The sequence below is a fragment of the Phocoena sinus genome, chromosome 16, assembly GCF_008692025.1.
Source record: "Phocoena sinus isolate mPhoSin1 chromosome 16, mPhoSin1.pri, whole genome shotgun sequence".
Lineage (NCBI taxonomy): Eukaryota > Metazoa > Chordata > Mammalia > Artiodactyla > Phocoenidae > Phocoena > Phocoena sinus.
The window spans coordinates 37,009,219-37,079,794 of NC_045778.1; the positions used below are offsets into that span (position 1 = coordinate 37,009,219).

The 70,576-nt window shown below is 46.2% G+C and overlaps 1 protein-coding gene across 1 annotated transcript; it reads right to left on the bottom strand.

Annotated features, from left to right (window-relative positions):
• Positions 1-9,376: 9,376 nt before the first annotated feature.
• LOC116742023 (anthrax toxin receptor-like) lies at positions 9,377-50,833 on the bottom strand. The gene is made up of 13 exons (XM_032609287.1): positions 50,596-50,833; positions 49,907-49,978; positions 47,499-47,580; positions 47,361-47,394; positions 46,274-46,353; positions 46,127-46,195; positions 45,694-45,771; positions 45,535-45,595; positions 32,218-32,313; positions 19,340-19,409; positions 18,698-18,788; positions 12,614-12,691; positions 9,377-9,962 (listed from the first exon to the last, which is right to left on the bottom strand). Exons 2-13 carry the CDS (start codon positions 49,969-49,971, stop codon positions 9,735-9,737), a joined length of 1,032 nt encoding a protein of 343 aa, XP_032465178.1. The 5' UTR covers positions 49,972-49,978; positions 50,596-50,833; the 3' UTR covers positions 9,377-9,734.
• Between the last annotated feature and the right edge of the window lie 19,743 nt (positions 50,834-70,576).

Below are 70,576 nucleotides of genomic sequence, written 5' to 3' on the forward strand. Positions count from 1 at the left end.
GCTGTTGGATTCTGTTTGCTAGTATTTTGTTGAGGATTTTTGCATCTATGTTTATCAGTGATATTGGCCTGTAGTTTACTTTCTTTGTGACATCTTTGTCTAGTTTTGGTATCAGGGTGATGGTGGCCTCGTAGAATGAGTTTGTGAGTGATCCTCCCTCTGCTATATTTTGTAAGAGTTTGAGAAGAGTAGGTGTTAGCTCTTCTCTAAATGTTTGATAGAATTCGCCTGTGAAACCATCTGGTCCTGGGCTTTGGTTTGTTGGAAGATTTTTAATCACAGTTTCAATTTCAGTGCTTGTGATTGGTCTGTTCATATTTTCTATTTCTTCCTGGTTCAGTCTCAGCAGGTTGTGCATTTCTAAGAATTTGTCCATTTCTTCCAGGTTGTCCATTTTATTGGCATAGAGTTGCTTATAGTAATCTCTCATGATCTTTTGAATTTCTGCAGTGTCAGTTGTTACTTCTCCTTTTTCATTTCTAATTCTATTGATATGAGTCTTCTCCCTTTTTTTCTTGATGAGTCTGGCTAATGGTTTATCAATTTTGTTTATCTTCCCAAAGAACCAGCTTTTAGTTTTATTGATCTTTGCTGTTGTTTCCTTCATTTCTTTTTCATTTATTTCTGATCTGATCTTTATGATTTCTTTCCTTCTGCTAACTTTGGGGTCTTTTTGTTCTTCTTTCTCTAATTGCTTTAGGTGCAAGTTTAGGTTGTTTATTTGAGATGTTTCCTGTTTCTTAAGGTAGGATTGTATTGCTATAAACTTCCCTCTTAAAACTGCTTTGGCTGCAACCCATAGGTTTTGGTTCGTCGTGTCTCCATTGTCATTTGTTTCTAGGTATTTTTTTATTTCCTCTTTGATTTCTTCAGTGATCACTTCGTTATTAAGTAGTGTATTGTTTAGCCTCCATGTGTTTGTATTTTTTACAGATCTTTTCCTGTAATTGATATCTAGTCTCATGGCATTCTGGTTGGAAAAGATACTTGATACAATTTCAGTTTTCTTAAATTTACCAAGGCTTGATTTGTGACCCAAGTTATGATCTATCCTGGAGAATGTTCCGTGAGCACTTGAGAAAAATGTTTATTTTGTTGTCTTTGGATGGAATGTCCTATAAATATCAATTAAGTCCATCTTGTTTAATGTATCATTTAAAGCTTGTGTTTCCTTATTTATTTTCATTTTGGATGATTTGTCCATTGGAGAAAGTGGGGTGTTAAAGTCCCCTACTATGAATGTGTTACTGTCGATTTTGCCTTTTATGGCTGTTAGTATTTGCCTTATGTATTGAGGTGCTCCTATGTTGGGTGCATAAATATTTATGATTGTTATATCTTCTCCTTGGATCGATCCCTTGATCATTATGTAGTGTCCTTCTTTGCCTCTTCTAATAGTCTTTATTTTAAAGTCTATTTTATCTGATATGAGAATTGCTACTCCAGCTTTCTTTTGATTTCCATTTGCATGGAATATCTTTTTCCATCCCCTTACTTTCAGTCTGTATGTGTCTCTAGGTCTGACGTGGGTCTCTGGTAGACAGCATATATATGGGTCTTGTTTTTGTATCCATTCAGCCAGTCTGTATCTTTTAGTGGGAGCGTTTAATCCATTTACATTTAAGGTAATTATCGATATGTATGTTCCTATTCCCATTTTCTTATTTGTTTTGGGTTTGTTACTGTGGGTCTTTTCCTTCTGTTGGGTTTCTTGCCTAGAGAAGTTCCTTTAGCATTTGTTGTAAAGCTGGTTTGGTGGTGCTGAATTCTCTCAGCTTTTGCTTGTCTGTAAAGGTTTTAATTTCTCCATCAAATCTGAATGAGGTATTTGCTGGGTAGAGTAATCTTGGTTGTAGGTTTTTCTCCTTCATCACTTTCAATATGTCCTGCCACTCCTTTCTGGCTTGCAGAGTTTCTGCTGAAAGATCAGCTGTTAACCTGATGGGGATTCCTTTGTGTGTTATTTTTCCCTTGCTGCTTTTAATATGTTTTCTTTGTATTTAATTTTTGATAGTTTGATTAATATGGGTCTTGGCGTTTTTCTCCTTGGATTTATCCTGTATGGGACTCTCTGTGCTTCCTGGACTTGATTAACTATTTCCTTTCCCATATTAGGGAAGTTTTCAACTATAATCTCTTCAAATATTTTCTCAGTCCCTTTCTTTTGCTCTTTTTCTTCTGGGACCCCTATAATTCGAATGTTGGTGTGTTTAATGTTGTCCCAGAGTTCTCTGAGACTGTCCTCAGTTCTTTTCATTCTTTTTTCTTTATTCTGCTCTGCAGTAGTTATTTCCACTATTTTATCTTCCAGGTCACTTATCCGTTCTTCTGCCTCAGTTATTCTGCTATTGATCCCACCTAGAGTATTTTTCATTTCATTTATTGTGTTGTTCATCATTGCTTGTTTCCTCTTTAGTTCTTCTAGGTCCTTGTTAAATGTTTCTTGCATTTTCTCTATTCTATTTCCAAGATTTTGGATCATCTTTACTATCATTATTCTGAATTGTTTTTCAGGTAGACTGCCTATTTCTTCTTCATTTGTTAGGTCTGGTGGGTTTTTATCTTGCTCCTTCATCTGCTGTGTGTTTTTCTGTCTTCTCATTTTGCTTATCTTATGTGTTTGGGGTGTCCTTTTTGCAGGCTGCAGATTATTAGTTCCCGTTGTTTTTGGTGTCTTTCCCCAGTGGCTAAGTTTGGTTCATTGGGTTGTGTAGGCTTCCTGGTGGAGGGGACTAGTGCCTGTGCTCTGGTGGATGAGGCTGGATCTTGTCTTTCTGGTGGGCAGGTGCACGTCTGGTCATGTGGTTTGGGGTGTCTGTGGCCTTATTATGATTTTAGGCAGCCTCTCTGCTAATGGGTGGGGCTGTGTTCCTGTCTTGCTAGTTGTTTGGCATAGGGTGTCCAGCACTGTAGCTTGCTGGTCATTGAGTGAAGCTGGGTGTTGGTGTTGAGATGGAGCTCTCTGGGAGATTTTCACTGTTTGATATTATGTGCAGCTGGGAGGTCTCTTGTGGACCAGTGTCCTGAAGTTGGCTCTCCCACCTCAGAGGAACAGCACTGACTCCAGGCTGGAGCACCAAGAGCCTTTCATCCACATGGCTCAGAATAAAAGGGAGAAAAAGTAGAAAGAAAGAAAGAGGATAAAGTAAAATAAAGTAAGATAAACTAATATAAAGTTATTAAAATAAAAAATAATTATTAAGAAAAAAATTTTTTTTAAAAGGGAAAAAAAAAACGATGGACAGAACCCTAGGACAAATGGTGAAAGCAAAGCTATACAGACAAAATCTCACAGAGAAGCATACACATACACACTCACAAAAAGAGGAAAAGGGGAAAAAGTAATATATCTTGCTCTCAAAGTCCACCTCCTCAATTTGGGGTGATTCATTGTCTATTCAGGCATTCCACAGACGCAGGGTATATCAAGTTGATTGTGGAGATTTAATCCGCTGCTTCTGAGGCTGCTGGGAGAAATTTCCATTTTCTTCTTTGTTCGCACAGCGCCTGGGGTTCAGCTTTGGATTTGGCCCTGCTGCAGCGTGTAGGTTGCCTGAGGGCGTCTGTTCTTTGCTCAGACAGGACAGGGTTAAAGGAGCAGCTGATTCAGGGGGTCTGGCTCACTCAGGCCGGGGGGAGGGAGGGGCACGGAGTGCGGGGCAGCCTGCGGTGGCAGAGGCTGGCATGACGTTGCACCAGCCTGAGGCGCACTGTGCGTTCTCCCGGGGTAGTTGTCCCTGGATCACGGGACCATGGCAGTGGCGGGCTGCACAGGCTCCCGGGAGAGGCGGTGTGGACAGTGACCTGTGCTCGCACACAGGCTTCTTGGTGGCAGCAGCAGCAGCCTTAGCGTCTCATGCCTGTCGCTGGGGTCCGTGCTGTTAGCCACGGCTCGCACCCGTCTCTGGAGCTCCTTTAAGTAGCGCTCTTAATCCCCTCTCCTCGCGCACCAGGAAACAAAGAGGGAAGAAGTCTCTTGTCTTTTCGGCAGCTCCAGACTTTTCCTGTACTCCCTCCCGGCTAGCCGTGGTGTACTAACCTCTTCAGGCTGTGTTCACGCCGCCAGTCCTCTCCCTGCAATCCAACCGAAGCCCAAGCCTCAGCTCCCAGCCCCCGCCCGCCCCCCCTCACAATCTCAAGTCCAGATAATCAGTGAACCAAGAAATGAAGCCCCGATTTATAGCATATGCCATAGATACCACCATCATGGCTGACTTGATGTCACTAGATGTGGAGTTGGGCAGAAATGCACAGGAACAGGGCACCACAGCCCACATACAGACCCAACAGTTGTGGTACCATCCGCACCAAGATATTCAATAGTGAAAACTAGTAAAAGAATTAGGAATTGGTGAGTTTGGGATATATATTGTGTTTATATAATTTATTAATAGTTTACTTAATGTGGGTTTTGATAATGGCTGTGTTAAAATAGCTTGTTCACAAAATTCCCGAAAATCTCACAAGGAACTATGAGCTGGCTCTGAACCACCGCTGGCCATATGCCACAAAAAACGCTTTACTCAAAGAGAGTTGAGGGGAGAGAGGACACTTTTGGGGGACAGAGTTGCATGTATGTGTCCCTCAGCCGTTTCATCTGATGAACTGTACTCAATGCCACAGTGACAGGTTCTGCTGGTTCAATCAACCTGTGTATGTCATCCCTTCTACTTGGCTTTCCTGCACCGTAGTGGTGGAAAAGCTCAATGTACATTTTATAGACCCCTTTCAGTGAGGACATGGGCTTTTGACATGGATCCCTCCAAGCATCTCCAGCCATCAGTGCACCTGGATAGGAATTCTAAAAGGTGTGAGGTGATATCTCATTGTGGTTTTGATTTGCATTTTCCTAATGAGTAGGATGTTGAACATCCTTTAATGTATTGATCTGTCACATGTATTATTTTGTGTATGTTGAACCATCCTTGCATTCCAGGGTAGAATCCCACTTGATTATGGTGTATGATCCTTTAAATGGTTCACTAGTAATTTGTTGAGGTTTTTTCCATTATATTCACCAGGGATATTGGTCTATAGTTTTCCTTTCTTAAATGTCCTTTTCTGCCTTTGGATTTAGGGTAGTGCTGGCCTTGTAAAGTGTCTTTGGTAGTGTTTCTTCCTCTTCATTTTTTGCAGAAAATTTTGAGAAAGATTGTTGTTCATTCTTCTTTAAACATTTGTAGAATGTACTAGTATAACCATCTGGTTCTGAACTTTTCTTTGTTGGGATGTTTTGATTACTAATTAAATCTCCTTACTCATTATTGGTCTGTTAAGATTTTCTATTTCTTCAGGATTTAGTCTTGGTAGGTTGTACTTTCTAGGACTTTCCCCGTTTCTTCAATATTGTCTGATTTGTTGATGTATAGTTGAAAAATAGTAGAGTTTTATAATTACTTTAATTTTGGTAATATCAGTTTTCATGTCTTCTCCTTCATTTATAATTTTATCAATTTGTTTTCTCTTTCTATTACTCACTTAGTCTAACTAAACTATTGTCAATTTTGTTTATATTCTCCAGAAAACTAACTCTTCATTTTGTTTTCTATTTCATTTATTTCTTCTCCAATCTTTATTATTTTCTTCCTTCTACTAACTGCGCTTTTTTTAAATAGTTCCTTAGGTTGAAATATTTTCTTCCTTAAAATATGCATTTACTTCTATAAATTTCCTCCTTCGAAATGTTTCTGTTGCATACTGCGTGATCTGGTTTACATACTGTGTTTGCCTTTTCAAGATATTTGTTTTTAAAAAATGTCTTCTCTAGGGCTTCCCTGGTGGCGCAGTGGTTGAGAGTCCACCTGCCGATGCAGGGGACATGGGTTCGTGCCCCGGTCCGGGAAGATCCTACATGCCACGGACCTGCTGGGCCTGTGAGCCATGGCCGCTGAGCCTGCACATCCGGAGCCTGTGCTCCGCAACGGGAGAGGCCACAACAGTGAGAGGCCCGTTTACAAAAAAAAAAAAAAAAAAAAGTCTTTTCTGGTCCACTGGTTGCTCAGGCATGCGTTGTTTAATTTTCATGTAATTTAGCATCTTCCAGCTTTCCTCACGATATTCATTCCTACTTTCATGCAATTGTAGTTGGAGAAAATGCATGGCATGATGTCAGTCTTCTTAAATTTATCAAGACTTGCCTGTGGCCTAAAATATGACGTATCCTAGAAAATGGTCCATAGGTGCTTGAGAAAATTGTATATTCTGCTGCTATTGTATGAAATGAAATGTGTATATCTTTTAGGCCTCTTTTGGTCTATAATTTTGTTCAAGTCTGCTGCTTCCTTATCAATTCTCTATCTGGATGATCCTTCCATTGTTTAGAGTGGTTATTAAAGTCCTCACCTATTATTGTGTTATTTTTTTGCCTTTTGTTCTGTTAATAATTGCCTTATATACTTAGGTGCTCTGATATTGAGTGCATATATATATGTGCAATTGCAATGTTTTCTTGATGGATTGTCGTTTTTTTGTTGTTTTTTTTTTTATCATTATATAATGACCTTCTTTGTCCCTGGAGCATTGTTAGCTCAAAGTCTATGTCGTCTGATGTAAGTATAGATATCGATGCTGTCTTCTGGTTACCATTTGCTTGAGTATCTTTTTCCATTCCATGACTGTCAGTCTTTGGGTGTCTATAAGGCTAAAGTAATTCTCTTGTGGGGAAACATATTTCTGGACCGCTGTTTTTTTCTTTTTTTTTTTTGGTCCATTCAGCTATTTTATGTGTTTCTATTGAATTTAATTTTTTTATGTTTAAAGTAATTATTGATATGTAAATACTTATAATTGCCATTTTATTTTTTCAAGTGTTTTATAGGTCCATTTTTCCTAGTTTCTTATCTTGCTGTCTTTTGTTAATTGATGACTTTTTGCAGCAGGTATGCTTAGATTCCTCTTTTATCATCTTTTTTGTATCTACCAGAGGTTTTATCTTTGTGGTTATTATGAACCATACCTAAAGTATATTTACAACATCCTATTCTAAACTGATAACAACATTGATAGCATACATAAATTTTCCCTTTATTTCTCCATCCTTCTCATGTTAGGTTATCAATATAAACATTTATAAACAAAACATTTTTATGTTTTGTAGCAAGATATTATTGTAGTTATGGTTGTTTAATAGATTTTAACCTCTTAACTAGTGTTCTAAGTGAATTACACACCCAAATTACAATATTACAGGGTCTGATTTTGACAATATGTGTCATTAGCGGTGAGTTTTACAAACTTCTTATGTTTTCACAATGCTAATTATTATGCATTTATTTCTGCTTGATGAAATTCCTGCAGGAAATCTTGTACAGCAGGTCTTCTGGTGCTGAACTCTTTCAGTTTTGTTTGTTTTGATATATTTTCGATCTCTTTCTTCATTTCTGAAGAACAGATTTGCTGGGTACAATATTCTTCTTTGACAGGATTTTTTTTTCTTTCTATATTTGAATACATCACCCCTCTCTCTCCTGGACTACAAAGTTTGTATTGGGAAGTCCCTCTAAATTCTTATGGTGGTGACTTACATGTGGTGACTCATTTTCTCTTGTTGCTTTCAAAATCCCCTGTGTCTTTGACCATAGACAATTTACTTACAATGTGATTTCCCATAGCCATTGCAGAGTCAACTTATTTGGGATTCTTTGCGCTTCATGAATTTGGATGTACATCTCTCATTCCATGTTTGGTAAGTGTTCAACTCTTTTGTTTCAAACATACTGTCTTTTTCTCTTCCTCTTCTCAATGGGACTCCCATAATTCACAATTGTTTCTGTTTGTAATGTCCCATAGTGTTTCTTCAGTCTTAAATTAATTTTTCTTTTCACTCCTGTGGCAGGATAACTTCAAATGACCTGTCTTTTAGTTCACTGATTCTTTCTTCTGCTTGCTTGAGTTTGTTGTTGAATCTCTTTATTATATTCTTCAGTACAGTCATTGTATTCCTCAGCTCTAGTTTCCAGTTGTTCTTTTGATGGTTTCTTTTTTTTTTTTTTTTTTTAAACATCTTTATTGGGGTATAATTGCTTTACAATGGTGTGTTAGTTTCTGATTTACAACAAAGTGAATCAGCTATACATATACATATGTTCCCATATGTCTTCCCTCTTGCGTCTCCCTCCCTCCCACTCTCCCCATCCCACCCTTCCAGGCTGTCACAAAGCACCGAGCTAATATCCCTGTGCCTTGCGGCTGCTTCCCCCCAGCTATCTACCTTACTACGTTTGTTAGTGTGTATATGTCCATGACTCTCTCTCGCCCTGTCAAAACTCACCCTTCCCCCTCCCCATATCCTTAAGTCCGTTCTCCAGTAGGTCTGCGTCTTTATTCCTATCTTACCCCTAGGTTCTTCATGACATTTTTTTCCCTTAAATTCCATATATATGTGTTAGCATATGGTATTTGTCTCTTTTGATGGTTTCTATTACTTTGTTGAACATCTCATTTTGTTGATACATTTTTCTCCTGAATTTCATGAAGTTGTGTGTCTATGTGTGTTTCTTGAATTTCACTAAACTATTTTAAGAGGATTATTTTAAATTCTCTCTACAAGAGTCCATAGATCTCTTTTTCTTTAGAGAGTCTATTCATTTCTTTTCATCATCTCATGTTTCCTTGATTCTTCATGGTCCCTGATTTGCTGCATTGGTATGTGCACTGGTCTTTGAGTAAGCAGTCTCTTCTTCCCTTCTTGGACTCTGTGGTCCATGGTGTTGCTTCATCTTCACATATATATTCTGTGATTTTCACAGTGAATTCTTGCCTGTTGATAGTCCTCTAGCATGTAAGTGTGGAAGGAAACCTGATCATGTCTTCAAAGTATTCTTTAGGAGGGATCTGAAAAATTGGGAGGTGTGTCTGTGTCATCAGAAGAGCTGATGGGAAATTGGGACCCTGCAGTTACCTTAATATTATGAGAAATATTAAGGTACAAGAAGGGAACTTACATTTCTGAAGGAGGTAGTAGGTTTGAGGACCTTTTGTTGACAGTGCCTTGGAGATTACATGGGTGGTGGCCTTGGATGTTAACCTACATGTGGTCAGCAGTTTACAGAGAATTCTCAAGTGTGGCAACCCCATGTCCTGGTATCCAGAGCTGAAAGGCCCAGTCATGGTTTCTTCTAACACCTTGGTCCTCACTGCACATTTCTTGATGTCTCTGAGCTCATCATCCTCTCCCTCCCTGGGGCAGAGGAGGAAGACATTAACTACTGGGCCCCTGAGTCTTTACAAGTGACCTGGCCCTGTTCTGAGCATACTGTAGCAGTTACTATCACCCTCAAGGCACCCTGTAGAGGAGACACCATTATCCATCTTTTCAGTGAGAATTTGAAGCACAGGGAGATTAAGTAACTTGCCCAGAAGATTAAGTAACAGCAAGTGAGTAATGGACACCAGACTATATTCATACATCAAAGATATTTTGGGCTTTTTGGAAAGAGCATATTTTGGCTAAAACCCCACGTATCTCAACCCATGGTGACAGATGAAGACCTGTCTGTGGGGAATGAGACTCATCATGTCTACATCCACAGGACACCAGGGTGCTTTGTCCTGGCAGGAGCAGTATAGCTGCATCTCATACGGTGGAGCAGTGCTCACCACGTAACAAACTCTCTTGCCAATCGACAACAAATCCCAACTCCTTTTGACTGGAAACCCAAACACAATATATGTGTCCAATTCAGTACAAAAGGGGCTCTTAACAATTTTGTGTTTTTGGTGCTTTAGATGTTGGGCTACGGGGGTGGGAGTGACAAAGTACTTCTGCAGAGCTTCCGGGCAGTACGAGGGATCAGCGGCAGCATCCTGGTGAGTGACTGAGAGCATATGGGTGGGAGATGTTGACCATGTGAACAGCAGCTACTGAGGGGGAAGCACTCCTGGCTGGGTTGAAGGCAGATCTTTGGGCCGCGGAACATTTGTGTGCAGTGGGGATTCATTAAGGTGAAGTTGATGCACCTCCCCTGTGTGAAGAAGAGTAGAGAGAGAAGGTCACTGAGAAGCCATTGGAATTGGGAGCAGAAGGCTGTGGTTTCCTTGGCTCAAGGGGATTAGGCCCAGTACCTGTCAGGATCCCCAGGGTGCGCCTTTGTTGATGCCCTTCCTCTCCCTAGGTGCCGGCCTCCAGGCGGCGCTCCTAATTCTAGAGTCTGTTCAGATATTGGACATCTGCCCTTCCTTCCCTATGGAGCCCCGTTGTTCTGACTCTGGACTCCCTTTGCTCTGGTGTTGAACTTGCCTGCTCCCCTCTGCACTGGGAGCCTGGTTAGCAAGGACAAGGGCGTATTGCCACTGTAGCCCCAGCATTGCCCAGGCTCTCTTGGTGAGTGTGTGCCGAAGGGATGGGTTCTCACTACAACCCTCAGGCTGGGGTTGAGTCCGCAGTGCAAGGGCAGGTGACGGCACCCTCAGATGGGTGATGGGCTCTGGAGGCAGCAGCACATACAGACCCCTTGGTTTGGGTAGAGATTGATGCAGACCCTTTGGGACACCATAATCTGTCTGCAGCACCACAGGGAGGTGGTGAGCACACTGACCAGCTGACAGCATCTCTGGGCAGCCCTGGACTGGATCTGTCAATGGGACTCCAGGACCTCTGGACTTTGGGTTATTCGGACTCACCTGGACACTTTCTTAGCCTCAGCAAAAATTGACCTAGCATTCTTCATAACTGCATTATTTGTTCAGTGGCATTTTATTATTTTATCCCTGTTTTTGTCAAAAAAAAAAGGTAAGGCATAGAGCGTTTCAGAAACTAGACTAACTTGGCAGATTTAGTAACAGGTTGAAGTCAGTACTTTCCTACAGTCACTCCTGAAAATGCCAAAGGGACCTTTCCCCATCCCTGCACAGTGTCCCGCAAAGCAGATTTCTGTGCCCTATATTGTCAGATCCAAAATGCCTCCTTGTATCACAGACATGACCTAAAGCCTCTACACAGGAGCTCGTGTAACTAGAAGTGCCCATTCATTCATTCATTATCAGAGGGCTCAGTGTGTGTGGACCACATGCAGTGGAACAACTGGATTTGGTGCCCTTGCAACACTCTGACCTGCAGGACTGGTGTGCCTCTGTCCCCCACACCCTATGTGGTGACACTGGGTATCTTGTGAACATCTTGACCATTGGGTTGATGAGGACAGTACTTGATTTCGAGCCTTTCAATTCACCAAGCCCTACAGCCCCAGGCCATACGCACTGGCTGTTTCCTCCGTTCGGAAGGACCTCTCTGGATTTATTTTTATCAGTTATTTCTCAGCTTAACTGTCACTCTCTCACAGATTCTGATCTGGCCAAACAGGCACTCACTGAGATATTCATGACTTTCAAGTGTCTAGAGAGCTGTCTAGAGACAGGTGGAGAATGGGGCTTCTGTGCAAGCAAGGCTGGGACTCAGAGCTCGATTCAGACCCAGAGCCGGGAGCCCAGCTGCAGAAGGAGCCCCGACACCACTGTCACCAGACGGTGTCTCTGCTGGGTGTGAGCATGCCTCAGGTGTGTCACCAGCAGTGTCCAGAGGCTTTCAGGCCTGTCTAGAGTTTCCAAACGCCCACCTGCCCATCCACCTAGAGCCAGTGTTTTCCTGATTCAGTGAATGTGGTCAGTACAGACCTCACTACAGATGTTGGGACTGCAACATCCTCCAGGCCCCTGGCCCGGTCTGTACAAAAGGTCTGATAATGGGGACACCCAGGAATATGATGCCCAGGCAGGTGCTTCCCAAGAGAACCAGGAGCAAGGCCCTCCTCGGATCTGGAGGCCTGAGAAGGACAGGTCTCTGATGGTTTGGGGGTAACCATCATGAGACCATGAGTGCTGACCCGAATGGGGGGCAGAGCAGTGAGAAGGGTGGAGCCAGGCTCAGAATTAAAGTCCCGCTCTGCTTCTCCCATCCTTTTTGAGCTGGGACAAGTCACTCAGCCTCTCTGTGGGTCACACCTGCCTCCATAGAGCTGGGATCTACCAGTACAGTAGTATCTACCTGTACATTCACTGGGAGGATTAAAGCAGTGAAAGCATGTAAAGTTCTTGAGCAACTGACCCACAGAAAGGACACAATAAAATTATCTATCATTATTATTATTAAATAACAAGGATGACAAGTGGAGAAATTGGGCTTCTCCCCACTGTCACAGGCACTGACACAAGGAGGGCATCTTTACTACCTGGTAAAACCAGTCAGTGTTGACCAGACAACATTGGGGAGGGGGTGTCACCATGTCCTCCGCCACTCCTGCAGCTGAGTGAGCAGCCCAGGAGGGTCTCATGGTTGGGGTGCAGCCAGCAGTCCCACAGGGTCAGGTAGGCAGTGGGGAGGGACGATGGACAGGAGTCCAATAGGCCTCTCCAGCCCTTTTTGCTTAAGATTGGAATTGCTGGGCATTGCTCTGGAGAAGAAAGGTCCTGACATCCTTGAGACGAGGACGCAGGGGAAATGCACGGGCACCATGTTGAGAATCGTCTGGAGGCTCATGAGCTCCAGGTCTCCACGCCTTGGACGTTCCTCTCGGCAGATGCCCGGAGAGGGCTCTCTGACCCACAGTGCCGGAGGCAACTGTCAAGGGCAAGCAAGCAAGACCCCAGCCCACGGGGAGCATCCCTGTGCCCTGCTTACCATGTCCCTGGGCGGACACCACATCAATGGCAGCTGGCTGCAGTGCTGGACAAAGTCATAAAAAGTATCCAGTTTTTCCTGAAAAGCAGATGTGGTTGTGAGGAAGATACAGGCACAGACGCTGCGTCCAGATGGGTGGTGTCCCCTCTGTCTCCCATGGCTTCCCAGGGCTGTGTCCCCACAAACTGGCTGAGACAGCACTGCAGCCATCACCTGGGGCAGTGGGCTTAAAAGCCTTCTGTGTTTTTTGGGAGCTCGTCACTGTCGGTTACAGATTGTTTTGGGTTCTGGAACAAATCGGTACTTTTGGTGTAGGAGGAGAAGTCGGGGCTACTTTTGAAAAAAGTGTCAAAGTTTGGAGGAGACATGCAGTAGCCAAGGAGAGGTCCTCAAGGAGAAAGGTGAGGGGGGCATGGAGACTGGGCAGGAGCTTGAAGAAGAGGGAAGAGGGCCTGCTTTTGGGGGGCTCAGAGGGAGAAGGCAGGGAAAAGTCCCAGTCCCTGCTCAGGGGGAAGGGTCCTGAAACGGGGGAAAGAGAGAGATGCGGAAACCAAAGAACCGGTGAAAACGTGGATGTGGTGTGGGCGGAAGGTGGGGCCGGGCCTGAGGCAGGAACGAGTCCCTGGCAGGTGCTTCCTCCCTCTCTGGAAGGTGAGCTCTGGCTTGTCCGTGCCCTCACATTGACTCTCAGGAGAGATGCGGGGCCCGCCCTCCGGCTGCCATTTGAAGCTCCCAGGAGGACCAATGGATCCCACAGCGACAGAGGCAGGACCAGGGGGAGGAGGGCAAAGCTGAACCCAGAGATGGTGGGGTCTTCCTTCCTCAGACCCGCCACCTGGGACCCTCTCCGTCCCTGTCTTCTCTCAGCCCTCTGCCAGCTGGGGTCTCAGTCACTTGGTGGAGGGAAGTGACTCCCCCTCCTCCATGTGGCCCTTGTCACCCCATCTCAGGGGCCTCAAGGACAATGCAGTGAGCTCTCTCCCTCCCTCACTGAGTAGACGGGAGTCATAGGCACTCCCGGGTAGTTTAATGCTGGTAAGATCTTGGCTCAGATGTTTCTTTTCTTTTTCATTTTTTTTCCCCTGACTGGTGTGTGTCTGTTTGTCGTTATATGTTTTCAGTCATGCAGTTACTGGCCAGTGAAACCCGGGAGATTGCCAGAGCTGATGACAATCTCTGTGAGAATCAGGAATTGGCTGACTGTGAGTCAGCCCCCAACATCCAGAATCCTGGGCCCATCCCAAAGCGAGGTCCCTGGTGCTGGGACTGCCTGGAGGCAGGGGGCACCTGAGCCTTCAGCTCTTTGTCCTCCCCTGAGCCATAGGGTCGGGAGGGTCTCTGGTTTGTCTCTGTCACCGAGAGGTGGGAGACCAGAGCCCATAAAGCTCATCTCCATCCAAGCCAGGTGTTTTAGGCCCAAGTCTGTGTGCATTGACCTGGCTCCCCCTCCTCCAAACCTCCAGCCTTGAGGGGCTCATCCCTCCCTTCTTAAGGGTGCTTGTCACCTCCATCTGTTTTATCCTGTCTTCTTGGCACCCACAGCAGGAGACAATCACCCTGGTCTGTACAGGGCATGGTTTCTAGAAAGAGAAAAAAATTGCAGGCTTTCTTGTCTGGCAGCTCCTGGGTGCAGACACATGACATCTGTTGCCTGGGCTCCTGTCAAGTACTGGCCAGTCAGCCAATGTTTGTTGGAGAATCAAGGACAAATGGGCAGTGCCCGGCACGTAAGAGAGTGGCCTCCATGTGAAAAACACACCAACTCCTTTTGGTTTGCAAAGATGGCTCTTCTCCAAACATCAACAAACTCTATCCTGTCCCCTTGGTTCCTGGCAGCCACTCTTGTAGGAAAAGCTGGGTGTGAGGCTGTGCCATGGGACGGAAGCTGGCAGGGGTGTGGGCATTAGCAGGTGACAGGGCTGTATTCACCCGACTCTGGCAGATCCAGCCTTCCCAGGCCACACTGCAGCCAGTGTAGACATCAGCCTGGGCAGTGACCCTGTTTCCCACCAGATCTCAGGCCCAGGTCCTCCTGCCTCGACGTGGCACCCCTACTCTAACTACTTCTTATGGGCCCTGGGTTGGGCCCCTACCCTGGGTCAGCGCCAGCCTCCTCACCTGATCCTTGGTCCCTGTGCTCACCTGAGCTGTGCCTCCCTCAAAGCTCAATGCCCAGTAAGAGTCCCTCCTCCCTCCTCAGCTCCCCAGGCCCTAAAGGCCAACCCTGTCACGACCCTCACCCTGACATGAGCCAGGGACGAAGACCAAGGAAATGGAGCCCAGCATACATCAGAGCCTCGGGAGGGGACCAGGTCCCTGAAACCTGAGGATCCTTCTCCAATTGCTTGCACCAGTCTTGGGAAGGATCAGTCTACAAAGAGTCTTTTGGGAATTGAGAAAAAGCCCATTTATATCAGGAGGGATCATAGCTGTTTCTGAAATAGGCTACCCCATCTTTCTGATTCAGTGATAAAGGCCCTGGTTGAGGCTGTCTTCAGAGGTGGGGAACCGTGTTGTCCGGGTGACATTTTGTGAGTCTCAGGTCCTCTCTGGGGTCCCTCCCTGCCCTCTGTCACCCTCTTCTTTCTGCCACCTCTCTCTGCCCAGGTAGGTGGGAGCTGGAGGGGCGGGGGAGGGCATCTCCCCATACATGTCAGAGGGCCTCTCTCTGCAGGTCAGTGTGTGCATCAAGTATGGTGACAACATCACAATGAAACACACCACTTACTTTTTCTGGTTTCTGGGCTGGTGGTGGCTCCTTGACGATCTAGGATGTTAAAGAGACATAAACACTGGCTGGAAGGGGCATGGAAGGCGCTGGCTCAACTATGCAGACAGGAGAGGACCCTGCTCGTCAGCAGCAAGGGATCAAACATGGGCTTTGGGGTGTCAATCTAGGTGCCTCCCTGAGCCTCAGGCTCCTCAGTCATCAAAGGGGAATCGGTACCTCCGTGGAGGGTCAAGGGGGAGACAGGCAGACTAAGGCCCCTGGTCCCTGGTAGAGTTTTCAGCCGCAGCCCTGACATCATATGAAGACAAGAGAACACTCCCCACACCCCTCCTCCTCTCCCCTGCCCTCCCTCCCCCTGCAGCCCTCCCTGCCTCCCAGCCCTCAGGGATGACAGTCCACCTCCCTCTCCCCCACCCGGCTTTCTCTCCTCACTTCTCGCCCTTTGCAGAAATCTGACCTGCTGGCTTCTATGCTGCCTTGCTTGTCCTTTCTCAGCTCTGCTTGTTCCTCCTCTTCACCCACCTCTGGCCTGTGTCCTTGCAAACCCAGCCGGCCAGCGCCTCTGCCTTCCCTCCCACCCAGGGCCAGTCTCTGTCCTTTATCATTATCAGGGCACCTGCCACACCCTCTGAAGGTGACATTTACCCTCAATGCCCCCCAGCTACCAATACCAGACCAGACATGGTGAGCGCCTGTGGGCTAGGGTGGTGGCTGCTTCATTTCTGCCCCTCTGTGCCCAGCATGGGGCCCTGCACATCCTGGTGGCTTAGTGATGACTGATGAAGGAATGACGGAAAGCACCAGAGATGGACAGGGATCCATGCTGTTTTCAAAGGCACAGCTGCCCCCAGGGTTAGCATCCTCCTGGCCAGCATCCTTCTCCCTTTGGGCCATCAGTGCCCTTGCAGACCCCTCTTTGTCCCGCAACAGCAGAGATTCCTGGGGCCTTGGTCTACCTGAGTCCTTCAGAAGTCTGACTGCTGTGGGGCAGCCCTGGTCTCGGGAGGCCTGGGGTCCTTTTGACCCAGGGGCTGGGACACTCCATAGGCCGCCTCCCTGTGAAGGTGAAAGCATGAAGCAGGTGGCCCCCTAGAAGCTGGCTGTATCTATGCCCGGGATGGGAAGACAGAGTCTGTGCCTTGTTTGCTAGTGTGAGGACCCCAGAGCTGATGGAACCCGGCCACAGGCAGGATCATGGGGCAGGCATGGGGCTGGTCCCTCAGGGGTCGGTGAGGGCTGGACCAGGCTGTGCGGGCAGGGGTCACTCACCCTCTTGCAGCAGCAGATGCAGACAAGCAGCAACGGTATCACGACCAGGGACGGGATGAGTGTAGGGTACAAGAGAGGATTGTTGGCAGCTGGGCTCTGGGTGACAGCCATGGGCACTGTGGTCTCCTCTTCTGTGACAACTGTAGTCGCTGTGGTTGTTGTGACAACTGTAGTCACTGTGGTTGTGACAACAGTTGTCACGGTAGTTGTGGCAACAGTTGTCACGGTAGTTGTCATGGTGACAGTGGTAGGCACTGTGGTCTTCATTGTCATCGTTGTTGTCATCGTCCTTGTTGTCGTCCTCCTGGTCGTGACAGTGGTAGGCACTGTGGTCTTCGTCGTCATCCTTGTCGTCCTCCTGGTCGTGACAGTGGTAGGCACTGTGGTCTTCGTCGTCCTTGTTGTCGTCCTCCTGGTCGTGACAGTTGTAGGCACTGTGGTCTTCGTTGTCATCCTTGTCGTCCTCCTGGTCGTGACAGTTGTAGGCACTGTGGTCTTCGTCGTCCTTGTTGTCGTCCTCCTGGTCGTGACAGTTGTAGGCACTGTGGTCTCCGTCGTCCTTGTTGTCGTCCTCCTGGTCGTGACAGTTGTAGGCACTGTGGTCTCCGTCGTCCTAGTTGTCGTCCTCCTGGTCGTGACAGTGGTAGGCACTGTGGTCTCCGTCGTCCTTGTTGTCGTCCTCCTGGTCGTGACAGTTGTAGGCACTGTGGTCTCCGTCGTCCTTGTTGTCGTCCTCCTGGTCGTGACAGTTGTAGGCACTGTGGTCTCCGTCGTCCTTGTTGTCGTCCTCCTGGTCGTGACAGTTGTAGGCACTGTGGTCTTCGTCGTCCTTGTTGTCGTCCTCCTGGTCGTGACAGTTGTAGGCACTGTGGTCTTTGTTGTCCTTGTTGTCGTCCTCCTGGTCGTGACAGTGGTAGGCACTGTGGTCTTCGTTGTCCTTGTTGTCGTCCTCCTGGTCGTGACAGTTGTAGGCACTGTGGTCTTCGTTGTCATCCTTGTCGTCCTCCTTGTTCTGACAGTGGTAGGCACTGTGGTCACTCTGGTTGTAGTTGGGACAGCTGGGGGCTCCACAGTCTCATTCTGTGCGGGGCACAAATGCCAATGTCCTGGGGTTGGCCTGGGTGATCTCCTCCCGTGAACCCAATATCCACTTCCCACACCAGACCTCACAGTTCCCCTTCTCCTCTGGTTGCCTCATCCAGAGGGATCACAGTGGGGAGAGGAGATCATGGCTGGTACCCAGAGAGCCACTGTGGAGCCCTGGGCCACAGACCCCAGCACTGGCCCTGTTCCGCAACTCTCCCCAGGGCCCAGTCAAGGAAGCCCAGTCCTCCATGCAGTGACAACCCAGCCCTCACTGCCTGCCTAGTATGACATACAGGGGTTTTATGAGGACCACAAAATGCTACGACACACAGATGGGTGAGGGAGGGGCTTTGGGGCCCCAGAGAGGTGTGGATGCAAGAGCAGAGGCAGGACACCCTGCTCACCTCCCCGTAGCCTCCCTCCCCTACTTCCCCGCTCTGCAACCTCGGGCCACGCTGACTAAGCACGGTCACAGCTGCTCCCACCCTCCTGACCCCTATGCCGGGGACCCCGACTTGGAGGGCCCAGGTGTCCTAGAGGCTCTGGACCCTGTCCCCTGGCACACAGTGCCGCAGCCTCTCCCGCTCACCCCGGCTGGAATCCAGGATGGAGCCTTGAGCTCCCCACCACAAGGCCGAGGCCAGGGGAGGAGGCAAGCTGGGTCCAGGGTGGGCAGAGCCTCAGCACTGTTTCTGGACTCTGATTAGAGCTCGAATTGGTCCCTTCCACATACTTTCAATGATACTTGGTTCACAGAGAGGGCAGAGTTTCTGCAGGACCTGGGCAGCTGCCTGAAACCTCGGTGCTCTTTGTAGAAGAATTTGCAATGAATTTTACCAACCTGATGAAGGGCTAAGGAACCTGTCTGGCTGTGAGGTGCTGCCCGAGATGCCTGTCTCATAAGCTACGTGCTCTGCCTTCCCCAGGGACTTTGCTCCCCTCACCTCATCTCCCCAGGATGTCTCTGCCTCCATCCACTGAGGGAGGCTCAGGCTTACCTTCTCATTCACACAGTCCTTGCTGGCAATTTTCATGTCTTCGCCTGTGAAGGTGACACCATTGTTCAGGCTGTAATCAATTAAGACCTCCCTAAAGCACAGAAAGTTAGAGGGTAACCACCAGATTGAATAGACACAGTTCTTGCGCTTGACTCAGTCCATAGCACACAGCTCTCCTCATGGAAATGACTTTGAACATCAGCCCATTCAGGGCTACCAGAGAGCAGACAGCAGGGGTAGGGGACGTTCATCCCCAAGCACCATGAGATTGAACTCTTCAATGAGGGCTGACCAGGCAGTGAGGAGCCCTGCATGGGGTCAGATTGCCCTCAAGACCAGGAGCGAAGTGACCAGGGATGGCTGTATGGTGGCACCATCCCGACTCCTCTGTACACGGTATGTTGGCTTCACTCGGAAAAGCTGCCTGGAGCAAAGGTACCAGCCCTGGTGCACACCATCTCCCCACATCCTGCCCTCCTCAGCAGAGCCTGGGCCACCGTGGACCCCTGAGCACCTCGGGGGATTCTCAACCAGGGCAGGTGCGGAGGATGCCTGAGCCCTCCCAGAGACAGACATGTGCTGCCCCAGCAGTGGTGGCTTCTGATATTCTTGGCTCAAATGGCCCCCAAGCGTAGTACTTACTGTCCAGCCTTGTCAAATGTATGTCCTGGGCAAATAAATTTTTCTTGATTCAAAAAGGTGGGTGTTTTATCTAAAGAAAACCACGTGAGAAGAATGTCAGTGGACTTGTCCACCCATCCACCCCTCTCCTTCTGCCTGCCTTGGAAGCAGACCTGACACTTTGGCAGAAACAGCTTCTCTTCTCTGCCTTCTTCTGACATGTACCATGTGTCAAGTGCTGTGCAGAGCTCTGGTATTTTGGTGTTTTAAACTTTATTTAAGTACAGTTGATATACAATATTCCCTAAATTACAAGTGTACAATACTGTGATTCACACTTTGTAAAAGTTGTACTCCATTTATAGTTGTTATAAAAGGCCCTGGTATTTAATGGGAACAAGGCAAGCAGAGGCCCTGCTCTCAAGGACCTGACAGTTGTGGGACTGGAGAGGGAGACAGACAATAAAGTAAGAAACAATGAACAAAATAAGTGCCGGAGTGAAAAGTGCAGTGACATCAGAAAGCAAGGGACGGGATAGAGAAGGGAGGGGAAGGGACAGCTGCTTAGGAGCAGGTGACCTGCCCTGTCTTTTAGAGACTCAATTTCTCTTTAAGAAAAAGTGAAATATTTATACAGGACATGATTGGATGTCTGGGATTTGCTTCACAATAATCAATGGTGAGAGTATCATCAAAACCAGATTGGCCAGGATTGGTAATTACTGAAAGTAGGGGAAGGCTGCTTCAAGGGCATTAACAAGTTTTGCTACTTTTGTATGTTATTGAAAATTACCCGTAAAGATAAGTTCTCACTGCTGCGGTGTTCCTGGAGTTGAAACCAGATGAGGGGAAAGGCAGGGAAAAGTCTGGGGAAGATGGTCTGGGCTGTGGGAGCCTGTTCCAAGGCCTGAGGCATAATTAGCTGAGCTTGTTGTGGGAAAGACGTGAGTGAGGAGCGGGGGCGGGGCCTCGTGGGCCCTGAGAAGGGGTTTGGGCTTTATTCTAAGTGCAGTGAGCCTGTCGCATGGCTGGCCAGGTTCGGGTAAGTTTGGACACAGAGGTAGCAGGGCCTGCAGGTGGACTGGATGTGGGATGAGAGCAAAGAGGAGTCAAGGACGATGTGCTGGTTAGTGAGCAGAGCGCCTGGGTGGGTGGTGGTGACATTTATGGACACAGGGAAGCCTGAGGGGAACAGGGCTTCTGTGTTCGTGCTTGTTCTGTAACTTTATGGGAGCTGGGAGGTGGCACTCCGGAGGCTCAGACAGTCCGTAACTAGTAGCTGTGGAACCTTCTCCTCTCCTGAGCCCTAAATCTTTTCACACCCTGACAGTGGCCACAGGTCAGGCCTGTTCCACACAGATGGTCCCCTTCCACGTGACCTATTGGCTATAACTCAGTTCTCAGATTAGCTACGAACTTCTGAACTGTGTTCCCCTTCATTGGTACTGATATAGAAACTAATCACCAGTTACATTTAGGGGGAAGGATTTGTGCCTGAGGGTTAGGGTGATTGGGATTAGTGTGAAAAAATCACAAGGAAATGTGGTGTAATCTCCATAGTATTCACAGAGCAGGGAGAGTGAGGTGATGGCAGACACCTCGCATACAGAGGGCCAAGGAAGGCACGGTTGGCTGCAGAGGAGCTTTCTTTTTTTCTTTTCTTTTTTTTTTTTTTTTTTGCGGTACGCGGGCCTCTCACTGTTCTGGCCTCTCCCATTGCAGAGCACAGGCTCCGGACACGCAGGTTCAGCGGCCATGGCTCACGGGCCCGGCCGCTCTGCGGCATGTGGGATCTTCCCAGACCGGGGCACGAACCCACGTCCCCTGCATTGGCAGGCGGACACTCAACCACTGCGCCACCAGGGAAGCCCTCTTTTTTTTTCTTTTAATTGAAGTATAGTTTTTTTTTTTATATATAATATTATACTAGTTTCAGGGGTATAGCACAGTGATTTAAAATTTTTAATAGATTATACTGCATTTAAAGTTATTACAAAATATTGGCTCTATTCCTTGTGCTGTCCAATATAAACTGTAGCTTATTTATTTTATACATAGCAATTTGTACCTCTCAATCCCCTACCCCTGGATCTTGCTCCTTCCTGCTTCCCTCTTCCTGCTGGCAAACACTGGTTTGTTCTCTACATCTATGAGTCTGTTTCTGTTTTGTGATATTCAATCATTTATTTTATTTTTTAGATTCCATGTGTAAGTGATAACACAACAGTATTTTCTTTCTCTGTCTGACTTATTTCACTTAGCATAAATACCCTGTAAGTCCATCCATGTTGTTGCGAATTATAGAACTGCATTCTTTTTTATGGCTGAGTAATATTTCCTGAGTAATATATACCACATCTTTTTTTTTTTTTTTTAAATGTACATTGCCTCTTCTGTTTGATTTTGAGCTCCTTGTGAGCCTAGACTACATGTTTTGGGTTTGTTTTTATTTTATTTTATTTTATTTTCTAAACATCTTTATTGGGGTATAATTGCTTTACAATGGTGTGTTAGTTTCTGCATTATAACAAAGTGAATCAGTTATACATATACATGTGTTCCCATATCTCTTCCCTCTTGCATCTCCCTCCCTCCCACCCTCCCTATCCCACCCCTCCAGTTGGTCACAAAGCACTGAGCTGATATCCCTGTGCTATGCGGCTGCTTCCCACTAGCTATCTACCTTACATTTGGTAGTGTATATATGTCCATGCCTCTCTCTCGCTTTGTCACAGCTCACCCTTCCCCCTCTCCATATCCTCAAGTCCGTTCTCCAGTAGGTCTGTGTCTTTATTCCTGTCTTACCCCTAGGTTCTTCATGACATTTTTTATTCTTAAATTCCATATATATGTGTTAGCATATGGTATTTGTCTTTCTTTTTCTGACTTACTTCACCTGTATGACAGACTCTAGGTCTATCCACCTCATTAAAAATAGCTCAATTTTGTTTCTTTTTATGGCTGAATAATATTCCATTGTATATATGTGCCACATCTTCTTTATCCGTTCATCTGATGATGGGCACTTAGGTTGTCTCCATCTCCGGGCTACCGTAAATAGAGCTGCAATGAACATTTTGGTACATGACTCTTTTTGAATTATGGTTTTGTCAGGGTGTATGCCCAGTAGTGGGATTGCTGGGTCATATGGTAGTTCTATTTGTAGTTTTTTAAGGAACCTCCATACTGTTCTCCATAGTGGCTGTACCAATTCACATTCCCACCAGCAGTGAAGGAGTGTTCCCTTTTCTCCACACCCTCTCCAGCATTTATTGTTTCTAGATTTTTTGATGATGGCCATTCTGACTGGTGTGAGATGATATCTCATTGTAGTTTTGATTTGCATTTCTCTAATGATTAATGATGCTGAGCATTCTTTCATGTGTTTGTTGGCAGTCTGTATATCTTCTTTGGAGAAATGTCTATTTAGGTCATCTGCCCACTTTTGGATTGGGTTTTTTTTTGTGTGTGTGATTGAGCTGCATGAGCTGCTTGTAAATTTTGGAAATTAATCCTTTCTCAGTTGCTTCATTTGCAAATATTTTCTCCCATTCTGAGGGTTGTCTTTTGGTCTTGTTTATGGTTTCCTTTGCTGTGCAAAAGCTTTGAAGTTTCATTAGGTCCCATTTGTTTATTTTTGTTTTTATTTCCATTTCTCTAGGAGCTAGGTCAAAAAGAATCTTGCTGTGATTTATGTCATAGAGTGTTCTGCCTATGTTTTCCTCTAAGAGTTTGATAGCCTTACATTTAGGTCTTTGATGCATTTTGAGCTTATTTTTGTGTATGGTGTTAGGGAGTGATCTAATCTCATACTTTGACATGTACCCGTCCAGTTTTCCCAGCATCACTTATTGAAGAGGCTGTCCTTTCTCCACTGTATATTCCTGCCTCCTTTATCAAAGATAAGGTGACCATATGTGCGTGGGTTTATCTCTGGGCTTTCTATCCTGTTCCATTGATCTATCTTTCTGTTTTTGTGCCAGTACCATACTGTCTTGATTACTGTAGCTTTGTAGTATAGTCTGAAATCAGGGAGCCTGATTCCTCCAGCTGCATTTTTCGTTCTCAAGATTGCTTTGGCTATTCGGGGTCTTTTGTGTTTCCATACAAATTGTGAAATTTTTTGTTCTAGTTCTGTGAAAAATGCCAGTGGTAGTTTGATAGGGATTGCATTGAATCTGTAGATTGCTTTGGGTAGTAGAGTCATTTTCACAATGTTGATTCTTCCAATCCAAGAACATGGTATATCTCTCCATCCATTTGTATCATCTTTAATTTCTTTCATCAGTGTCTTATAATTTTCTGCATACAGGTGTTTTGTCTCCTTGGGTAGGTTTATTCCTAGATATTTTATTCTTTTTGTTGCAATGGTAAATGGGAGTGATTTCTTCATTTCACTTTCAGATTTTTCATCATTAGTGTATAGGAATGCCAGAGATTTCTGTGCATTAATTTTGTATCCTGCAACTTTACCAAATTCATTGATTAGCTCTAGTAGTTTTCTGGTAGCATCTTTAGGTTTCTCTATGTATAGTATCATGTCATGTGCAAACAGTGACAGCTTTACTTCTTCTTTTCCGATTTGGATTCCTTTTATTTCTTTTCCTTTTCTGATTGCTGTGGCTAAAACTTCCAAAACTATATTGAATAAGAGTGGTGAGAGTGGGCAACCTTGTCTTGTTCCTGATCTTAGTGAAAATGCTTTCAGTTTTTCACCATTGAGGATGATGTTTGCTGTGGGTTTGTCATATATGGCCTTTATTATATTGAGGAAAGTTCCCTCTATGCCTACTTTCTGCAGGGTTTTTATCATAAATGGGTGTTGAATCTTGTCAAAAGCTTTCTCTGCATCTATTGATATGATCATATGGTTTTTCTCCTTCAATTTGTTAATATGGTTTATCACATTGATTGATTTGTGTATATTGAAGAATCCTTGCATTTCTGGAATAAACCCCACTTGATCATGGTGTATGATCCTTTTAATGTGCTGTTGGATTCTGTTTGCTAGTATTTTGTTGAAGATTCTTGCACCTATGTTCATCAGTGATATTGGCCTGTAGTTTTCTTTCTTTGTGACATCCTTGTCTGGTTTTGGTATCAAGGTGATGGTGGCCTCGTAGAATGAATTTGGGAGTGTTCCTCTCTCTGCTCTATTTTGGAAGAGTTTGAGAAGGATAGGTGTTAGCTATTCTCTAAATGTTTGATAGATTTCACCTGTGAAGCCATCTGGTCCTGGGTTTTTGTTTGTTGGAAGATTTTTAATCACATTTTCAATTTCAGTGCTTGTGATTGATCTGTTCATATTTTCTATTTCTTCCTGGTTCAGTCTTTGCAGGTTGTGCATTTCTAAGAATTTGTCCATTTCTTCCAGGTTGTCCATTTTATTGGCATAGAGTTGCTTGTAGTAATCTCTCATGATCTTTTGTATTTCTGCAGTGTCAGTTGTTACTTCTCCTTTTTCGTTTCTAATTCTATTGATTTGAGTCTTCTCCCTTTTTTTCTTGATGAGTCTGGCTAATGGTTTATCTATTTTGTTTATCTTCTCAAAGAACCAACTTTTAGTTTTATTGATCTTTGCTATTGTTTCCTTCATTTCTTTTTCATTTATTTCTAATCTGATTTTTATGATTTCTTTCCTTCGGCTAACTTTGGGGTCTTTTTGTTCTTCTTTCTCTAATTGCTTTAGGTGCAAGGTTAGGTTGTTAATTTGAGAAGTTTCCTCTTTCTTAAGGTGGGCTTGTATTGCTATAAACTTCCCTCTTAGAACTGCTTTTGCTGCATCCCATAGGTTTTGGGTCGCCGTGTCTCCATTGTCATTTGTTTCTAGGTATTTTTTTATTTCCTCTTTGATTTCTTCAATGATCACTTCGTTATTAAGTAGTATATTGTTTAGCCTACATGTGTTGGTATTTTTTATAGATCTTTTCCTGTAATTGATATCTAGTCTCACGGCCTTCTGGTCGGAAAAGATACTTGATACAATTTCAATTTTCTTAAATTTACCAAGGCTTGATTTGTGACCCAAGTTATGATCTATCCTGGAGAATGTTCCGTGAGCACTTGAGAAAAATGTGTTCTGTTGTTTTTGGATGGAATGTCCTATAAATATCAATTAAGTCCATCTTGTTTAATGTATCATTTAAAGCTTGTGTTTCCTTATTTATTTTCATTTTGGATGATCTGTCCATTGGTGAAAGTGGGGTGTTAAAGTCCCCTACTATGAATGTGTTACTGTCGATTTTGCCTTTTATGACTGTTAGTATTTGCCTTATGTATTGAGGTGCTCCTATGTTGGGTGCATAAATATTTATGATTGTTATATCTTCTCCTTGGATCGATCCCTTGATCATTATGTAGTGTTCTTCTTTGTCTCTTCTAATAGTCTTTATTTTAAAGTCTATTTTATATGATATGAGAATTGCTACTCCAGCTTTCTTTTGATTTCCATTTGCATGGAATATCTTTTTCCATCCCCTTACTTTCAGTCTGTATGTGTCTCTAGGTCTGAAGTGGGTTTCTTGTAGACAGCATATATATGGGTCTTGTTTTTGTATCCATTCAGCCAATCTGTGTCTTTTGGTGGGAGCATTTAGTCCATTTACATTTAAGGTAATTATCGATATGTATGTTCCTATTCCCATTTTCTTAATTGTTTTGGGTTCGTTATTGTAGGTGTTTTCCTTCTCTTGTGTTTCTTGCCTAGAGAAGTTCCTTTAGCATTTGTTGTAAAGCTGGTTTGGTGGTGCTGAATTCTCTCAGCTTGTGCTTGTCTGTAAAGGTTTTAATTTCTCCATCAAATCTGAATGAGATCCTTGCTGGGTAGAGTAATCTTGGTTGCAGGTTTTTCTCCTTCATTACTTTAAATATGTCCTGCCACTCCCTTCTGGCTTGCAGAGTTTCTGCTGAAAGATCAGCTGTTAACCTTATGGGGATTCCCTTGTGTGTTATTTGTTGTTTTTCCCTTGCTGCTTTTAATATGCTTTCTTTGTATTTAATTTTTGACAGTTTGATTAATATGTATCTTGGTGTATTTCTTCTTGGATTTATCGTGTATGGGATTCTCTGTGCTTCCTGGATTTGATTAACTATTTCCTTTCCCATATTAGGGAAGTTTTCAACTATAATCTCTTCAAATATTCTCTCAGTCCCTTTCTTTTTCTCTTCTGGGACCCCTATAATTCGAATGTTGGTGTGTTTAATGTTGTCCCAGAGGTCTCTGAGAGTGTTCTCTGTTCTTTTCATTCTTTTTTCTTTATTCTGCTCTGCAGTAGTTATTTCCACTATTTTATCTTCCAGGTCACTTATCCGTTCTTCTGCCTCAGTTATTCTGCTATTGATCCCACCTAGAGTATTTTTCATTTCATTTATTGTGTTGTTCATCATTGCTTGTTTCCTCTTTAGTTCTTCTAGGTCCTTGTTAAATGTTTCTTGCATTTTGTCTATTCTATTTCCAAGATTTTGGATCATCTTTACTTTCATTATTCTGAATTCTTTTTCAGGTAGACTGCCTATTTCCTCTTCATTTGTTAGGTCTGGTGGGTTTTTATCTTGCTCCTTCATCTGCTGTGTGTTTTTCTGTCTTCTCATTTTGCTTATCTTACTGTGTTTGGGGTCTCCTTTTTGCAGGTTGCAGATTCGTAGTTCCTGTTGTTTTTGATGTCTGTCCCCAGTGGCTAAGTTTGGTTCATTGGGTTGTGTAGGCTCCTGGTGGAGGGGACTAGTGCCTGTGTTCTGGTGGATGAGGCTGGATCTTGTCTCTCTGGTGGGCAGGTCCACATCTGGTGGTGTGTTTTGGGGTGTCTGTGGCCTTATTATGATTTTAGGCAGCCTCTCTGCTAATGGGTGGGGTTGTGTTCCTGTTTTGTTTTGTTTTTTTTGCTGTATGCGGGCCTCTCACCATTTTAGCCTCTCCCGCTGCGGAGCACAGGCTCCGGACGCACAGGCTCAGCAGCCATGGCTCACGGGCCCAGCCGCTCCACGGCATGTGGTATCTTCCCGGACTGGGGCACGAACCCGTGTCCCCTGCATTGTCAGGAGGACTCTTAACCACTGTGCCACCAGGGAAGCCCTGTGTTCCTGTTTTGCTAGTTGTTTGGCAGAGGGTGTCCAGTACTGTAGCTTGCTGGTCGTTGAGTGAAGCTGGGTGCTGGTGTTGAGATGGAGATCTCTGGGAGATTTTCACCGTTTGATATTATGTGGAGCTGGGAGGTCTCTTGTGGACCAGTGTCCTGAAGTTGGCTGTCCCACCTCAGAGGCACAGCACTGACTCCTGGCTGGAGCACCAAGAGCCTTTCATCCACACGGCTCAGAATAAAAGGGAGAAAAAGTAGAGAGAAAGAATTCGTAGAAGTAGGAAGGAAGGAAGGAAGGAGGAAAGAAAGGAAGAAAGGAAGAAAGGAAGGAAGGAAGGATGGAAGAAAGGAAGAACGGAAGAAAGAAAGAAGGAAAGAGGGAAAGAAGGAAAGAAAGGAGGGAGGGAGGGAGGGAGGGACGGTGGGTGGAAGGAAGGAAGGAAGGAAGGAGGGAAGGAAGGAAAAAAGAAAGAAAGAAGATAAAGTAAAATAAAGTAAAGTAAAATATAATAAAGTTATTAAATTAAAAAATAATTATTAAGAAAAAAACAACAACAGACGGATAGAACCTTAGGACAAATGGCGGAAGCAAAGCTATACAGACAAAAGCTCACACAGAAGCATACACATACACACTCACAAAAAGAGGAAAAGGGGAAGAAATCATAAATCTTGCTCTCAAAGTCCACCTCCTCAATTTGGGATGATCCGTTGTCTATTCATGTATTCCACAGATGCAGGGTACATCAAGTTGATTGTGGAGATTTAATCCGCTGCTTCTGTGGCTGCTGGGAGAGATTTCCCTTTCTCTTCTTTGTTCTCACAGCTCCCAGGGGCTCAGCTTTGGATTTGGCCCCGCCTCTGCGTGTAGGTCGCTGGAGGGCGTCTGTTTTTCGCTCAGACAGGACGGGGTTAAAGGAGCCGCTGATTCGGGGGCTCTGGCTCACTCAGGCCGGTGTGCGGGGGGAGGGAGGGGTGCGGAGTGCGGGGCGGGCCTGCGGCGGCAGAGGCCGGCGTGACGGTGCACCAGCCTGAGGCCCACCTTGCGTTCTTTCCACATCTTTTTTATCTCTTCATCTGTGATGGACACTTATGTTGCTTCCATATCTTGTCTATTATAAATAATGCTGCTGTGAATGTTGGGGTTCATGTATCTTTTCAAATTAGTGTTTTTTTTTCTTCAGATATATATCCAGTAGTGGAATTGCTGGATCATATGGTAATTCTATTTTTACATTTTTGAGGAATCTCCATACTGTTTTCTCTAGTGGCTGCACCAATTTTTGGTGCAATACATTCCCACCAATACCCCAGTATACTGGGGTTCCCTTTTCTCCACATCCTGGCCAACATTTGATCAGAGCCATTTCGACAAGTGTGAGATGATATCTTATTGTGGTTTTGACTTGCATGATTAGTGATGTTAAGCATCTTTTTATATAGCTGTTGGCTATCTGTATATCTTCTATGGAAAAATGTCTATTCAGGTCTTCTGCCCATGTTTTAACCGGTTTTTTTTTGATACTGAAGTGTTTGAGCTATTTATATATTTTGGATATTGACTCATAAGTCATATCATTTGCAAATATTTCCTCCCATTCAGTAGGTTCTCTTTTCATTTTGTCAATAGTTTCTTTTGGTGTACAAAAGGTTATAAGTATAATTTGGTCCCATTTGTTTATCTTTGATTTTGTTTCCTTTGCCTTAGGCGACAGGTCCAAAAAGGTATTGCTACAATTTGTGTCAAAGAGTATTCTGCCTGTGTTTTCTTCTAGGAGTTGTATGATTTCAGGTATTATAGTTACATCTTCAGTGCATTTTTTTAATTGGAGTATAGTTGCTTTACAATGTTGTGTTAGTTTCTGCTGTATAGCAGAGTGAATCAGCTATTTGTATACATACATCTGCCCTTTTTTGTATTTCCTTCCCATTTAGGTCACCACAGAGCACTGAGTAAAATTCCCTGTGCTATACAGTTAGTTCTCATTAGTTATCTATTTTATACATAGTAGTGTATATATGTCAGTCCCAATCTCCCAATCCATCCCACCCTGCCCCTTCACCCCTTGGTACCCATACGTTTTTTCTCTACATCTGTGTCTCTATTTCTGCTGCGCAAATAAGTTCATCTATACCATTATTCTAGATTCCACATATATGTGTTAATATACAATATTTGGTTTTGTCTTTCTGACTTACTTCACTCTGTATGACAGTCTCTACGTCATCCACGTTTCTGCAAATGGCACAATTTTGTTCCCTTTTAGGGCTGAGTAATATTCCATTGTTTATGTGTACCACATCTTTATCCATTCCTCTGTTGATGGACATTTAAGTTGCTTCCTTCTCCTGTCTATTGTAAATAGTGCTGCAATGAACATTGGGGTGCATGTTTTTTTTTGCAGTACGCGGGCCTCTCACTGTTGTGGCCTCTCCTGTCGCAGAGCACAGGCTCCGGACGCGCAGGCTCAGCGGCCATGGCTCACGGGCCCAGCCACTCCGCGGCACGTGGGATCTTCCCGGACTAGGGCATGAACCCACGTCCCCTGCGTCAGCAGGCGGACTCTCAACCATTGCGCCACCAGGGAAGCCCTGGGGTGCATGTATTTTTTGACTTATGGTTTTCTCCAGGTATATGCCCAGGAGTGGAATTGCTAGGTCATATGGTAGTTCTATTTTTAGTTTTTTAAGGAACCTCCATACTGTTCTCTATAGTGGCTGTATCAATTTACATTCCCACCAACAGTGTAAGAGGGTTCTCTTTTCTCTACACCCTCTCCAGTATCTACTGTTTTAATGCAATTTTAGATTTTTTGGTATATGGTGTGAGGAAATGTTCTAATCTCATTCTTTTATGTGCAGGGTGTCCAATTTTCCCAGCACCACATGTTGAAGAGACTGACTTTTCTCTATTGTATATTTTTGCCTTCTTTGTCATAGATTAATTGACCACATGTGCATGAGTTTATTTCTGGGATCTCTCTACTCTTCTGATGATCTATGTGTCAATTTTTGTGTCATTACTCTGCTGTTTTGATTACTGTAGCTTTGTGGTATTGTCCGAACACAAGGAACACAATACCTCTAGCTTTGTTCCTTTTTCTCAAGATTGCATTGACTATTAGAGTTTTTTTGAAGTTACATACAAATTTTAGGATTACTTATTCTATTTCTGTGAAAAATGTCAGGGCTTTTTTTCCTAGGAATTGCATTAAATTTGTAGATTGCTTTCGGTAGTATGGACATTTTAACAATATCAATTCTTCCAATCCATGAACAAGACCTTTCTTTCAATTTATTTGTATTTTCTTCACTTTCCTTCATCAATGTTTTATCGTTTTCAAGTATAGGTCTTTCACCTTCTAGGTTAAGTTTATTCCTAGGTATTTTATTCTTTTTGATGCAATTGTAAATGGGATTGTTTTATTAAATTCACTTTCTGATATTTTATTGTACAGAAATGCAAGAGATTTCTGTATATTAATCTTGCATCCTGCAACTTTATTGAATTCATTTATTAGTTTTAATAGTTTTCTTTGGTGGAGTTTTTTGTATTGCTTTCTGAATATAGTATCATGTCATCTGCAAATAGTGACAGATTTACTTTTTCCTTCCAATTTGGATGTCTTTTATTTCTTTTTCTTGTCTGATTGCTGCGCTTAGGACTTCCAATATATCTTAAATAGGAGTGATAATAGTGGGCATCCTTGTCTTTTTCCTGATTTTAAAAGAGAAGCTTTCAGCTTTTCACTGTCAAGTGTTGTGTCATCTGTGGGTTTGTCATAAATGGCTTTTATTAAGTTGAGATATGCTCCCTCTATACCACCTTTGATAAGAGTTTTTTTAAAAATCATGAATGAATGTTGAATTTTGTCAAATGCTTTTTCTGTGTCTATTGAGATGGTCATGTGATTTTTATCCTTTTTTTGTTGTTGCTGTTGTTAGTGTGGTGAATTATATTCATTGATTTGTGGATATTGAACCATTCTTGCATCCCTGAAATAAATCCCACTTGATCATGGTGTTGATCCTTTTTTATATATTGTTGAATTCAGTTGGCTAACATTTTGTTGAGGTTTTTTGCGTCTATATTCATCAGAGATATTGGCCTGTAATTTTCTTTTTCTGTAGTGACCTCGTTTACTTTTGGTATCAGGGTAATGGTGACCTTATAGAGTGATTTTGGGAGTGTTCCCTCCTCTTCAATATTTTCAAATAGTTTGAGAAGGATAGATATTAGCTCTTCTGTGTAGAATTCCCCTGTGAAGCCATCTCATCTTGGACTTTTGTTTGCTGGGGGTTTGTTTGTTGATTACATATTCAATTTCAATACTAGCAATCAGTCTGTGCAGCTTATCTATTTCTTCCTGATTCAATCTTGGAAGATTATATGTTTCTAGACATTTATCCATTCTTTCTTGGTTGTCCAATTTGTTGGCCTATAACTGGTTGTAATATTCCCTTATGACTTTTTGTATCTCTGTGATATCAATTGTGATTTCTCCTCTTTCACTTCTTATTTTTTTAATTTCGGTCCTCTTTCTTTTTTTCTTGATGAGCCTGGCTAAAGGATTATCCATTGTCTTTATCTTTTCAAAACAGGTCTTGATGTGCTGGGGGATTGATTACTTCATGGCTTTGCATATGAAGGGAGAGGTTACCAGGCTTCCATCCAGGTCTCTCCCTCCACTTGTCCACTTTGCCTCTATCCTTACAGTGTCTACAGTGAGTGGGCAGCAAGGGCTTTGACGGCTTGGTTGGATGAAGGGAATGCAGTGTGTTGTGTGATAGTTCTTACTTGGAGGCACCAAGTGGGTTACTTACCATAGACTTTGCTGAAGCCCAACTTATATCTGCAAACGATTTCATCCTTTCTTTGTTGATCTAGGTCAGTTGTAAAAAATGTCACTTCGTAGGCTTCTGCAAGGGTAACATCCAAAGGTCTGTGTTAGGAGGGGCTGAGGGCTGTCTTCCCTCTGATCTCACAGTTACAGAAGGTCATCCAAAACTGAACTCCCAAGTGACTCCTATGAGGAAGCAGCTCTGTCTGAACCAGTATCTGTGTACCTGCTGTGCCAGATCCTCTCCTGGTGTCACTGAGGGTCCACTCTGAGGCTGCTGGACTGGGCTTTGAGCACTCAGGCTGCTACTACAAACCTCTCTGAACTGTTGAGCACATTAAAAGACACCCAGTCTCCTACCCTCCATAGGGGCGAACCCAGGCCCTGAAGTACCACAGTCTTCCCTAAGAGGTACAGGCAGTGCTCTCCACCATAAATGAAAGAGGAGCCCAGACAACACAGGCTGAAGACAGTCCTGACCCTTGTCTGAGCTGAGCACACAAGCCTGGGTGTCTGTGGCGCTTTTTGACACTAGGGGGTCTGCTCCTCCTCCGTGTCTCTCTCTCTCTGCCTATGGCAGGCTGGAGACCCCAGGAGCAAGGCCAGGACCTGGGTGAGGCAAGGAGGAGGTGAGGACCCTACACAGGAGAATCCCCCATGGAAGGTGAAATCCTGTCTCAGCTGTGGTTCTGAAGTTGGCAATGAGTGCTCTGCCCCTCCCTCTTCCTGCCCCTTCATGTGCCTCACACAACCCCCCACGCCCACCACAGAGATTCACCAAGCACTTTCTTAGGCCCAGGTGGGAGACACTGATAGGCAGTTCTGGGCCATAGGGGCTCCCCAGGCTTCTGGGTCCCCACTGGTGCTTCCTGACAACTGAAACAAATACTAGGGGATCCAGAGAGGGTAGCTAGAGTGCCTGGCCCCTGGAGCTGGCCAGGATAAATGCAGATCTTCCTGCTGCTAGTCCATGGTCTTTAGCCTGCACCCCTGCCTCCTGGCCTAGGCCGGCTAATGCCAATCCCAGATACTTGATTTGCGCAAGGTCAAGTAACTTGAGAAATATTCCTCAGAAATGCCAGCACAGCCTCGGACCTGGCAGTGCTGATTCGTCCTGCTTCAGATCTTCCTGTGGTCACCTCAGATCAAGGTGGAGTTTACAAATTCTCTTTTGAAGTAAACAGATTCTTGGGCTGTGGACTGAAGCTGGCCTGCTAACATGTTTTGATAGGCTTTTGGAAGCAGAAAGCCCCCACAGAGGACCTGGCAGTCCCGGCCTCATGGTGAAGGTTGGACCCAGCCTCCTCTTCCACGTAGCTGACAGGAGGGCAGGCGGCAGCTGAGGGAAGGGCCGTCTGATAGCCCAGCGCACAGCCCGTGCCGCACCCTCAGGAGCAGCGCACGCTGCCCTCCGCCTGGACACCCTCCTTCCTCCTTGTGTCTCCTGCTGCCCTCAGCCCCACTCGGGTGCTGCTTCACCGCTGCAGCAGAGCCCCCTGTGCCCCAGGCACCGCCGCTCCCTAAGGGGGGCTTCTGAACTCCGGCAAGTCTCCAAAGTGGAAGGCAGGGTGATGGTTTCAATATTTCATCAAAAGAGACTTGCAGGTAAAGGATTTTTGCTTTGTCCAGAAAGCTGCTCCTTTTGCTTCCCAAACCCCTCCCCCTGCACCCCAATTCCTCCAACAGTATCAACCACAGGAAGAAAATGAAGTCACAGGAAGGTCTAAGATCGGCTTGCAGGGCTGCATGTCCCACGTACAGTCCACTGCCCACCAGCTCTCAGGCAGCAGAAGGACGAACAGTCCGGGTAAGGGAGATGCATCCTTTCTGGAACAGAGAGCTTTCTCTCTGGAAGAAAAGTTGTACACCAGGCCAGCTGTGGGCTCCAGAGAGAGGAGCTGGGAAGGCAGGCATCTCCCTGAGAAGGCTGGTGGAGCTGAGCATGAAAAGGGCATCTAGCCTGCCTGAGACTGACACAGGTGCACAGGTGGATGCGACCTGCCCTGGGGAGGGGGGGTCTGGGAGCACCACATGCTGCTTGGGACAGTCACTTTGAGATAAACTGGCCACCGACCAATCCCTGGACCAGCTGTGACCAGGGATTGTCTGGGAAGGGAGATGAGGGGACTTTCTGGGGGCATATGTAGTGCTGTGACTCTCCATGGGGTTTGTGGTTACACAGGTATTGCGTGCATCTGTCAGAACTCATCGAGTGATACACTTAAGTTTGCTGAATTTCAAAAAGAGAAATCTTAACAAAAATTGTTTCCAAATTCAAGATATGTGGTGTGGTAGCCTGATGGCGGTAATTTATTTTGGAATGCATCAAAAAATCAGATTGACTGATGAAGACAGTGAGACAGAGAAAGAGAGCTAGCTAGATTAATATGAAAGAGAATACAGTCAGATATTAAGTGCGAATCCAGGTGGTAGAGATGGGGTGCCCACTGTACAATTGTTTCCACTTTGCTGCAGGTTTGAAATTACCCATAATCAAAGTTTGAAAGAAAAAGAATTTACTGATCAATAAAACAAAAGACATGGACACAGCCAAGCAGAAGTCATGGTTCCTACTGGGTGACAAGTGACTAATGACAGGAACAGAGCAAAGGCTGTGGGAAGCCAGGGGGCAAGCTGACCAGAAAAGACTTCGGGGTTGAGGCGCTCTGAGAGTGAGGCTGCGTGGGCTGGACCCTGTAAAGCTAAGGAAGGTTTTGCAGGGAGCCCAGTCCCCCCAGCCCCCAGCCTCTGCAGCAGGTGGACTTAGAGCAGAGGCTGGACCTTGGAGGGTCTGGTTGTCTGGCTCAGGGGCCTCAGCTTCCATAGTCAGGCTGGGGTAGGGAAGTGGCCTTCTCCGCCCCTCAGGCCCTGTGCAGAGGATGGCTGGAGCACAGACCTGGAGGCAGGGAGGCCAGCAGAGGCCTCTGCCTAGTCCTGGAGGGAGACCGAGAGGCTGAAGAGGCCTCGTGCCTCATGCTCCCCACTCCCGGCTTCCCCACACCCGGCCCACTGACTTATTCAGAACGACAGCCTGATGAACAGCTTCTTCTACTTTATTTGGGGCCCAGGTTCCTGCCTTGAGCTTTCCCTCCAAGTGACAGTCATGCTGTGTGGCAGCTTTTGACAAGATGACAGCAGCTGTAAAGGTCAGAGCAGCAGTGCTGGGCCACGCCTGCAGAGGGTGTGCGGTGGGCACCTGTCACCTCAGCTGAGCCACCACAGGGCGTGAATGACAATGGGCATCTTCCCCTGTGGTTTGACAGGCCTGTGTGTGTCCCAGGGACATAATCAGAGAATTGAAGCTGTCAGGGTGCTGCACGGCTCAGACGTGACACCAGAGAAGCAGTGACCCATGTCCCCACTTCGCACTGCAGGTCACAGTGTGGGATTCAGGAGGAGTCACACAGCTGGCACCCACAGCGGGCTCAGCTGGAGACGCTTTCATCCTGGATGTTCTTTAACCACTTCCCTCCCCACCTTGGGCTCAGCTCGGGGGTGGGGGCAGCACCAGGGGTCAGTGATGGAAGTGTTAGTGGCAGCTCCTGTTGGTGAGGGCCACCGGCTTCTAGATCCTATGCCAGTCACTGTGAGCTCCACTGCATCTATGTCTCACTGCAGACCTGATAGTGGGTGTTGCTGTTTCTACTTCTTGGTGACAAAAGTGGAGCTCACAGGTACTCAGCATTTTGCGCCGGTTTCGTGCCCATGGGCAGCAGAGCTCGGATATAAACACTGCTCTGTGTGACCCCATGGCCTGTTGCACTGTAGCCTTGCAGTTCAGAGCACCGCGGCCAGGCCCAGCTTCCTGGGTCTGCGTCCAGCTGCATCCAGCTGTGTGCTGTTACCAGTGGGAGCGTGTGCTTATCCACCCACCTCAGCTCCACAAATCCCAGTGATGTGGACTCACGAGCCGGCACGCACAGAGCTCACTGAGAGAGAGGGCTTCTATCAGAAAAGCAACTGCACAGGATCCTCCCCACACTGATGCAGGGACCCTTCCGGGGGGAGAGAGGGCATCCTTGTCAGGTTCCAGATCTCAGGGAGAGGCCGACCCCGTTGAACCGGTTGGTGTAGCGTTGGCTGTGAGTATTTGTTGGATGTCTTTGTCAGGCTTGAACTGCGTCCAACTGTTTTCTTCATCCACTGAGATGATCATGTTTTCCTTCTCCATCTTCCTGATGTGGTGAATTACATTGGTATTTCACATACAGAATCAGACTTGCATTTCTGGCTTGATACCTAATTAGTTTTTTTTTTTTTTTTTTTTTTTTTTTTTTTTAAAACATCTTTATTGGGGTATAATTGCTTTACAATGGTGTGTTAGTCTCTGCTCCATAACAAAGTGAATCAACTATACATATACATATGATCCCATATGTCCTCCCTCTTGCGTCTCCCTCCCTCCCACTCTCCCCATCCCACCCTTCCAGGCTGTCACAAAGCACCGAGCTAATATCCCTGTGCCTTGCGGCTGCTTCCCCCCAGCTATCTACCTTACTACGTTTGTTAGTGTGTATATGTCCATGACTCTCTCTCGCCCTGTCAAAACTCACCCTTCCCCCTCCCCATATCCTCAAGTCCGTTCTCCAGTAGGTCTGCGTCTTTATTCCTATCTTACCCCTAGGTTCTTCATGACATTTTTTTCCCTTAAATTCCATATATATGTGTTAGCATACGGTATTTGTCTTTTTCTTTCTGACTTACTTCACTCTGTATGACAGACTCTAGTTCTATCCATCTCGTTACAAATAGCTCAATTTCATTTATTTTTAAGGCTGAGTAATATTCCATTGTGTATATGTGCCACATCTTCTTTATCCATTCATCCGATGATGGGTGCTTAGGTTGTTTCCATGTCCTGGCTATTGTAAATAGAGCTGCAATGAACATTTTGGTACATGACTCTTTTTGAATTTTGGTTTTCTCAGGGTATATGCCAAGTAGTGGGATTGCTGGGTCATATGGTAATTCTATTTGTAGTTTTTTAAGGAACCTCCATACTGTTCTCCACAGTGGCTGAACCAATTCACATTCCCACCAGCAGTGCAAGAGTGTCCCCTTTTCTCCACACCCTCTCCAGCATTTATTGTTTCTAGATTTTTTTTTTTTTTTTTTAACATCTTTATTGGGGTATAATTGCTTTACAATGGTGTGTTAGTTTCTGCTTTACAACAAAGTGAATCAGCTATACATATACATATGTTCCCATATGTCTTCCCTCTTGCGTCTCCCTCCCTCCCACTCTCCCCATCCCACCCTTCCAGGCTGTCACAAAGCACCGAGCTAATATCCCTGTGCCTTGCGGCTGCTTCCCCCCAGCTATCTACCTTACTACGTTTGTTAGTGTGTATATGTCCATGACTCTCTCTCGCCCTGTCAAAACTCACCCTTCCCCCTCCCCATATCCTTAAGTCCGTTCTCCAGTAGGTCTGCGTCTTTATTCCTATCTTACCCCTAGGTTCTTCATGACATTTTTTTCCCTTAAATTCCATATATATGTGTTAGCATACGGTATTTGTCTTTTTCTTTCTGACTTACTTCACTCTGTATGACAGATTCTAGGTCTATCCATCTCATTACAAATAGCTCAATTTCATTTCTTTTTAAGGCTGAGTAATATTCCATTGTGTATATGTGCCACATCTTCTTTATCCATTCATCCGATGATGGGCGCTTAGGTTGTTTCCATGTCCTGGCTATTGTAAATAGAGCTGCAATGAACATTTTGGTACATGACTCTCTTTGAATTTTGGTTTTCTCAGGGTATATGCCAAGTAGTGGGATTGCTGGGTCATATGGTAATTCTATTTGTAGTTTTTTAAGGAACCTCCATACTGTTCTCCACAGTGGCTGAACCAATTCACATTCCCACCAGCAGTGCAAGAGTGTCCCCTTTTCTCCACACCCTCTCCAGCATTTATTGTTTCTAGATTTTTTGATGATGGCCATTCTGACTGGTGTGAGATGATATCTCATTGTAGTTTTGATTTGCATTTCTCTAATGATTAATGATGTTGAGCATTCTTTCATGTGTTTGTTGGCATTCTGTATATCTTCTTTGGAGAAATGTCTATTTAGGTCTTCTGCCCATTTTTGGATGGGGTTGTTTGTTTTTTTGTTATTGAGCTGCATGAGCTGCTTGTAAATTTTGGAGATTAATCCTTTGTCAGTTGCTTCATTTGCAAATGTTTTCTCCCATTCTGAGGGTTGTCTTTTGGTCTTGGTTATGGTTTCCTTTGCTGTGCAAAAGCTTTGAAGTTTCATTAGGTCCCATTTGTTTATTTTTGTTTTTATTACCATTACTCTAGGAGGTGGGTCAGAAAGGATCTTGCTGTGATTTATGTCATAGAGTGTTCTTCCTATGTTTTCTTCTAAGAGTTTGATAGTTTCTGGCCTTACATTTAGGTCTTTAATCCATTTTGAGCTTATTTTTGTGTATGGTGTTAGGGAGTGATCTAATCTCATACTTTTACATGTACCTGTCCAGTTTTCCCAGCACCATTTATTGAAGAGGCTGTCCTTTCTCCACTGTACATCCCTGCCTCCTTTATCAAAGATAAGGTGTCCATATGTGCGTGGGTTTATCTCTGGGCTTTCTATCCTGTTCCACTGATCTATCTTTCTGTTTTTGTGCCAGTACCATACTGTCTTGATTACTGTTGCTTTGTAATATAGTCTAAAGTCAGGGAGCCTTATTCCTCCAGCTCCTTTTTTCGTTCTCAAGATTGCTTTGGCTATTCGGGGTCTTTTGTGTTTCCATACAAATTGCGAAATTTTTTGTTCTAGTTCTGTGAAAAATGCCAGTGGTAGTTTGATAGGGATTGCATTGAATCTGTAGATTGCTTTAGGTAGTAGAGTCATTTTCACAATGTTGATTCTTCCCATCCAAGAACATGGTATATCTCTCCATCTATTTGTATCATCTTTAATTTCTTTCATCAGTGTCTTATAATTTTCTGCATACAGGTCTTTCGTATCCTTAGGTAGGTTTATTCCTAGATACTTTATTCTTTTTGTTGCAATGGTAAATGGGAGTGTTTTCTTGATTTCACTTTCAGATTTTTCATCATTAGTATATAGGAATGCCAGAGATTTCTGTGCATTAATTTTGTATCCTGCTACTTTACCAAATTCATTGATTAGCTCTAGTAGTTTTCTGGTAGCATCTTTAGGATTCTCTATGTATAGTATCATGTCATCTGCAAACAGTGACAGCTTTACTTCTTCTTTTCCGATTTGGATTCCTTTTATTTCCTTTTCTTCTCTGATTGCTGTGGCTAAAACTTCCAAAACTATGTTGAATAAGAGTGGTGAGAGTGGGCAACCTTGTCTTGTTCCTGATCTTAGTGGAAATGCTTTCAGTTTTTCACCATTGAGGATGATGTTTGCTGTGGGCTTGTCATATATGGCTTTTATTATGTTTAGGAAAGTTCCCTCTATGCCTACTTTCTGGAGGGTTTTTATCATAAATGGGTGTTGAATTTTGTCGAAAGCTTTCTCTGCATCTATTGAGATGATCATATGGTTTTTCTCCTTCAATTTGTTAATATGGTTTATCACATTGATAGATTTGCGTATATTGAAGAATCCTTGCATTCCTGGAATAAACCCCACTTGATCATGGTGTATGATCCTTTTAATGTGCTGTTGGATTCTGTTTGCTAGTATTTTGTTGAAGATTCTTGCACCTATGTTCATCAGTGATATTGGCCTGTAGTTTTCTTTCTTTGTGACATCCTTGTCTGGTTTTGGTATCAAGGTGATGGTGGCTTCGTAGAAGGAATTTGGGAGTGTTCCTCCCTCTGCTATATTTTGGAAGAGTTTGAGAAGGATAGGTGTTAGCTCTTCTCTAAACGTTTGATAGAATTCACCTGTGAAGCCATCTGGTCCTGGGCTTTTGTTTGTTGGAAGGTTTTTAATCACAGTTTCAATTTCAGTGCTTGTGATTGGTCTGTTCATATTTTCTATTTCTTCCTGATTCAGTCTTGGCAGGTTGTGCATTTCTAAGAATTTGTCCATTTCTTCCAGATTGTCCATTTTATTGGCATAGAGTTGCTTGTAGTAATCTCTCATGATTTTTTTTATTTCTGCAGTGTCAGTTGTTACTTCTCCTTTTTCATTTCTAATTCTATTGATTTGAGTCTTCTCCCTTTTTTTCTTGATGAGTCTGGCTAGTGGTTTATCTATTTTGTTTATCTTCTCAAAGAACCAGCTTTTAGTTTTATTGATCTTTGCTATTGTTTCCTTCATTTCTTTTTCATTTATTTCTGATCTGATTTTTATGATTTCTTTCCTTCTGCTAGCTTTGGGGTTTTTTTGTTCTTCTTTCTCTAATTGCTTGAGGTGCAAGGTTAGGTTGTTTATTCGAGATGTTTCCTGCTTCTTAAGGTGGGCTTGTATTGCTATAAACTTCCCCCTTAGAACTGCTTTTGCTGCATCCCATAGGTTTTGGGTCGTTGTGTCTCCATTGTCATTTGTTTCTAGGTATTTTTTTATTTCCTCTTTGATTTCTTCAGTGATCACTTCATTTTTAAGTAGTGTATTGTTTAGCCTCCATGTGTTTGTATTTTTTACAGATCTTTTCCTGTAATTGATATCTAGTCTCATGGCGTTGTGGTCGGAAAAGATACTTGATACAATTTCAGTTTTCTTAAATTTACCAAGGCTTGATTTGTGACCCAAGATATGATCTATCCTGGAGAATGTTCCATGAGCACTTGAGAAAAATGTGTATTCTGTTGTTTTTGGATGGAGTGTCCTATAAATATCAATTAAGTCCATCTTGTTTAATGTATCATTTAAAGCTTGTGTTTCCTTATTTATTTTCATTTTGGATGATCTGTCCATGGGTGAAAGTGGGGTGTTAAAGTCCCCTACTATGAATGTGTTACTGTTGATTTCCCCTTTTATGGTTGTTAGTATTTGCCTTATGTATTGAGGTGCTCCTATGTTGGGTGCATAAATATTTACAATTGTTATATCTTCTTCTTGGATCGATCCCTTGATCATTATGTAGTGTCCTTCTTTGTCCCTTTTAATAGTCCTTATTTTAAAGTCTATTTTGTCTGATATGAGAATTGCTACTCCAGCTTTCTTTTGGTTTCCATTTGCATGAAATATCTTTTTCCATCCCCTTATTTTCAGTCTGTATGTGTCTCTAGTTCTGAAGTGGGTCTCTTGTAGACAGCATATATAAGGGTCTTGTTTTTGTATCCATTCAGCCAATCTGTGTCTTTTGGTGGGAGCATTTAGTCCATTTACATTTAAGGTAATTATCGATATGTATGTTCCTATTTCCATTTTATATATTGTTTTGGGTTCGCTACTATAGGTCATTTCCTTCTCTTGTGTTTTGTGTCTAGAGAAGTTCCTTTAGCATTTGTTGTAAAGCTGGTTTGGTGGTGCTGAACTCTCTCAGCTTTTGCTTGTCTGTAAAGGTTTTAATTTGTCCATCAAATGTGAATGAGATCCTTGCTGGGTAGAGTAGTCTTGGTTGCAGGCTCTTCTCCTTCATCACTTTCAATATGTCCTGCCACTCCCTTCTGGCTTGTAGGGTTTCTGCTGAGAGATCAGCTGTTAACCTTATGGGGATTCCCTTGTGTGTTATTTGTTGTTTTTCCCTTACTGCTTTTAATATGCTTTCTTTGTATTTAATTTTTGACAGTTTGATTAATATGTGTCTTGGGGTGTTTCTCCTTGTATTTATCCTGTATGGGACCCTCTGTGCTTCCTGGACTTGATTAACTATTTCCTTTCCCATATTAGGGAAGTTTTCAACTATAATCTCTTCAAATATTTTCTCAGTCCCTTTCTTTCTTTCTTCTTCTTCTGGAACCCCTATAATTCGAATGTTGGTGCGTTTCATGTTGTCCCAGAGGTCTCTGAGACTGTCCTCAGTTCTTTTCATTCTTTTTTCTTTATTCTGCTCTGCAGTAGTTACTTCCACTACTTTATCTTCCAGGTCACTTATCCGTTCTTCTGCCTCAGTTATTCTGCTATTGATCCTATCTAGAGTGATTTTAATTTCATTTATTGCATTGTTCATCGTTGCTTGTTTCATCTTTAGTTCTTGTAGGTCCTTGTTAACTGTTTCTTGCATTTTGTCCATTCTACTTCCAAGATTTCGGATCATCCTTACTATCATTATTCTGAATTCTTTTTCAGGTAGATTGCCTATTTCCTCTTCATTTGTTAGGTCTGGTGGGTTTTTATCTTGCTCCTTCATCTGCTGTGTGTTTTTCTGTCTTCTCATTTTGCTTATCTTACTGTGTTTGGGGTCTCCTTTTTGCAGGCTGCACTTTCGTAGTTCCCGTTGTTTTTGATGTCTGTCTCCAGTGGCTAAGGTTGTTTCAGTGGGTTGTGTAGGCTTCCTGGTGGAGGGGACTAGTGCCTGTGTTGTGCTGGATGAGGCTGGATCTTGTCTCTCTAGTGGGCAGGTTCACGTCTGGTGTTGTGTTTTGGGGTGTCTGTGGCCTTATTATGATTTTAGGCAGCCTCTCTGCTAATGGGTGGGGTTGTGTTCCTGTTTTGCTAGTTGTTTGGCATAGGTTGTCCAGCACTGTGGCTTGCTGGTCGTTGAGTGAAGCTGGGTGCTGGTGTTAAGATGGAGGTCTCTGGGAGATTTCCACCGTTTAATATTATGTGGAGCTGGGAGGTCTCTTGTTGACCAGTGTCCTGAAGTTGGCTCTCCTACCTCAGAGGCAGAGCCCTGACTCCTGGCTGGAGCACCAAGAGCCTTTCATCCACACAGCTCAGAATAAAAGGGAGAAAAAGTAGGGAGAATTAGTAGAAGTATGAGTAAAGAAAGAAGGAAAGGAGGAAAGGAAGGAAGGGAGAAAGAAGCAAAGAAGGAAAGAGAGGAGGGAGGGAGGGAGGGAGGGAGGAAGGAAGGAAGGAGGGAAAGAAGGAAAAAAGACAGAAAGAAAGATGATACAGTAAAAATAAAATAAAGTATAATATAGTTATTGAATTAAAAAATATTTAGAAAAAAAAAAAAAGGGACTGATAGAACCTTAGGACAAATGTTGGAAGCAAAGCTATACAGAGAAAATCTTACACAGAAGCATACACATACACCTTCACAAAAAGAGGTAAAGGGGGAAAAATCATAAATCCTGCTCCCTGAGACCACCTCCTCAATTTGGGGTGATTCGTTGTCTAAAGGAGGGAAGGAAGGAAGGAAAGAAAGAAAGAACGAAGGTAAAGTATAATAAAGTTATTACAATTAAACTTAATTATTAAGAAAAAGAATTTTTAAAAAAAAGTCATGGACGGATAGAGCCCTAGGACAAATGGTGGAAGCAAGAGTATACAGATAAGATCTCACACAGAAGCATACACGTACACATTCACAAAAAGAGGAAAAGGGAAAAAAATCATAGATCTCGCTCCTAAATTCCACCTCTTCAATTTGGGATCATTCCTTATCTATTCAGGTATTCCACAGATGCAGGGTATATCAAGTTGATTGTGGAGCTTTAATCCGCTGCTTCTGTGGCTGCTGGGAGAGATTTCCCTTTCTCTTCTTTGTTCTCACAGCTCACAGGAGCTCAGCTTTGGATTTGGCCCTGCCTCTGCGTGTAGGTCGCTGGAGGGCTTCTGTTTTTTCGCTCAGACAGGACGGGGTTAAAGAAGCCGCTGATTCGGGGCCTCCGGCTCACTCAGGCCGGGGTTTGGGGGATGGGGGAAGGAGGGGCACTGCGTGCGGGGCCGGCCTGCGGCGGCAGAGGCAGCGTGACGTTGCGGCAGAGGCCGGCGTGACGTTGCACCAGCCTGAGGCCCGCCGTGCGTTGTCCCGGGGAAGTTGTCCCTGGATCCCGGGAACCTGGCAGTGGCGGGCTGCACAGGCTCCGCGGAAGAGGGGTGTGGAGAGTGACCTGTGCTCGCACACAGGCCCCTTGGTGGCGGCAGCAGCAGCCTTAGCGTCTCCCGCCCGTCTCTGGGGTCCGCGGTTTTAGCCGCGGCTCGCGCCCGTCTCTGGGGTTCGCACTTTCAGCCGCGGCTCGCGCCCGTCTCGGGGGCTCGCGCCCTCAGCCGCGGCTCGCGCCCGTCTCTGGAGTTCCTTTAAGCAGCGCTCTTAAACCCCTCTCCTCGCGCACCAGGAAACAAAGAGGGAAGAAAAAGTCTCTTGCCTCTTCGGCCGGTGCAGGCTTTTCCCCGAACTCCCTCCCGGCTAGTCGTGGTGCACTAACCCCTTCAGGCTATGTTCAAGCCGCCAACCCCAGTCCTCTCCCTGAGCTCCGTCCAAAACCAAAACCCGAGCCTCAGCTCGCAGCCCCGCCCGCCCCGGCGGGTGAGCAGACAAGCCTCTCGGGTTGGTGAGTGCCGGTCGGCACCGATCGTCTGTGCAGGAATCTCCCCGCTTTGCCCTCCGCACCCGTCGCTGTGCACTACTCCGCGGTCCCGAAACTCCCCCCTCTGCCTCCCGCAGTCTCCGCCCGCGGAGGGGCTTCCTAGTGTGTGGAAACTTTTCCTCCTTCACAGCTCCCTCCCACTGGTGCAGGTGCCGTCCTTATTCTTTTGTCTCTGTTTTTTCTTTTGCCCTACCCAGTTACGTGGGGAGTTTCTTGCCTTTTGGGAGGTCTGAGGTCTTCTGCCAGCCTTCAGTAGGAGTTCTGTAGGAGTTGTTCCACGTGTGGATGTATTTCTGGTGTATCCGTGGGGAGGAAGGCGATATCCGCGTCTTACTCTTCCGCCATCTTCAAGGTCCCCCCCCTAATTAGTTTTGATGTATTATATTTTTTATGTGTTGTTGGATTTCATTTGCTAAGCATTGTTGAAGGTTTTGAAGTATATATTTAATTTTTAAAAGAAATTTTTGTTTTAGTTTTATAAACTAAATTCATTTTGGTCACCTTTTTCCAATATATGTATTCAAGTCTATACCATTATGTGGTATACTTTAAATTTATCCAGAGCTATATTTCAATTACATGTCAATAAAGCTGGATGATAAAAGTAATTACACATGCATATCCACACACAACTCCCAACGTGCACGCATCATACAATGACACACTGACTTATATATCTGCACACTCATGTGTTGGACAGATTTCCATACAATCAGCTCACACACACACATCACACACAGACACCACAGTCATAGGCACCACACACACACCATACACACTCACTCCACTCACACCACACATACGACACACACACACAGTCACACCACAAACAGAAACACACCATGTACACACACCCCACAGTCACAACACCCACACCCCACCCAAATGTGTCACACACACACATAGAACCACACACTTCTGTATAGATATGTGACTCTGGCTCCTACCTCCTGAACAGACAAAGTAAGTGTCCCCAGCCGTCACTTCCATGCAGGAATTTTCCACCAGCTGGAACAGACAGTGGGGTGGCAGGGTCAGGGAGACTGATGGCAGAGGCATAGGGAGAAGACACCCCATCTCCCCTCTCACGGTTAGCCCACACTCACCGAGGAAACAAGCTTTTCCAGGGACTTGAATTCGTCTATCCCATACATTTGGTCTTTTCTTTCTACAATATCATACAGCTACAAGGGAAGTGGAGATGGTGGGCACACAGCCAGGGCTTGAGGACACAGCAGATCCTGTCCCAGGAGACAGGCTCTTGCCTTATGATGTGTTGGACTCCAAGGGCCACATCCTGGTGTCTGCCAGCAGCCCACCCTTAGCGAGTGGAAAGCTCCTCCATCCACACCTCTGGTGTGTAGGTTTCCACAACACTTGCTATACATTGGCGGTGGCTATGTGTTCTCCAAACAGTTGGGGTGGGTAGAGGGCCATCATCTGGGGGTCTCTGGGACAGCTGCCTTTGAAAGCATTCCCTATCTGGGCTCAAGAGTGGCACCTGGTTAGCTGAACACCTGGTTAGCTGTTCTGAATTACCTGGTGTTTCTTATAGTCTTTCATGCCCAGGCAGTAAACTTTGGCCCCCATATTCCGAGCTTTGTCAGCCTAAGAGGGAAAAAAAGGTTTGAGTAAAAATACCCCAATACATGGAGCACAAAGCTGGTAATGATGGACTAGACTCACTTCACTCTTAGTTGCTCGTAACGTCCTTGGCAGCAGTGGTCCAGTGGTCAGAGTGATAATCAGGCTGGAAGCACTGCTGTCTGCAGAAGAAGCAGGGAGTGGCCTGGTCAGCAGGGCACCTGGAGTGACCTGCCTCAGGCTGCCAGGCCCACAGCACTGCTCTCACACCTCCTCCTCCTGGGGAGAGGCCACCCTGACCCGAGTACCCAACACCCAGAGCGCCTAGAGGGAGAAGGGGCCTCAGCCCAGGACCCACTTGACAGACGAGGAGCCTGAGACCGGGTCAGAGCCCTTCCTAGTGGACCTTCACTATGGGCAGGTGGCACGGCCTTTGCCCTGAAAGGCAACTGCAGCTACTTCACTGGACGAGGACAAGCCTCTCAGGTGAGCGCAGGGAGGAGCAGCCGACCGACTGCACAAGACACCCCCTGGGTCAGGGGGCAGTGGGCCCTGTCCTGGGCGGCGCCGGCAGGCACTCCTGCTGGCTCTGTGGGTCCTGCTATTCAGAACTCGAGGTCAAGGTGCTTGGGCAGCAGCCCCCGCCCAGCTCCCCGCCTTTCCCCAGCAGCCCATGCATCCTTCCTGACAAGGGCTGCAACCCTACAGTCTCGTTGCAGGTGGTCTGGGCCAAGTACAGCCATTTCCACTGGTGGAGGCACAGTCACAGGATGAGAGTCAACCGGAGGGAAGAGGCTCAAGGGAAAAGGAGGCAGAGCCAGAGCTGTGGTGGACAAAGTGTGGGCAGCCAGGGGGACACCAAGGTCTCTGTTCCCTAAACTGAACTCCGTCTGCTCGCCATCCCTGGAAGTTCTCTTTTCTTTTTCATGCAGCCCAACCATAGGTCAAGCACTTGATACCTAGTAAGAACCAGGAATGTAATGCATGAAGCCATGTGGTTCTCGGAAGCATCCCTGGGGGTGGTTTTAATCCTCACTGCGCAGAGGAGGAACCCGCAGCACAGAGAGGACAAGGGACTCGCTCCAAGGTCAGCGCTAGGATTGGCCAAGGTGGGTCTGCACCAGCCCTCGCTGAGGCCCGCACCTGGCTCTGTCCCACCTGAGCACAGTAACGCCAGCAGGAAGCTTACCTACTAAGTAAGCTCGGTGAATCTGTTCATTTGCCTGCAACAAAATGAAGGAAATTGGTGGAGGGCCGTGAGATGACCCAATAATACTCTAAGAACTTGGTAAAGCAGAATAAATTCTCAGAGCTGTAGGATCTGTACCTTTTTAAATCCTTCCTGCATGTGTGTGGCTCCACTAGGTACTATATTCTGAAGTCTGCTAAGACCATCACGAATTTCATTTCTGAAAAAAATCAGTAAAGGGAATTGAGGAGGAACGAGGGTTGACTGTTACAAAACAGACCACTTGTCCTGGTGCCATTCTGCCCTGTGGAGACCTGCCTGGAACAGAGAGGACACATGTGGCCCTGTGGTGACCTCTCTGCCTGTGTTTTTGACACTGACAGGCCTTGGTCAACGCTTCTCTGTCCCCCATTCAGCGGGTGTGGAGGATGCTGCTTTGCTGGTCCCATGGGTAGGGCCTGGCTTTCAATGTGCTCATCCCTGTCTCAGGCTTGCAGACCTCGGCGGACTCAGCAAGGGCGCTGCCTTGACCGTCCGTGGTGAGGCGGGAGCACCCATGGCTGCGCACCTGTGAATCCAGCACCCCCAATGTGACTGGCGGTACTGCTGGCACCTAAGGGGTCCCTGGTGAGGGCACATCACCTTCCAACAGGCAAGGCTGAGTTTGGAAAGGTCACTCTGCTGATACCCCTGCCCTGTGCCCTCCTCCCCTGCCACAGATTCCTGAGGTGGACTTGGTCCCTCCAAGCCACTTCCCCCTCTGGATCGGTACTAAAGGAAGCAGTCAGGATGCTCCGTTAGAGTCTAGGGCTCCTGGGCTTCATGTGCTCCTGAAGAAAGAGACCATAAGCTGGGAAAGAGGCCTGAGGCCCGTCCATGTGGGAGGAAGAGAAGTGGCCCCAGGCTGCCATGGGGATGGGCAGTCAGCCTCTGTTAAAGCAGATGCAGGGGATGGGACTGGGACACACCAGGGGTGGGGCTTAGGTTCAGGCTAATGTAGTGTGATGGGCTGAGCTGTCACAGCAAGTCTAAGGAGAACATGGTCTCTGAAGGCTGGCTCTTGCCTTGCGCAGAAGGGATTCTGCCGCGAGGTGCGATCTGAGAGCCCTAGGTCCTGCCCTGCCTGACCCAGCCCAGGAGCTGAGGAGGCTGTGACCCAGGGCCAGTGGAGGCCAAACCAGGCCCTGCGCACCCCAGCACAAACACCCTCCCCTCTTCCTGACACTTTTGGGAAGATTTCCTTTTTGTTGACAGCACCCCCAAATATGCTGGAGCTCTCATCTCTCCCCAGCCTTTGGCCCGGGACTGAGCTTGGCCAGGCTTCACTCCTGCCTGAGCGGGCCTTTTTCTTGGGCTCTCCCCGCCCCGTCCCTACTCCCAGCTCTGTGCACTAGGCTGCTTATGCCCTCATCAGGCCCTTCACTTCTTAAGATTCCACCCCGTTTTACACTCCCCTGAGCCCACTCCCACTTCTGACACCTTCCCTTGAGGAAGGCATCGTCACCTCTACTTTCCAGAGAGGACCCCAGAGACCCTCAAGAGCCTCCCCACAGCTCCCTTGGTTCAGGCTCTGAACCCCTGCCTTGGAGGAGGCAGTGGTCCTCCTGTCCCCCACGGGCAGCTCCTCCCCCAGAGGCCCCCGCCCAGCCCCCGCCTCTCTTTCTGCCACCTGCCTGACAGCCCCCCACTGGCTTGCTATCTTCCACCTCAACCTCACTCAGGTCTCTGTCTCTGAAATGCAGAAGACAGGGACACAAAAAAACCACGTCCTCCCCTAGCTCACCTAACAGGAAGCACAGCCCCTGCTTCTCCTGGGAGCCAGGCATGGGGAGTGCTGTGTCCACGCACTGGCACCAACACACTCCCTGGGTTCCCGTCATTTGCATCACGAGCGTCGGACCCTGCCGGCTACTCAGGAGCTCTGTAGCTTCCCACCTCCAGGGCTTTGGGCACATCGCTGGGCCCTCCCAGCGGCCCGCCTAGGATGCTGGCGTGTGATGCTTCCCTCCTGCACCCCAGCCCACACTCATGGGCTCCCTTGTCTCAGACCCACCAAGGGACCAAGCTCCCCTCCACTGAAGCTCCAGCACTTCAGCACTGCCCACCCCCGCCTCCTGGTTCTGACTGTGCCTCCCCTCTTCCCCCACTGGCCCAGAGCAGAGAGTGACACACAGAGCAGGTGCCCAACACAGGCCATGTTCACAAAGGGCCCACACATCTGCTCCACCAGATCCCAGGCGTCCTTGCAGTGAGCCAGTTCTCAGGAAAGGGAAGAGCGCTGAGAGGACACAGGACAGGTGGAGGGCAGGGCTTAGAGGGGGCGGAGATGGTCTAGCAGCACGGGGTCTGCCAGGGCCATCGCAGCCAGGGGTCAGTGGGAGCCATGGAGCCGGGACTGGGGGTCAGAGTGGACACTGAGGGGAGCCCAGATTGGCCCAGCCTGCTCCCAGTGGGTCCGCATGAGGTCTCAGGGAACCCCTCAGTTCCCTGTTTTTCCCTGTGAGCACTCCCACCAGGCCTGCCTGGGGGATTAAAGCAGTACTTACCTGTCTGAGGTGAGCTTCATGAGGGTGTGGCCCTGAGTGGAGTAGGTGATGAAGGACATCCGCATGGCAGGGCTGGAGAAGTATGAAGACGAAGTCAACAAGCAACCAGGAAGGGGGTACATGTCAATTTCCCTGCTCCCATTCCAAGTGTATTGCTTCGGGGACCCGTTTCCTGAACACTGGAAGTTCCTATAACTTAGTAAAGGATTCTGAGGCCTGTGGAGGTGTAGGGCCTTCCTGCTCCCTCTTTATACTCCCCCACCCCAAATCTCTCTGTCTGTCTTTCTCTCTCTCTCACACACACAGGCATGCACAAGAAGATAGATACTCATGTACTTCTGCATGAGTCTCCCAACTGGCCTCTTTCCTACTGTAAAATACTTTGAGACTCACCCCTTTTCTCTCCTTGCCCACCTCCCCATGTCCTGACCATCTCAAAGAAATTATTCTACCTCTTTTCAGCCTTTCACACATCCCTCCCTTTTCTCTCCCTCCACTGTCTTCTGCTCCATTGACCCTCATTATTTTTTCTCTCAATTGCTACCATAGGTCCCTAGCTGTGCTCTCTACTGCTCTTGGTTCTTGTTACAAATCATTTTAACCACTAGTATCAGACTTTCTACCTGGAGGACCTCAAGTATCATATTAGACACTTGCTCAAGAATCATCTATAGCTCCCAACTACTCACAGCGGAATTCTAAGCCCCTTGGCCTGGCATTATGATCCTCAGTGGTTCTGGCTCCACCGTGCTCTGTCTAGACTCATCTCTCAGCCTTCCCTGAGTTAACGCTACTCTCCAGTCAAGTAGACCACTCACTCCACAAGAAATGTCCTTCATCGTTCTTCTACCCTCTTTTCCCCATTCTTTAGGATCTAGTTCAAAATTCCACATCCCCTAGAAAGTCATACTTGACTTTAAAAAGATAAGAATACTTGCTTTTTCCTTAAAGTTACTAGAAATTCCTTTTCACTTTTCTTTTAGCCCTTGGCACAATTTAACTCAGCGTTTGGTTACTGGTTTGCCTGTTTATTAATCTGTGCGCTCTTCAGGGGCAGACTGTGTCCCCTACAATGTGGCCTGACCTCAGGCAGGAGCCAAAAAAGCTGCTGAGACCTGATGGAACTAGCGTGATCTGTCCTTTCTGCTTCAGAACACCCCTGTGGACTCTGTGCTCCTGATCAAAGGTACTTCTGTGACCACCGAGTCTAAAGAGCTATGTACCCTGCCCGGCAGAAGAAAACACTAGCCGTACTTTGTGTACTTCTCCACTATTTCATCCACTAATTTGTAAACGTTCTTCCAAATAGCATTCGCCTTCTGTGACCTGAAAACAAAGAAGACCTGAGTCAGTGGGATGAGGCGCATCCATCCAGTGGGCAGTGTTTCTGCCTCTCGAGCTTCCAGCAGACACTTTGGCAAATCCTCCCCATCCCAGGTAGCAAAAGGCTGCCACACTCCCTCAGTGACCTCAGTGGGTCACCCTGGTGGTGACTTCCATCATTGTGAGTGCTGGGGAGGGTAAACGACCAGACCCATGTGCAGGGGGATGAGGGTCTTTGGGTGGCAAACCAGGATGGTTGATCATTTTGCTTGGGGCTTTAAGACAAGGAAAGAGGGAGAATTCGTTGTTTAGAAATGCCTCCAGCGATTCTGACACGTTGGCTCTCATCCCTCACGTATGGACACCCAACAGGTACCCTGGCCTCAGGCCAGGGAGCATGTGTTACTCAGACTGTTTTATTACCATTTTTTTTCTCATCAGCCTGCAAACTAGGCCTGGGACACTGCTGTCCTGACATCATGATACCCACCAGCAGGGAAAACTGCAGGCCCTTCCTGGTCTCCATCAAGTTTTTTGCTCCCATTGTCTTTAACGTTAGTGCCAGGACGGAGACTGAGGAGCCTGAAGCGGGTGAGGATGAGGTGCTGTGCTTTCAGATAAACCTGGCCTAGCCCACTGTAGCCATGCTCTAGGCTTACTCCTCACTGATGGCCTGGGGATGGGAAATGGGTGCATAGGGCCCATTCTTGGACACCTTCAGCTCCTCTTCCCCTTTGCAGAATCCAGCAAGACTCAGTCCTGTCACACCCACTAACCTCTGGGCTACTTCATCCAATGTCTAGGAGCTTTCCCCCTTTCCAGTTGATTGCATAAGCAAATACCTTCCCTACTCTACCTCCCAGAATGTTTTGAGGATGACAGATGTGCAGTAAAGGGCTCTGGGGACCGTAAAGTGCTTCAGTGATATTGGGAACCATACCGCTGTTACTACTGAATGAGTAAAATTTGTCCTCAGCCCCACGGAGGAGTTGAAAATGGAACCTAGGCAATCTGTCCAGTCTGAGGACACGCCCCTCCCTTTCCTTCCTTGAGGGCCAGAAGGTACAAAATGCACAACCCTGGTTTCCCAAGGCCACAAGCAGAAAGACCAGACTGTTCATCAAGTGCACACAAACTGTAACGTGGGTCTCCAAGTTGTCAAAGGAAGAAGCAAAACATTTAGAACCAGCCAAGCAAAGGACTTCCTAAGCAGTGACACTAGGAGAATGCCTAACAGATGACACGGCAATCTCCCTGGGGCCCAGGAAAAACAGAGGTCATTCGGGTAAATAACAAAACAGAACAAACACCAAACAAACCCAGAAATCACAGTGAGCTTCTTCCGAGTGCTGACAAGACAGCTTCTAGCAATCACCTGCCCCTCCAGCTGTTTAAGGGACGTGCAGGTCACAGATCCAGGTCAAGCTGGTGGAGAGACTGACAACCATCCAGAAACTCTATGGTGTTTTGTTTACTTTCCAAATATAAATGTTCCTGGGAACAAAGGCCTGGGGCACTAATTCTGACTCAGGAACAAGGAGGCCACAGAGGTGTGTTGCTTGGGTCTAATCAAGACTGTTCTTGTCTCCCCTCTCTCAGAGGCTGGGTTCTCTTGGACTACTTCCTGTCATCAGTGGTCCTGTGGACAGAGGTGCCCTGAGGAGCACCTGGGCCAGGCGGGAGAGCCACTCACGCGTCCACTATGAAGTACAGGTCAAAGGCACCGTCGCAGGATTTCAGCTTCTTCCAGTTGTTTCTGTGATGGCTGGTGCCTAGGTGGAAGCTTCTGTGGTTTGGGAGGTGGTGCAGGGATCTCCCTGGGCTCAGCTGTAGAGGCTGTAGCGCCAGCATCAGGAAGAGCATGGAGCCCAGCATCCCGGGCCCAACATTCCCCATTTTCTTGGCCAGTCCCCGTGGTCCCACTACACCCTGGCCACTTCAGGCCACCTCAGGCTGGGGCATGTGCTACCTTCGCTGGTTCCAAGGGACCACCACTCCTCCAGCCCTTTCACTAAGGTGCACTGCTGCTGTAAGCCTCCCCTGGTATCTGCCCTGAGGGCAGAAGAGGCAAGAGGCTGGCCCTGGGAGATGTCCTCACTACCTGCATAATCCTCCCCTGTGATGTCCCTTATGATGGACAGGAAGGTTGGCATGGTGGCTTTGTGATCCGCAGGTCTGCTCAGTGTCCTGCTATTGACAGTCCCATCTTACTCCCATGGGTGGGAGTAAGATGAAGCGTCCATTTGTTCTTTATCCCAATCCCTCTCAGGTGGCCATTAAATTCCTCGGGAAACCCTGCCTTTCTGTCAACTGAAAGAAGGCAGCTGAGGTGGCTTAGATAAGGACATCACTGTTGGATCAAGGAATTGGGAGCCTAGAGTGCTGCAGTGGTCACTCATGTGACCCAGTGGATGGAAGGGTCTAGAAGTGGAGGAAGGCCTGTAAGGATGTCAAAGTCCTTTGTGAATGAGGGCCATTGCAGTTATCTTCTTCTGTGTAGCAAATCACCCCAAACTCAGTCGCATAAAACAAGAACGATTTTGTTATTCTCCTGGGTTCTGTGACCAGAAATCAGAGAAGGCTGAGTGGTGATGGCTTGTCTCTGTTCTATGTGCGCATACACAACTCTAAGTCAAAAGTGATTAAAAAGCTAAGACTGTGAATGTAAAACTTTTTAGGATACCTTAACCAGTTGATTTTATTACCTTCATTTTTGTATGCATAAAAGGAGAGTGATATATGTTAAAATCCTTCTCTAGTAAGCTTAGATATTTCAATACGTAAAACATAACTTGGAAGTGATCTAAAGCATTTTTGGAGTGGTATTTAAAATAATGGAATATTTTAAATAAATGGTGTTTTGGAATTGAGACAGTTGGTGTACTTCTCCCAATAACCTACTGGGTCTTCCGTGCTTCATATTCTTCATGACACTTGGTATTGTCCTATTTTTATATATTTTCCTATCGATTCAGCATCTCTTTTTGGTCTTAATTTGCATTCTTCTCATTACTAATGGGATTGGTCTTCTGTTCTAGAGACTTAGGGTCCTTTCTGAAGGAGGTAACAGGTGTCAGGGCCTGTTCCAATTAATTCTTGAGGTTTATGTGCTCGGTGAGCTCGGAATGTGAACCTACATGTGGTCAGCAGGCTTTTACAGAGAATGTTCGTGTCTAGGAGCCCCATGTCTTGGTACCCGGAGTTGAAAGTCCCAGTCATGACTTTTCTTACACCCCTGTCCTCATCAGACACTTCTTGATGATTCTGAGAGTTGGCTTCTATCAGAAAATCAACTGCACAGGATCCTCCCCACACTGACACAGGGACCTTCTCGGGGGGAGAGAGGGCATCCTTGTCAAGTCCCAGGTCTCAGGGAGAAGCTGTCCCCATTGAACCACTGTGGATAAGGTTAGCTGAGAGAATTTGTGCGGATGCCTTTTGTCAGGCTGTTCCTGTTACGATGCTGGACTTGAACTTATTACAACTTTTTTCTTCCTTCATTGAGATAATCATGTTTCCCTTCTCCCTTTTGCTGATGTGGTAAATTCTATTGATGTTTCAAACCTGAATCAGACTTGCATTTCTGGGGTGATCCCTCATTGGTCTTGATGTATTGCCCTTTTTATACATTGCTGTATTTCATTTCCTAGTATTATGTTCAGGATTTAAAAAATACCTTTTCTTATTTCTTAATTATATTTTTGGTTTTGAGTTTTAAAAAAGTAATTACTCCAGCTTCATCCCAGCTGGAGTCATACGTTGGTAGATTTGGAAAGGACTGTGGAGATAATTTAGCCCAACCCCAGTTTATTGATGGGAAACTGAGGCTGAGAGAGATGGGATAGTCAGTTCAGGGTCACTCACTGGATTGATAAAGCCACTTATGTCTCTTCTAGGAACATTGGCTCTCATTAATCTCTGATGTCAATGGCATCTCCTTTGAGGAATCAGTCTGGAAAGGATGTTAGGAGAGGCTCAGATGTCCCTGGTGGCACAGTTTGGACATCCTTTCAGGATAAAACGGCAAATGAAACCCAGGGTCACACAGGAGTGGGATGAAGGGTAACACTGGCGTGTGTTTCCTCAGGAGCTGTTGAAAGCTCAGAGGTTAGACATAGAATCTGACTTTTTTTTTTTTTTTTTTTTTTTTTTGCGGTACGCGGGCCTCTCACTGTTGTGGCCTCTCCCATTGTGGAGCACAGGCTCCGGACGCGCAGGCTCAGTGTCCATGGCTCACGGGTCCTAGCCGCTCCGCGGTATGTGGGATCTTCCCAGACCGGGGCACGAACCCGTGTCCCCTGCATCGGCAGGTGGACTCTCAACCACTGCGCCACCAGGGAAGCCCTAGAATCTGACTTTTTGATTGGGTAAAAGTTTGGGAGAAGTGGGAGAGGAGGCAGGAAAAGGAGACCTAAACCCTCAACATGCCCTCATTTGGTGTTTGGGTCACATGGTTGACTTGGTGTTCACCTCTGGGGGCTGGGAGGGTGACATGGCCAGTGCAACCAAAGCAGGCTTGGCGACACACACTTGGGTTTCAATCCCAGCTGCGCCTCATCCTTGCAGGCGGCATAGGGCAGGATGCTTAGTATTGCAGGACTTGGGTCCTCTTCATCTGTGAAAGAGGGTGATGACCCTTCAGGTGTGCTGTAGATGGAAGGAGGTGACATATGCAAAACATGTGTCACAGACTCCTGTTGCCAAGATAGTGAGAAGGAGGGCAGGCACCTGTGCTTCCTTTTCCAGGTGGGGCAGGAGGCAGGGCAAGAGGAAGGAGCTAAGATGAACTCAAGTGATGTTCCTGTGAGGAAGGAGCAGAGCTGTCCCCTCCTCACGGTCCTCCTGGGCTCAGGAGACATATTTGTTAACGATGACAACTCGGAACACTCAGCTGAGCGTGGTCCAGCAAACCTCTCACAAGCTGAGGGGGCGCTTGAAGATGGGTTTGCAAGCCTTAAGAACTTGCTGGTGGAGCAGATCAGGGAAGGGCAGGGATGAATGTCTTCCCAGAAGGGCTGACGGCTCCCTTTCCTCCTGGGTGCCACCCTTACTTATGGCCATTGTGTGTCTCCCCTGCAGCCGTGAGCGCCTCAAGGGCAAAGCAGAAGCTTTGACAGGTGAGCTTTGACAGGTGAGCAGAGGAGAAGCAAGTGTATGAATGTGTGAAGAACAGTTGTGGTCACTTCAAGAGAGTGGAGAGGGAGACCCACACTTGGTGCAGGGGCAGGGCCTGGTGGAGAGATGGCTGCCCCCAGATGTGGGAGCAGGGAACAGGAACAGCTCCAGACCCAACCCGCCATGTCTGGATGTTACTGTCCAGCTTTTACCCTCTGGTCACCTGTGCTGCAGCAGCTCCCGTGTCCAGGGGTTTAAAGTGTCCAAGCACATGTGAGGATTTGTGAGGAAAGCTGGCATGCAGAGCAGCAAGGAAAATAATCTGCTGTGAATCAGGGTGCAAGCGTATTAGAGTTGTCAACCAAGTCAAAACTAACTGGTGGAAGCCTTGTGTCAGTACAGCAGCTGCTGTATTGACAGATGCTGACAGATGCGGGGCAGTACTGAGCCTGACCTCTGAGTGGCAGAGTTGTGCGGTGTGGTCCCTCCTCTGTGATGGAATTCTGAAGGTGAAAGCAGGTGGCATTGCGCTCTGAGTCAGGGTGAGTTGCTGCATCTATAGCAGTCTGGGTTCTTTAGATACCAAAAACAAAGACCGACTCTGGCCATCTTAGTCAAGAAGATTAGTTAGAAGGTTTTGGTGAGGGTGAGAAGCGATAGGAGAGGAGAGGATAGATCCCAGCATCAAAGGGAGGACTGGAGAACTAATCTTGGAAAAGTACAGGGATTGAGCTGCTTCAGAGAGTCTGGTAATCCCCTCAAACTGAAATTAGGTTTTCTTAGGAAGGATGCTGGCAGCATAAATTCAAACCAAACCATCGGATGTCTGCTTTACTCTCATAGTTATCATGTAATCCTGCCTTCCCATTTGCTGGTTTGAGAACCTGGGTACAAAAGAGTGCCCTTAAGTCCGGTGCAGCCAACACTTCCTGAGAGTGTGCTACTTGCCACCTCATGAAGTCCTGTGGGGTACACAGATAAATAGACACGCAGTCTTTCTCCAGGAGGAGAGGGTCAGGCTGGGTAATAGCAAGGACAGTGTTGGGGCCCCAGCAGGCTCCACACACCCTGAGCTTTGGCTCTGCAACCCTGACAGCAAACCTGGCAGTCCTCACACAGGATAAATTTGCTAGCTGTGGAAGGGCATAGCACTGGATTATAATTTCTGTTGGGGATAAAAGTAGTCCTCTCTCAGCCTTCAGTTTAGGTACTGGCCCCTGGAGTGTGGGCAGAACTTCTCTGTGAGTCTCTGCACTGGGAATCAGGACCCCTGACTTGCGCCCCTGATCTACCTGCTCTATCTGGCAGGCGGGGCAATTATGAGTACCTCAGCCCACCATCTGGACTGTGACCCGGGCAGGGCATCAGATGGGGGGTGGGTGCCTGCTTCCACCTCCCAGGGTAGCCTGAGGACATGAGGGTTAATGAAGGTAAGCTGTTCTGAGGTCTGTAGAGAAAGGAGCTGTGCAAGTTGATTGATGGCTCTTACTGTGACCCTCTTCCTTTTCCCTCCCTTGACGCACTCAGTGGGGATGGAGTCACAGGTGAGTCTGGATGGCTTAGTATGAATAGAAGGGTATCATTTAGGGGTGGCTCTTTGTCCTACTGAACTTGTGTCCCTCAACCTTTTCCTCATGACTGGAGGATGCCTAGACCTTCTTTGCCTGTGCTATTTTCACCATTGCTTCTTGGAAAACTCCTATTCATCCATCAAACTCCAGAGCTAATGTCACCTCCTTGATGGGGCATTTCTTAGGTAGCACATTATTAGTGACTATTCATCCCTGGTCCTACCGCAGTTGTCCCACACCATTAGCACAGGCTTCAGTAGATCCTACTATAACTAGGCTTTCTTCCTCTTACTGAATGTGCAGTAGTGGCCCCACTGTGTTCATCTTTTTATCTACAGGCTGAGCAGAGATTTGTATTTGTTGAGTAAATAAATGAAAATCACCCCTAAGAGATATGGAATGGGTTTCTGTGTCTGGACCATATGCCTTGCTCAAAACAGTCCTTGCAAAACACTTGTGATTTAATTCTTACTTTTCTTTAACTGCCTTGCACCTGCTTTTGCAGTTCCGACTTCTCTTTTTGTATTGTATTTTCTTCCTGCCCTTTGGAGGATTTCCTGCCCCCTTTCTAACACCAGGAGGGTGTCTCTGGTATTCCAGTGCCCAGAATTCCAAATCATTTGGGTCTCATGGGTGGTGTGCGGGTAAATGTTTAATAATTGGCTCTCAGCATGTAGTTACAACAGGAATGTCAGATGGTATTTTCATTTGCGGTAAAGTTAACATGAAAATGAAACAATGAAGACAGCTGTCTAAATTTCACTTGTTTCTCAGTGTTTTGGGTGATGTCTTTTTCAAAATAGAGAATAGTTTAACAGTTGAAGAATATTCTTTCAAATTTTTGCACTAATCACAATGGAAAGAATTCAGACAGGACATAATTTTTAGTTTAAACTGAATTAACTTTTCCCCCTCACATTCTTAAGTCCAGAAAAACAATGAACCAAGAAATGAAGCCCCGATTTATAGCATATGCCATAGATGCTCCCATTATGGCTGACTTGATGTCATTAGGTGTGGAGTTGGGCAGAAATGCACAGAAGCAGGGCACCACAGCCCACATACAGACCCAACAGTTGTGGTACCATCCGCACCAAGATATTCAATAGTGAAAACTAGTAAAAGAATTAGGAAGTGGTGAGTTTGGGATATTTATTGTGTTTATATAATTTATTAATAGTTTACTATTACAAGGCACTATGAGCTGGCTCTGAACCACCACTGGCCACATGCCACAAAAAATTGTTTACTCAAAGACAGTTGAGGGGAGAGAGGATACTTTTGGGGAACAGAGTTGCATGTATGTGTCCCCTCAGCCTCTTCATGTGGTGAGCTGTACTCAGTGCCACAGTGACAGGTTCTGTCTGTTGGTTCAATCAACCTGTGTATGTCATCCCTTCTACTTGGCTTTCCTGCACCGCAGTGGTGGAAAAGCTAAATGTACATTTTATAGACCCCTTTCAGTGAGGACATGGGCTTTTGACATGGATCCCTCCAAGCATCTCCATGCATTAGTGCACCTGGATAGAAATTCCAAAAGGTGTGAGGTGATATCTCATTGTGGCTTTGATTTGCATTTTCCTAATGAGTAGGATGTTGAACATCCTTTAATGTATTAATCTATCACATGTATTATTTTGTGTATGTTGAACCATCCTTGCATTCCAGGGTAGAATCCCACTTGATTATGGTGTATGATCCTTTAAATGGTTCACTAGTAATTTGTTGAGGTTTTTTCCATTATATTTACCAGGGATATTGGTCTATAGTTTTCCTTTCTTAAATGTCCTTTTCTGCCTTTGGATTCAGGGTAGTGCTGGCCTTGTAAAGTGTCTTTGGTAGTGTTTCTTCCTCTTCAATTTTTGCAGAAAATTTTGAGAAAGATTGTTGTTCATTCTTCTATAAACATTTGTAGAATGTACTAGTATAACCATCTGGTTCTGAGCTTTTCTTTGTTGGGAGGTTTGATTACTAATTGAATCTCCTTACTCATTATTGGTCTGTTAAGATTTTCTATTTCTTCAGGATTTAGTCTTGGTGGGTTGTACTTTCTAGGACTTTCCCCTTTTCTTCAATATTGTCCGATTTGTTGATGTGTAGTTGTTAAATAGTAGAGTTTTATAATTACTTTAATTTTGGTAATATCAGTTTTCATGTCTTCTCCTTCATTTATAATTTTACCAATTTGGTTTCTCTTTCTTTTACTCACTTAGTCTAACTAAACTACTGTCAAATTTGTTTATGTTCTCCAGAAAACTAGCTCTTCATTTTGTTAATCTTTTATATTGTTTTCTATTTCATTTATTTCTGCTCCAATCTTTATTATTTTCTTCCTTCTACTAACTTTGTGCTTTTTTAAATAGTTCCTTAGGTTGAAATATTTTCTTCCTTAAAATATGCATTTACTTCTATAAATTTCCTCCGTCGAAATGTTTTTGTTGCATACTGCGTGATCTGGTTTACATACTGTGTTTGCCTTTTCAAGATACTTGTTTGTTTTTTAAAAAGTCTTCTCTGGTCCACTGGTTGCTCAGGCATGCGTTGTTTAATTTTCATGTAATTTAGCATCTTCCAGCTTTCCTCACAATATTCATTCCTACTTTCATACAATTGTAGTTGGAGAAAATGCATGGCATGATGTCAGTCTTCTTAAATTTATCAAGACTTGCCTGTGGCCTAAAATATGACGTATCCTAGAAAATGGTCCATAGGTGCTTGAGAAAATTGTATATTCTGCTGCTATTGTATGAAATGAAATGTGTATATCTTTTAGGCCTCTTTTGGTCTATAATTTTGTTCAAGTCTGCTGCTTCCTTATCAATTCTCTATCTGGATGATCCTTCCATTGTTTAGAGTGGTTATTAAAGTCCTCACCTATTATTGTGTTATTTTTTTGCCTTTTGTTCTGTTAATAATTGCCTTATATACTTAGGTGCTCTGATATTGAGTGCATATATATATGTGCAATTGCAATGTTTTCTTGATGGATTGTCGTTTTTTTGTTGTTTTTTTTTTATCATTATATAATGACCTTCTTTGTCCCTGGAGCATTGTTAGCTCAAAGTCTATGTCGTCTGATGTAAGTATAGATATCGATGCTGTCTTCTGGTTACCATTTGCTTGAGTATCTTTTTCCATTCCATGACTGTCAGTCTTTGGGTGTCTATAAGGCTAAAGTAATTCTCTTGTGGGGAAACATATTTCTGGACCGCTGTTTTTTTCTTTTTTTTTTTTGGTCCATTCAGCTATTTTATGTGTTTCTATTGAATTTAATTTTTTTATGTTTAAAGTAATTATTGATATGTAAATACTTATAATTGCCATTTTATTTTTTCAAGTGTTTTATAGGTCCATTTTTCCTAGTTTCTTATCTTGCTGTCTTTTGTTAATTGATGACTTTTTGCAGCAGGTATGCTTAGATTCCTCTTTTATCATCTTTTTTGTATCTACCAGAGGTTTTATCTTTGTGGTTATTATGAACCATACCTAAAGTATATTTACAACATCCTATTCTAAACTGATAACAACATTGATAGCATACATAAATTTTCCCTTTATTTCTCCATCCTTCGCATGTTAGGTTATCAATATAAACATTTATAAACAAAACATTTTTATGTTTTGTAGCAAGATATTATTGTAGTTATGGTTGTTTAATAGATTTTAACCTCTTAACTAGTGTTCTAAGTGAATTACACACCCAAATTACAATATTACAGGGTCTGATTTTGACAATATGTGTCATTAGCGGTGAGTTTTACAAACTTCTTATGTTTTCACAATGCTAATTATTATGCATTTATTTCTGCTTGATGAAATTCCTGCAGGAAATCTTGTACAGCAGGTCTTCTGGTGCTGAACTCTTTCAGTTTTGTTTGTTTTGATATATTTTCGATCTCTTTCTTCATTTCTGAAGAACAGATTTGCTGGGTACAATATTCTTCTTTGACAGGATTTTTTTTTCTTTCTATATTTGAATACATCACCCCTCTCTCTCCTGGACTACAAAGTTTGTATTGGGAAGTCCCTCTAAATTCTTATGGTGGTGACTTACATGTGGTGACTCATTTTCTCTTGTTGCTTTCAAAATCCCCTGTGTCTTTGACCATAGACAATTTACTTACAATGTGATTTCCCATAGCCATTGCAGAGTCAACTTATTTGGGATTCTTTGCGCTTCATGAATTTGGATGTACATCTCTCATTCCATGTTTGGTAAGTGTTCAACTCTTTTGTTTCAAACATACTGTCTTTTTCTCTTCCTCTTCTCAATGGGACTCCCATAATTCACAATTGTTTCTGTTTGTAATGTCCCATAGTGTTTCTTCAGTCTTAAATTAATTTTTCTTTTCACTCCTGTGGCAGGATAACTTCAAATGACCTGTCTTTTAGTTCACTGATTCTTTCTTCTGCTTGCTTGAGTTTGTTGTTGAATCTCTTTATTATATTCTTCAGTACAGTCATTGTATTCCTCAGCTCTAGTTTCCAGTTGTTCTTTTGATGGTTTCTTTTTTTTTTTTTTTTTTTTAAACATCTTTATTGGGGTATAATTGCTTTACAATGGTGTGTTAGTTTCTGATTTACAACAAAGTGAATCAGCTATACATATACATATGTTCCCATATGTCTTCCCTCTTGCGTCTCCCTCCCTCCCACTCTCCCCATCCCACCCTTCCAGGCTGTCACAAAGCACCGAGCTAATATCCCTGTGCCTTGCGGCTGCTTCCCCCCAGCTATCTACCTTACTACGTTTGTTAGTGTGTATATGTCCATGACTCTCTCTCGCCCTGTCAAAACTCACCCTTCCCCCTCCCCATATCCTTAAGTCCGTTCTCCAGTAGGTCTGCGTCTTTATTCCTATCTTACCCCTAGGTTCTTCATGACATTTTTTTCCCTTAAATTCCATATATATGTGTTAGCATATGGTATTTGTCTCTTTTGATGGTTTCTATTACTTTGTTGAACATCTCATTTTGTTGATACATTTTTCTCCTGAATTTCATGAAGTTGTGTGTCTATGTGTGTTTCTTGAATTTCACTAAACTATTTTAAGAGGATTATTTTAAATTCTCTCTACAAGAGTCCATAGATCTCTTTTTCTTTAGAGAGTCTATTCATTTCTTTTCATCATCTCATGTTTCCTTGATTCTTCATGGTCCCTGATTTGCTGCATTGGTATGTGCACTGGTCTTTGAGTAAGCAGTCTCTTCTTCCCTTCTTGGACTCTGTGGTCCATGGTGTTGCTTCATCTTCACATATATATTCTGTGATTTTCACAGTGAATTCTTGCCTGTTGATAGTCCTCTAGCATGTAAGTGTGGAAGGAAACCTGATCATGTCTTCAAAGTATTCTTTAGGAGGGATCTGAAAAATTGGGAGGTGTGTCTGTGTCATCAGAAGAGCTGATGGGAAATTGGGACCCTGCAGTTACCTTAATATTATGAGAAATATTAAGGTACAAGAAGGGAACTTACATTTCTGAAGGAGGTAGTAGGTTTGAGGACCTTTTGTTGACAGTGCCTTGGAGATTACATGGGTGGTGGCCTTGGATGTTAACCTACATGTGGTCAGCAGTTTACAGAGAATTCTCAAGTGTGGCAACCCCATGTCCTGGTATCCAGAGCTGAAAGGCCCAGTCATGGTTTCTTCTAACACCTTGGTCCTCACTGCACATTTCTTGATGTCTCTGAGCTCATCATCCTCTCCCTCCCTGGGGCAGAGGAGGAAGACATTAACTACTGGGCCCCTGAGTCTTTACAAGTGACCTGGCCCTGTTCTGAGCATACTGTAGCAGTTACTATCACCCTCAAGGCACCCTGTAGAGGAGACACCATTATCCATCTTTTCAGTGAGAATTTGAAGCACAGGGAGATTAAGTAACTTGCCCAGAAGATTAAGTAACAGCAAGTGAGTAATGGACACCAGACTATATTCATACATCAAAGATATTTTGGGCTTTTTGGAAAGAGCATATTTTGGCTAAAACCCCACGTATCTCAACCCATGGTGACAGATGAAGACCTGTCTGTGGGGAATGAGACTCATCATGTCTACATCCACAGGACACCAGGGTGCTTTGTCCTGGCAGGAGCAGTATAGCTGCATCTCATACGGTGGAGCAGTGCTCACCACGTAACAAACTCTCTTGCCAATCGACAACAAATCCCAACTCCTTTTGACTGGAAACCCAAACACAATATATGTGTCCAATTCAGTACAAAAGGGGCTCTTAACAATTTTGTGTTTTTGGTGCTTTAGATGTTGGGCTACGGGGGTGGGAGTGACAAAGTACTTCTGCAGAGCTTCCGGGCAGTACGAGGGATCAGCGGCAGCATCCTGGTGAGTGACTGAGAGCATATGGGTGGGAGATGTTGACCATGTGAACAGCAGCTACTGAGGGGGAAGCACTCCTGGCTGGGTTGAAGGCAGATCTTTGGGCCGCGGAACATTTGTGTGCAGTGGGGATTCATTAAGGTGAAGTTGATGCACCTCCCCTGTGTGAAGAAGAGTAGAGAGAGAAGGTCACTGAGAAGCCATTGGAATTGGGAGCAGAAGGCTGTGGTTTCCTTGGCTCAAGGGGATTAGGCCCAGTACCTGTCAGGATCCCCAGGGTGCGCCTTTGTTGATGCCCTTCCTCTCCCTAGGTGCCGGCCTCCAGGCGGCGCTCCTAATTCTAGAGTCTGTTCAGATATTGGACATCTGCCCTTCCTTCCCTATGGAGCCCCGTTGTTCTGACTCTGGACTCCCTTTGCTCTGGTGTTGAACTTGCCTGCTCCCCTCTGCACTGGGAGCCTGGTTAGCAAGGACAAGGGCGTATTGCCACTGTAGCCCCAGCATTGCCCAGGCTCTCTTGGTGAGTGTGTGCCGAAGGGATGGGTTCTCACTACAACCCTCAGGCTGGGGTTGAGTCCGCAGTGCAAGGGCAGGTGACGGCACCCTCAGATGGGTGATGGGCTCTGGAGGCAGCAGCACATACAGACCCCTTGGTTTGGGTAGAGATTGATGCAGACCCTTTGGGACACCATAATCTGTCTGCAGCACCACAGGGAGGTGGTGAGCACACTGACCAGCTGACAGCATCTCTGGGCAGCCCTGGACTGGATCTGTCAATGGGACTCCAGGACCTCTGGACTTTGGGTTATTCGGACTCACCTGGACACTTTCTTAGCCTCAGCAAAAATTGACCTAGCATTCTTCATAACTGCATTATTTGTTCAGTGGCATTTTATTATTTTATCCCTGTTTTTGTCAAAAAAAAAAGGTAAGGCATAGAGCGTTTCAGAAACTAGACTAACTTGGCAGATTTAGTAACAGGTTGAAGTCAGTACTTTCCTACAGTCACTCCTGAAAATGCCAAAGGGACCTTTCCCCATCCCTGCACAGTGTCCCGCAAAGCAGATTTCTGTGCCCTATATTGTCAGATCCAAAATGCCTCCTTGTATCACAGACATGACCTAAAGCCTCTACACAGGAGCTCGTGTAACTAGAAGTGCCCATTCATTCATTCATTATCAGAGGGCTCAGTGTGTGTGGACCACATGCAGTGGAACAACTGGATTTGGTGCCCTTGCAACACTCTGACCTGCAGGACTGGTGTGCCTCTGTCCCCCACACCCTATGTGGTGACACTGGGTATCTTGTGAACATCTTGACCATTGGGTTGATGAGGACAGTACTTGATTTCGAGCCTTTCAATTCACCAAGCCCTACAGCCCCAGGCCATACGCACTGGCTGTTTCCTCCGTTCGGAAGGACCTCTCTGGATTTATTTTTATCAGTTATTTCTCAGCTTAACTGTCACTCTCTCACAGATTCTGATCTGGCCAAACAGGCACTCACTGAGATATTCATGACTTTCAAGTGTCTAGAGAGCTGTCTAGAGACAGGTGGAGAATGGGGCTTCTGTGCAAGCAAGGCTGGGACTCAGAGCTCGATTCAGACCCAGAGCCGGGAGCCCAGCTGCAGAAGGAGCCCCGACACCACTGTCACCAGACGGTGTCTCTGCTGGGTGTGAGCATGCCTCAGGTGTGTCACCAGCAGTGTCCAGAGGCTTTCAGGCCTGTCTAGAGTTTCCAAACGCCCACCTGCCCATCCACCTAGAGCCAGTGTTTTCCTGATTCAGTGAATGTGGTCAGTACAGACCTCACTACAGATGTTGGGACTGCAACATCCTCCAGGCCCCTGGCCCGGTCTGTACAAAAGGTCTGATAATGGGGACACCCAGGAATATGATGCCCAGGCAGGTGCTTCCCAAGAGAACCAGGAGCAAGGCCCTCCTCGGATCTGGAGGCCTGAGAAGGACAGGTCTCTGATGGTTTGGGGGTAACCATCATGAGACCATGAGTGCTGACCCGAATGGGGGGCAGAGCAGTGAGAAGGGTGGAGCCAGGCTCAGAATTAAAGTCCCGCTCTGCTTCTCCCATCCTTTTTGAGCTGGGACAAGTCACTCAGCCTCTCTGTGGGTCACACCTGCCTCCATAGAGCTGGGATCTACCAGTACAGTAGTATCTACCTGTACATTCACTGGGAGGATTAAAGCAGTGAAAGCATGTAAAGTTCTTGAGCAACTGACCCACAGAAAGGACACAATAAAATTATCTATCATTATTATTATTAAATAACAAGGATGACAAGTGGAGAAATTGGGCTTCTCCCCACTGTCACAGGCACTGACACAAGGAGGGCATCTTTACTACCTGGTAAAACCAGTCAGTGTTGACCAGACAACATTGGGGAGGGGGTGTCACCATGTCCTCCGCCACTCCTGCAGCTGAGTGAGCAGCCCAGGAGGGTCTCATGGTTGGGGTGCAGCCAGCAGTCCCACAGGGTCAGGTAGGCAGTGGGGAGGGACGATGGACAGGAGTCCAATAGGCCTCTCCAGCCCTTTTTGCTTAAGATTGGAATTGCTGGGCATTGCTCTGGAGAAGAAAGGTCCTGACATCCTTGAGACGAGGACGCAGGGGAAATGCACGGGCACCATGTTGAGAATCGTCTGGAGGCTCATGAGCTCCAGGTCTCCACGCCTTGGACGTTCCTCTCGGCAGATGCCCGGAGAGGGCTCTCTGACCCACAGTGCCGGAGGCAACTGTCAAGGGCAAGCAAGCAAGACCCCAGCCCACGGGGAGCATCCCTGTGCCCTGCTTACCATGTCCCTGGGCGGACACCACATCAATGGCAGCTGGCTGCAGTGCTGGACAAAGTCATAAAAAGTATCCAGTTTTTCCTGAAAAGCAGATGTGGTTGTGAGGAAGATACAGGCACAGACGCTGCGTCCAGATGGGTGGTGTCCCCTCTGTCTCCCATGGCTTCCCAGGGCTGTGTCCCCACAAACTGGCTGAGACAGCACTGCAGCCATCACCTGGGGCAGTGGGCTTAAAAGCCTTCTGTGTTTTTTGGGAGCTCGTCACTGTCGGTTACAGATTGTTTTGGGTTCTGGAACAAATCGGTACTTTTGGTGTAGGAGGAGAAGTCGGGGCTACTTTTGAAAAAAGTGTCAAAGTTTGGAGGAGACATGCAGTAGCCAAGGAGAGGTCCTCAAGGAGAAAGGTGAGGGGGGCATGGAGACTGGGCAGGAGCTTGAAGAAGAGGGAAGAGGGCCTGCTTTTGGGGGGCTCAGAGGGAGAAGGCAGGGAAAAGTCCCAGTCCCTGCTCAGGGGGAAGGGTCCTGAAACGGGGGAAAGAGAGAGATGCGGAAACCAAAGAACCGGTGAAAACGTGGATGTGGTGTGGGCGGAAGGTGGGGCCGGGCCTGAGGCAGGAACGAGTCCCTGGCAGGTGCTTCCTCCCTCTCTGGAAGGTGAGCTCTGGCTTGTCCGTGCCCTCACATTGACTCTCAGGAGAGATGCGGGGCCCGCCCTCCGGCTGCCATTTGAAGCTCCCAGGAGGACCAATGGATCCCACAGCGACAGAGGCAGGACCAGGGGGAGGAGGGCAAAGCTGAACCCAGAGATGGTGGGGTCTTCCTTCCTCAGACCCGCCACCTGGGACCCTCTCCGTCCCTGTCTTCTCTCAGCCCTCTGCCAGCTGGGGTCTCAGTCACTTGGTGGAGGGAAGTGACTCCCCCTCCTCCATGTGGCCCTTGTCACCCCATCTCAGGGGCCTCAAGGACAATGCAGTGAGCTCTCTCCCTCCCTCACTGAGTAGACGGGAGTCATAGGCACTCCCGGGTAGTTTAATGCTGGTAAGATCTTGGCTCAGAAGTTTCTTTTCTTTTTCATTTTTTTTCCCCTGACTGGTGTGTGTCTGTTTGTCATTATATGTTTTCAGTCATGCAGTTACTGGCCAGTGAAACCCAGGAGATTGCCAGAGCTGATGACAATCTCTGTGAGAATCAGGAATTGGCTGGCTGTGAGTCAGCCCCCAACATCCAGAATCCTGGGCCCATCCCAAAGCGAGGTCCCTGGTGCTGGGACTGCCTGGAGGCAGGGGGCACCTGAGCCTTCAGCTCTTTGTCCTCCCCTGAGCCATAGGGTCGGGAGGGTCTCTGGTTGTTCTCTGTCACCGAGAGGTGGGAGACCAGAGCCCATAGAGCTCATCTCCATCCAAGCCAGGTGTTTTAGGCCCAAGTCTGTGTGCATTGACCTGGCTCCCCCTCCTCCAAACCTCCAGCCTTGAGGGGCTCATCCCTCCCTTCTTAAGGGTGCTTGTCACCTCCATCTGTTTTATCCTGTCTTCTTGGCACCCACAGCAGGAGACAATCACCCTGGTCTGTACAGGGCATGGCTTCTAGAAAGAGAAAAAAATTGCAGGCTTTCTTGTCTGGCAGCTCCTGGGTGCAGACACATGACATCTGTTGCCTGGGCTCCTGTCAAGTACTGGCCAGTCAGCCAATGTTTGTTGGAGAATCAAGGACAAATGGGCAGTGCCCGGCACGTAAGAGAGTGGCCTCCATGTGAAAAACACACCAACTCCTTTTGGTTTGCAAAGATGGCTCTTCTCCAAACATCAACAAACTCTATCCTGTCCCCTTGGTTCCTGGCAACCACTCTTGTAGGAAAAGCTGGGTGTGAGGCTGTGCCATGGGATGGAAGCTGGCAGGGGTGTGGGCATTAGCAAGTGACAGGGCTGTATTCACCAGACTCTGGCAGATCCAGCCTTCCCAGGCCACACTGCAGCCAGTGTAGACATCAGCCTGGGCAGTGACCCTGTTTCCCACCAGATCTCAGGCCCAGGTCCTCCTGCCTCGACGTGGCACCCCTACTCTAACTACTTCTTATGGGCCCTGGGTTGGGCCCCTACCCTGGGTCAGCGCCAGCCTCCTCACCTGATCCTTGGTCCCTGTGCTCACCTGAGCTGTGCCTCCCTCAAAGCTCAATGCCCAGTAAGAGTCCCTCCTCCCTCCTCAGCTCCCCAGGCCCTAAAGGCCAACCCTGTCACGACCCTCACCCTGACATGAGCCAGGGACGAAGACCAAGGAAATGGAGCCCAGCATACATCAGAGCCTCGGGAGGGGACCAGGTCCCTGAAACCTGAGGATCCTTCTCCAAATGCTTGCACCAGTCTTGGGAAGGATCAGTCTACAAAGAGTCTTTTGGGAATTGAGAAAAAGCCCATTTATATCAGGAGGGATCATAGCTGTTCCTGAAATAGGCTACCCCATCTTTCTGATTCAGTGATAAAGGCCCTGGTTGAGGCTGTCTTCAGAGGTGGGGAACCGTGTTGTCCGGGTGACATTTTGTGAGTCTCAGGTCCTCTCTGGGGTCCCTCCCTGCCCTCTGTCACCCTCTACTTTCTGCCACCTCTCTCTGCCCAGGTAGGTGGGAGCTGGAGGGGCGGAGGAGGGCATCTCCCCATACATGTCAGAGGGCCTCTCTCTGCAGGTCAGTGTGTGCATCAAGTATGGTGACAACATCACAATGAAACACACCACTTACTTTTTCTGGTTTCTGGGCTGGTGGTGGCTCCTTCACGATCTAGGATGTTAAAGAGACATAAACACTGGCTGGAAGGGGCATGGAAGGTGCTGGCTCAACTATGCAGACAGGAGAGGACCCTGCTCGTCAGCAGTAAGGGATCAAACATGGGCTTTGGGGTGTCAACCTAGGTGCCTCCCTGAGCCTCAGGCTCCTCAGTCATCAAAGGGGAATCGGTACCTCCGTGGAGGGTCAAGGGGGAGACAGGCAGACTAAGGCCCCTGGTCCCTGGTAGAGTTTTCAGCCGCAGCCCTGACATCATATGAAGACAAGAGAACACTCCCCACACCCCTCCTCCTCTCCCCTGCCCTCCCTCCCCCTGCAGCCCTCCCTGCCTCCCAGCCCTCAGGGATGACAGTCCACCTCCCTCTCCCCAACCCGGCTTTCTCTCCTCACTTCTCGCCCTTTGCAGAAATCTGACCTGCTGGCTTCTATGCTGCCTTGCTTGTCCTTTCTCAGCTCTGCTTGTTCCTCTTCTTCACCCACCCCTGGCCTGTGTCCTTGCAAACCCAGCCGGCCAGCGCCTCTGCCTTCCCTCCCACCCAGGGCCAGTCTCTGTCCTTTATCATTATCAGGGCACCTGCCACACCCTCTGAAGGTGACATTTACCCTCAATGCCCCCCAGCTACCAATACCAGACCAGACATGGTGAGCGCCTGTGGGCTAGGGTGGCGGCTGCTTCATTTCTGCCCCTCTGTGCCCAGCACGGGGCCCCGCACATCCTGGTGACTTAGTGATGACTGATGAAG

Bases quoted from the DNA above. Each gene is read 5' to 3' on its own strand.
- LOC116742023 (XM_032609287.1), bottom strand. From the start codon at position 49,971: ATGCGGATGTCCTTCATCACCTACTCCACTCAGGGCCACACCCTCATG. The intron at 46,354-47,360 runs GTAAGCTTCCTG...CTTCTTCTGCAG, and splicing joins TCACCGAGCTTACTTAGTAG to ACAGCAGTGCTTCCAGCCTG. The intron at 45,772-46,126 runs GTAATTCAGAAC...CTTCCCTTGTAG, and splicing joins AAGACTATAAGAAACACCAG to CTGTATGATATTGTAGAAAG.